We start from the raw sequence: 69,406 nt of genomic DNA on the forward strand, positions 1-69,406 counted from the left end.
AAAAAACTTAGAGTACTTGGATCTAACGAAGGACATGACACAAAACCGAGCACAATGGCGTTCTAAGATTCATATAGCCGACCCCACTTAGTGGGAAAAGGCTTTGTTGTTGTTGTAATAAAGTTACAGGTAAACTAAATTTGTAGATAAAATTTTGTAAACTAAATAACATAAAAGTTGATAAATTGATTAGGACTTAGACGTTGATAAACGTACTCATTTCTATTGGTGACACATCATTTAGTTTGCAAATTTAGTCTACAAATTTAGTCTCCCTAACATATCACCCTAAAGTTATTCAAACAATAGGCTACACTTGAGCCTTAATTTAAATTAAGAGGCGACCAACACGAACTTAAAGACATTAAGAGAACACACAATTCTAGCCAACTTAGTTGCGGCATTAGAAGTATTTTACATGCACCCAACTAGCCAAAAGCTTGCGAACCCCAGATTGTGGAACAGTGAATAACACTTTATTCCCTTTGTCTCAATTTTACGGCATGCACTCACATGTTTTCAGTACTTTAAGCTTTGTACTTGGCTTAATACGAAAAGCAGACAGAAAATACCGCTAATGCACGCACATCTCAGATCATATAATCAACTCAGGGCTAAAAAAAACATTACATCAAATTATCACCACAGGATCACGACATGGATTCGAGATAACCAACCATTCAAATCTAATAGCTCCACACGAAATGTTCACGACCAGTTAAAACGTTGAGATGTAGATATTATGCTATGCTCTTGGAAAATTACATACATCCCAAGTCACTACAGCTGTTCAAAGAGACAAACTATAGGAGATGCTTTTCCCAGTTTCTGTGCCACATTGACTAGGAACTTATTCTACAATCTACACTGATCATCAATCCCCTCGACAGTTGGTAACAACTCAACATTATCATGCAGCTCAAACACATTATGCAGCATAATGGTGATAAATGTGAGTGGATATGACGATGACCAAACAAAACAAGGACTAAGGCCTGGTTTGGTACTGAGGTGATTCTAAAAAAAAGTGAGTATCAAAAAAAACTAAGAGCTTTTTTGTGTTTGGTAAACATTCAGCTTCAGCTTTTTTTCACAGTTTTGGATGAAAAAAAAGCCAAAAACACAAAGCTGCAAAACCCAACTTTGAAAAACCGACTTTTTTTCACATCTGTTTTACATAAAAGTTTACCATGCACTATAATATTGTTTTTTTTTCAAAAGCACTTTTACAAAAAAAATTTACCAAACACTTTGCTGCTTTATTTTACAGCTGCTTATTCTCACAGCACAGCAGAAGCAGCTTTTTTTCAAAGCACAGCAATACCAAACCAACCCTAAATTTGCACGGTGGTTGAACTAATTTAAGAAACCACATAAACTAGTTAGATATTGCAATTTTCAATCTAATAAAGAGAGCTCCAACTTTACATCCAAGGTCAACAAATGACAACCGCAAAAAGGTAATGTCAATTAGTTCTGTTTCAAATGAACAAGCAGGTATAATCTGAACGATAAAGCAATTATTTACATAGCATACCTGCATTCTATGACATTCTCAAGCCTACAAAACCTTACTCTAGTTTGCTGGAACTCAACTCGATGTTGATTACATCTCAAAAATTGATATGCCTCAGAGGACAACCCATGGACCTTCCATCCAAAGGACCAAAGTAGCCAAGAACAAGCTCAACCCACAGCCTAACAAAGGAATCTGCAAACAACTTTTGCACAACCTGTCAAAAAGAACTTGATAGTTTGTCTTCATTGACAGGGCCCAATGATGAACTCAACATACAGGATAATTCAGAAGGATAAACATCGGTGGTGTATTTTTAAAATAATGAAAACTCAAAGGCATAAAACCCATCACTTATGGATTTCACGACTTAGAAAAGTCAAAGATAACTGATTTTTGTTATTAAGGGCCCATACATTGTCCATTGTCACAGGTCAATTTGAGGCATAAACGGTCTGCCATCTCATGCAACTCATAACAATGATGTCTGGAGCCCCATATTGTATATTTTACATCAATATGGCTAGCATGTGCACACACAGATATGAAAGCAGAGAGAGAGAAACTAAGGTAGACATACCGATTATTATCAGTACCAAGCAACTGTAATGTAAATGCTAGTGTATATTGCGGTTAAGCAGTCCTTGGAATGATAAATAAAGATCTTTGTTATCAGTCCCGAATATTTCTTCTGCTTTCCTTAAAGTTTCCTGAAAAAGATATGTACACAAAATTTTAACTACTTTGGTAAACAATGGTCTTCTAGATGTTTAGTTGTATCATTTGGTAAACCATCAAACAATTGACTAGTGCTTTACCTCTCTGGTTTGCTTATGAGCATTTAGTTCCTTGATGTTAGCCAGAAATGCACTGAACTGCTCATATGATAGACGGCTCCTGTATTGCAGTATATTTAGATCAGTCTATGAAGGGCCATAGGAACAAATCAGTAACAGTACACAGGAATTGCATTAATTGTACCAACCTGGCTTGACGAAAGAACTCTTTTCCGTCAATTCTAGGAGTACGCCCTACCAAATTTGCAATGCAGAAGATGAAGAGTTTTAATTCCAAAAGATAATTCAACATAGTAGAAGAGAGTGTTCATATACTTTTATCAACAACAGACTGTTGTACAGACAGACACAGAAATTTTTACTTTTGGAGTAAGAGGGGGGAGGGGTTGGTTTCGAGGCATAATCCCATATTTGTGGCAAATGATAAAACAGGCCACAGAGAACCAGAGATTCCCAAATTCAGATGAAAGAATGAATTCCAAACCTGAATGTGAACGTCCACGAGGTGGAGAGTTTGCTGCTGATGACTGCTGGCTTGACGAGTACCATGAAGAAAATGAACTCCGTTCTTTATAGGCGGGTTTTTGGGGAGATGTGGCACCAGAGGATTGCTGAGGAGAAGAAATGGCAGAATACCCTCTAGGTGACCCACTTGTGGAAATAATCTTTGGAGTTCCAGTTGGAGTAAGCCGCGGAGTGATATATGGAGTCAGAGAAAATCCTTGACCAGAATTCTTCAAGGCTGTCAATGAGTTTCGGTAAAAAGAATAACTGAATAATATTTGAATCTGCTACTTCATAATAACAAATTGAGATAATTTAGGTAGAAGTACTAGGAAAAAAATTCATTAATCACCCACCTCATGGTCCTCATATGTTCATATGTTCTTTTCTAATGCAACAAAAAATATACCTCGGAAATGTGTTTTGCAATGTTACTTGTTCTAACAGGTAGCACACAGGCAGGATAGAGGTCCATGGAGGGTAGAGTCAGATTATATACCTTCATCAGTTGCTCCCTTATCTGTGGAACCACTTGAGGAATATTGTCCAGTGTAGACATTTGTCTCCTCATCTGTAGCAGAACAGAGAAACAATCCATGTTAACCGCCAAATGAAAGGAAATACAAGAAGCAAAGTTAGAACCTACACCATTGGGGAAAAAATTGCTAAACATCATTGATTTATTGCAGAAAACTATGGAGCACTTCATCAAGTCAAAGATACCGTACCCTTTTCAGGATATGCCTTAGGAACTGTGCCAATATCAACAGTTTCAGCTGGCTATAAAACGGAAAATATAGCGAATGAGTTGAATAAAGAAAAAATAAACAAGAATACAAAGATCCACATGAAAACCTCCATCACTAGAAGAAAAATAACAGACTTAGATTTTCCAAATATATAATAAGAAACCATAAGCGGATAAGCTGAAGTGCTTACGGATCCGTTATCATCATTCAGTGACTGCATTAGTTGTCTCTTAAATGTCTCCAACTGTTAACAGGGATAAAAAAGTCAGTCCATAGGTTAACATGCTACAAGAATGAAAATACGTTTGCAGTATAACGATAGGTGGAAGGATGAAGGAACAAGGAAATAAATTATGAGTTAACTTCAATTTCACAACAAGAATAGTGCATACATTAGGATATCCTTGAACAACAAAGAAAAAAGCCTCATCCTTTAAACAAATAACAAATCGCACCTTTGCTAAATCACGGCTGAGCTTTTTTGTAGTCAATGCCAATGAATCTCGTTCCTTGGAAACCTTCAACTTCATAAACAACAAGAACGTAACAAAGTCACAACTAATGCAAGTTTGTTTCAACATGAAACTCAAAGGTGATGCACCATTCATTGCCGAGGATATAAAGTTTGCGAGGAAAAAAGTTGCACAAATCTTGAACAGTACTATTCTTTTGTTTCTAGAGACAGTAATACAGCAAAAAGATGCATCCGCCTTACCGACTGTTACAACAAGTTGATGTAACTCTGATAAATGCATTAGTAAATTACTATTTCTTCAACAAACCAAATCCAAAGAAACTCATGTGCATGTTTATTACAAACAATAAATGAATTCTAACAATTCCGACCAATTCACTCCGCAACCAACCAACCAAAAACTCTGACCGGAATCAAATTCAGAGGCAAGGTCTTACATTTCGCGGATACTAATTTTTTGGTCAAATCACTTGATGCTAATTGAAAAGGATAGACGACTACTGTGATAACCCTCAACCACCTTCCTTTCCCCACGCCCAAAAGACAAAGAAAGATTAAATTTTCTTCCTTCTCTTAAACTTCGATCAATTTTCAGCAGCCAAAACAATACATAAAAAAAACAAAAATTTGGGGGAAAACTCCTAAATATCAAATTCAAAAGACAAAAGCAGATAAATTTAAAAAAATACGGAAAATTGGGGGTTGAAATGCTTACATTCTCATCCAGGGCAATTCTCAGGCGAGACTCAGCCTCGTGGTTGGCGTGCTGGAGGCGGGAAACCCTTTCCTCCAGCTCAAACACAACCCTATCTTTGTCCTGGAGCTTCTGCCTCATTTTCCCCATCTCAGACTCCAGCTTCGAAACCCTAGACGCTATGGCCATGGACGTAATCTTCCGCGCCAGATCCAGCTGGTCGTACGGGTCGCTCGGTATAACCGATAAGATCTCGTCCGGCAGCTGAAACTCCAGCCCCCCGTCACCCCCACCACCACCGCCGACGACGACAACGGTTCCACTGCCCTGCGACATAGCTGACTCCTCCTCCGACTCTCGAATCTTCGCGCGGTGGTTGCGGTTGTTGGCTTAATTTCGATTGAATTTTCCTTCTTCAAATATCACATTGGGTGCAACGGCAATTATTATTTATTTTTTTATTTCATTTTATTAATTTTGAATAAATTCCCACCCTCCGGCCTTTCCTTTTCGTTTCTTTTTTTATTTATTTCTTAAATTTGTTTCCTTTTTTTCAGCACAATTTTTGCCTTTTCGGGGTCGCTGTCTTATTTCGAAATTTGCGTTGGGTTTCCCTCCAAAATCCAAACAAACATTAGGCTTGAAACACATAAGCCCACTATTATTGGGCCCAATAGTATTTGGGTTAAACACATAAGCCCAATAGTATCTGAGCCCAATACTATCTGGGTCCAATAGTATTTGGGTTAAACAAAGCTTTTTATATTTTGGCCCCAAATTAAAACAAACTTTGTACCCAGACCCCTCTCTCTCTCTCTCTCTCTCTCTCTCCCTCACTGTTCCAATTGCTTGGGACGTAGCTCGAAGAATCGAGTGAGTTCTTCAGACCCCCCATTTCAATCGTAAAATTTCCCGCAAAATTTGTGTTGCTTACCTGTTGGGTTTAGGTTTTATCTTATTCCTCATTTCTTCTCCTTCTCTGTCGTTACATCGCAGAAGGATTACGGGAACATCACTTCAATCTTCAATCAGGCAGCTTCAACGAAGGAAATCGAAAGGTTTGTAAGAAACCTAACTGTTATTTTTCGATTTAAAGGATCTTTTTTCAATGTGGGAGGTCAAAGCTATAGTCTTTTGGGGTTTCTTTTATTGTAATGCAATATTGGGATGTTAGAGTTTCAATCTAATATCAAGGTAATGAATTTTTTCGGGTTTGTTTTCGATATGTAAGTGCTCAATTTCTGTTCTAGAATGAAAAATTGAAAACATATTAGGAAATTATTTATCGGCTATATGTAAGTTTCGGATAAAATTTGGCCCAATTTGAATTTTTCGGCTATATGTAGTGTGATTTGCATCAGTAGGTTTTCAGCTTAGCTTCAATTGTTATCGAAAAACACGGATTGAAAAGTTTGGTTGAATGCAGTGAGAGACCATGTCAGTGCTTATAGTGACAAGCTTAGGAGAGATAGTTGTGGATTTGCATACAGACAAGTGCCCTCTGACTTGTAAAAACTTCTTGAAGCTCTGCAAGTAAGTCTATCTTCACTCCTAATTACCATCTAATTAATCGTGTTAAAATTTTTTAGTTTATGTTGTGTTGATTGAGGGCATGTCTTTGTTATTTCAGCTAAAAAGTAAGAAGCTTTGCAAATAAATTAATAGTTATGGCCTGAGTTTCCTTTTTATTGGGTCAAATTTCGTATATTTTTTGAGCAATCAACAATCTTTTTTACTTCAGCTATGGATATATGAACTTTGAGAAAGTAAAAGTGGGTTAATGTTGATTTCTTTTTTTTCTTTTTTTCTTTTTGTTTTTTTTTTTTTTTTTTTTTTGTAGAGGATTTTCCAATATTTGTTGAGTTTTGAGATTCTACTCGGCCATGTTCAATTACTAGGTTATAGTGTGAATTGCTTACACATTTTTACAGATATTTGTTGATTTCATAAAGTATCTTACTTGCCTCAGAATTTTTGGTACACCATTGTTATGGTTCTTTGGAATTGAATTTTTATTTAGAACCTAGCTTAATTATGAATCAGTGGTTTTGTAGTTTTTATTTCTATTTTAGAATATCATCTCATTACTATTTTTTGCCTCTTTTTTTTAACCTATATATTGATTCAGGATAAAGTATTATAATGGGTGTCTTTTTCACACGGTTCAGAAGGATTTTACTGCACAGACTGGTGACCCAACTGGAACGGGTTCTGGTGGCGATTCCGTCTACAAGTAAGGAATCTGCACACTCTGTTTCGCACTATGCATATCTCACATAGAATCTTTTAGTTATGCTGAAATATTTAAATGTTTTTCTCTTCTGTCTACACTTGAACTCACCTTGCACCATGTTCTACCTTCAGATTTTTATATGGTGATCAGGCGCGCTTTTTCAATGATGAGATTCATCTTGATTTGAAGCATTCTAAGACAGGCACGGTTGCAATGGCTAGTGCGGGAGAGAATCTCAATGCTTCTCAGGTATAAGATTATTGCTTTGCTGGTATAAGTTTGTTTTCCCTGCATTAATCTTATTGAGAATAGGGTTTCATTTAGTTGAGTTGTGTATTTTTTTAAACTTATGCTTTTTGGATGGTGAACTTTTCATTTTCAATAACATTGTGGTGATGCACTGATTACTTTTTTTTTTCCAGTTCTACTTGACATTGCGTGATGATCTAGACTATCTTGATGGAAAGCACACAGTAAGTCTCCAGTCCCATCTACCAATCTTTTACAACTGTATGTCTTGGAATTTTGTTTACCCAACTTTGTCAACTATATGGCATATACGATAGTTTTCCCAGTCTAAATGTCTTCAAGAATATAATGTATAAAAAAATTAGCAATATTTCTTAGTTGCTACATCTGGTTGATAAATGCCGGGTAGTAGGAGAGGGATGTCAATTAACTGATGCACTGACTTAATGTGGAGAGTTGAAATTTTTTATCACCTTCCTATGCATAGGTGCTTATGAGTTTGTGTTTCATACGTGAGTATACGATTTTTCCTGTGCAATAGTCCTCTCTCTGATTGATGGGTTTACATGATTATCCTTCCTTGTGCGTTTATATAGGGTGTATTAGATATATCTATGATAGTAGATACCGTCTTCCAATAAAATATGTAAGCAGATGGTGTATGCATGTCTGGTGATTATTTAGTTTTTCTACCCTAAATAACCCAAAAGAAAATGGATAATTATAGTCTTTTTGGTTTGGTAATTTCAAGTATAAGCCAAGCTACGTCTTCTCCCCTGCCTTCTGCTAGTAGGGATTTTTCTCTTTTGTTTTTTGTTTGATGTCCGGCATTACTCAAGGAATGTATGTTATTGCAGATTTTTGGTGAGATAGCAGAGGGATTTGAGACATTGACAAGGATCAATGAGGCTTATGTGGATGAGAACAACAGACCCTATAAGAATATCCGGTCAGTTCCTGTTTTTCCTTGCATATGTTTTTCACTTCCTGCTTGTCTCAAGCTAGATTGACACTGTCATATTTATTTGTGTTAGCAGAATCAAACATACTTACATATTGGATGATCCTTTTGATGATCCTTCACAACTAGCTGAGTTAATTCCCGACGCCTCCCCTGAAGGAAAACCAAGGGATGAGGTAGTGACTAATTTCCATTGTTATTCCATATCTATCGGACACTCTGATATCCAAAATGAAGATAAAGATGAGAAATAAATTACTCATGACACTTGAAATCATGGTTGCGGATCTGTAGCATAAAGTTTGTTAATTTACAACCATTCCCAAAAGCTTAAGTTGTTTGGATACAAGCTAACCATTAATATACATTAAAAAAATTAACAATGGTCTTACTCATCTCCCTCTTGACTAGGTTGATGATAATGTGCGGCTTGAAGATGACTGGGTTCCTCTGGATGAACAACTAGGTCCACTAGAACTTGAAGAGCGTCTTCGTGCCAAAGACGCACATTCCAGTGCGGTTGTACTTGAGAGTGTAAGCACCTCAATCATAATCCCATTCTTCTAGTTTCAGAGTGTGCTGTTGTGCAATCACATGTTAATCCTCTTTTGCCATTTTGCTTGTCATATCTGTATAACAGATTGGGGATATTCCTGATGTTGAGATAAAACCTCCCGACAATGTGCTATTTGTTTGTAAATTGAATCCAGTCACTGAAGTAAGTAGCTCTCTTCTTTTCCCCGATTCCTCTTTCATGGTTTTAACATGCGGAGTGGTTCGTATAATTTTTGCTCTGGTGCTTTCTATGCAGGATGAGGACTTGCACACAATTTTTTCGCGTTTTGGAACTGTTCAAGCGTAAGTATTGATCTTGTTTGTTAATTATTAGTAGGCTTTGGGGTTGGTGGGTTATGGATTGCAAAGCTGTGTATGTAATGATATGTGAATGATGGCAGGGCTGATATAATCCGTGATTTCAAGACTGGAGATAGCTTATGCTATGCATTCATAGGTGAGTATATTATATTTGATTCCTTATTTTCTGTTTGTAGTAGGAAATACACCATCTCTTAACTGTTATGCTGGAAAATGTAGGGTTTTAGCACCTTTGTTTGATGAGTTCCGACCAAAATTTCTGTCCTTTTAAATTCTGTTCACAATTTAATGCTCAACCATGAACCTTAAGTACTATAACGCTCTTTGTCCTGCTTTTGTTCTTTCTATTTAATCTCCTTTTAAAGTTTTTGAATGAATATTCACATTTCTGAGGACAAAACCTAATCACTATGACATTTGTAATGCCAGAATTTGAGACCAGAGAAGCATGCGAACAAGCATATTTTAAGGTACTGTGATCTAATATACATTTCCTGCTTCCATGCCTGGCTATCCTAGTTGATGCTCCGGCCATTTGATTCTTATTTTAGTTCTTAGCTGTAGTGAGTAACAACTTTTATAGAGTTCATTATGATTGAAATCTTGTAGTTATGATCATGGGGAAAAGACAAACTTTGTTGCCCTACCAACAAACCCCTTTGTCATTTTTCTGCTTTGCTCTATAGATTTAATATCCTTTCTGTTGCATTTCCACATGTATTTTTAAGGCATGCTCAGATAGTCCTTTCAAGTTAGGATTGCAAAAATTCTTGTTGCAGAGGTTACGTAAATCTTGCTGAATATTTTTGGCTTCTCATATGGATGCAGTTCCTTTAAAAAATAGAGTGCAATTATTTGAATATGTGCTATATTTCTCGTCTTATATGACTTCTTTTTGGTAGATGGATAATGCTTTGATTGATGACCGGAGAATACACGTGGATTTTAGTCAAAGTGTTGCAAAACTGTGGTCCCAGTACAGGCGCAAAGATCAAAAGGGCAAAGGTACAGATTTTGAAGCATGCGGAAAACATATATGCTTGGTTTCTTTTTGTCCATTTTTTCACTGTGTGCTCAGATGAAGCTTGTTTAATCAACTGCTATTCATAGGAATGTTTTGTACGTCTTTCTGTATGCTATTGTTTGTTCTGTTCAGTATGTGTTATTGTTCTCTCGTTCTTTTTTTATTTTTATGACTATCATAATCAGTTAGGCCTACCTGTGGCAAAATTGAAGTGGACCTATGAAAATCAACTTAGCCAACATATGGACTAGTTTGTTGTGCTGTGAAATAAATAACATTAACTTCGTATGTCATAGTTGTGAAAAATCGATTGTAGAAGTGACATATCTGTAATAGGTTGCTCAAGTGTGTTTTCTTGCATGATGGAATATCCTTCGGGGTCCATATCCAGAAGTTGTTTCATTCTTAGTAAAGGTCAATGTATCAGCCTAGTTGTTAGTGGAAAAATACAAAGCAAAATTATGTAAACTTCTAAATTTGAAATGAGTTAGTAATGTCTTGGATCAATCATCGTTTTAAAGGGGTAAGTTTCATGCAACTTATATTTGATTGATAACTACCTGAGTGAGTAACAGTTACTCTGCTGACAGATCAAAATAGATAAGCTTACATGCTCCAGGGCACCTAGATGGTTTGGAGTTGGGTTTCTGGTCATGATTTTATGAGTAAAAGAATTAAAATACGGTAATTAAAGAGGAAATTGGATAAAATAAATGTTTTAGCAAATTCCTTGGATGTCTTTTTATTGGAAAGAATATGCTACATTATCATTGGTTTTAGTAAAATTCCTGGATTTATCGTCAAAAAGGTATCCTGTATTTGAAATTGTATTGAATTTTTTATCCTCTAGTTCGAATACCTGGGAGTTTATCAAGTTTTATTTTTTGTGGCTGTAGGCAAAGGGTGCTTCAAATGTGGTGCACTTGATCACATTGCCAAGGATTGCACTGGTGATCCTGCCAACACACAGCAACCTCAAAAGTACATATTGAAGGATGATAATGGACAGCGTGGTGGCGGCAAGAACTCTAGGTTGGTAATCTTGCATGCTCTCTCTCTCTCTCTCTCTCACGCATGTCAAACACACACGTTTTATATTTCTGATATGAAATGTTTCTTGTAGTTATGATATGGTATTTGATGGAGACACTCCGGAAATTCCGAGGCAAGAAAAGAGAAGTCAAGGTCACAATAATGACCACGGAGTTGAGAAACAAAGGATGAATAGGCGGAGTTCCGAGGAACCAAGGCATAGGGATCGAGAAAACAAAGACTCAAGTTATAGGGATAGGCACAGTGACAGAAGTAGAGGGTACAGAGAGGATTCAAGTCAAGACGGTAAAGCAAATCGATCCAGTGGAAGCAGAAGTGGTCGAGATCATCCTGAAGAGGGAAGGGATAGAGATAGGCGTAAGGACAGACAAAGAGACACAGATGACAAGACAGATCAGCGTGAGAGCAGAAAGAGAGATGCAGATGATGGTATCTATGCAGACAGGAGGGGTGACAAAGACTACAGGAGGAGTACAGACAGTGATAGAGAGAATCACAAGGAGAGGCAGAGAAACATAGATAATAAGGTCGATCAGCGGGAGAGTGGAAAGAGATATGCAGATGATGGTGAGAGGGGTGACGTAAATTACAGAAAGAGGAGTGCAGACAGTGATAGACTAGCGGGACGGAGTAGTGACAGTGGAGATTATAGAAAGAGCAGTGTAGAGAGGAGGGATGAAACAGAGTATAAAAAGAGATATGTAGATGGTGAACGTCGAGACAAGAGAGACGACCCAGTCCATAAGAAAAGAAGTGCAGATGTTGATGCCCATAGAGGTAGATATGTAGATGGTGAATGTCGAGACAAGAGAGACGACCCAGTCCATAAGAAAAGAAGTGCAGATGTTGATGCCCATAGAGGTACAAGGGAAAGAGAACATAGAAGGCGATGATGACATCTTGATTCCGAGAAATGGCACGAGATGTATAATTTTAACCTCCGAATGTTGCTTCAGACATGTTTTTCTTTTTGTAGGAGTGTACTTTTCTACCAAACAAATTATAAAAATTTTGGATTTGGGATTTAGGTCTGTGTCTGAACTTTTGAATCAAATCACGAGGGAAGAATGAAATATCATGAACTTTTTTAACAGAGAAAGGAAATTGTGTTTGGTATTAAATTTTTAATCCCCGCCATTTAGAATTAAACACAGAATAATTATTGACACTGTAAAAATCATCTCGCGCTCCCCTTATCTTGCATTCAAGGGAGTGGAGTGCAAATAACTTTTTGAAGTGCAAATAACGGCTCTCATTTACCGAGTTTAAGCAGAAAAATAACGTTTAACTGTGATCTAGCAAAAGAACAAATATTCATTCAATTTAATTCCAGTGACAGGAGTTTCAATAGATATAGCAACCGAACTGTCTACACAGAATATCCAAAAGGGTTTCTTCTCTACTTTTACTGCTATGATTCTACAATAAAATTAGCATCATCTAACCTATCGTACAGAGTTTACATCCAAACTTGTTTGGTAAGACATGAGATTCAAAAGGAACCTTTTAGCTAGAGTCCTTTTGGGGCTTAGATCAGCCTCTTCGATATTTCTGAACGGCCGAGGACGTAGTATACATGGAAGTAGGTCAAAAACATCAAACGATCTACCCATGATCATCACCAAAGAAATCGCGATAATCTTGGACGTGAACAGAAAATGAGAATTGAATCAAATCCTCGGGGCAAGCAGCGGACGTGAAGTACAACTTCACACATGATTCTCCTGTGAATGCCTTTTGTTATCTCTTTCTGTGTGTCCAACCCGGCCCACTCTGTTACGATCATCTGTATAATCACTGTGATTGCGGTGATTACGGTGATCATCTGGTGGGCTTCCTGCCTTTCTCTTGCGACTGCTTGACTTGGGTGAATGAAATACTTGCCCTGAACCAAGTGCCGATACCTCACCTTCTTCTATATTGTTTAAATGTGGTCCATCTCCATGTTCTGGTCTATTTGAGGGCTTCGGCCAGCTTTGCCTCCGGTCCCGCTTGTTTTTCTCACTCCCTGAAGCCAGTTCAATACCATCTTCCAGTTCTCTCTCAATCAAATCATCCTCATTCAGAAAATCTGTCTTTCGAGTGACATCGGCAACAGCTTTCCTTCGTTTCTCAAGTGCTGCCCTTACCTTGTCCTTGTCAATTTTTTTTATAGCTTCCTGAGGTGATCGGCCGTGTGCACTTTGCCTATTATCCAGATTTCGGCCAAAATGTTTGTCCTTTGGTTCCCGTCCTTCCCTTGTTTCACCTTTCCCGACATTGCTCTCTCTTTCTTGACCATCTTCACTATGTCCCTCTGATACAAACCTTGATACATGAGCTTCACCCACCTTTTCCTGGTGCAGTGGCGCTTCAGGGGGTTGAAGTTCAGCATCCATATTCTGCTCTGCGGCACTTTTCAATTCAGCATTTCTGTAGTCATTATTTTGACTTTGGGTTGTTCTAGCAGGTCCACCATTCTCAGCATATGACTGCTCACCCCCTTGCCTCGATGCTAGCTTTGAGGTCCCAGGTCTTGTAACTCCAGCATGCAAATGACTGTTGCCTGTTGCTTGTTCATCATTGCTGGTCGTAGGTTTTGCAGAAGCCTGATGAATAGCACCACTCACTGAACTTCCTTCAACGTCATTGGAAGGCAGTAACCGATTTTGTTCATATAGTTCCAGCATTTGATTGCTAACCTCTGCAGAAATAATTGTCAATTAGAACTCATATCAGCATAATAAAACTCATACCACCATATTCAAAAAGAATCCTATTTAATAATTTAGACATGATCACAAGAATTTTACAAAGGTAGGAGGTGGGGAGAGAAGGAGAGAATTCACTACTCTCCGAAGCATTTTCTCTGTGTTATTGATTGGTTTGACACTGATTGACACAAAGAATAAAAGGGCCAGAAGTAATGGAAGAGTGAAGAGTGATGGAGTATATTCATCAGATGAAGAAAAAGAGGATGGCAAAGGACAATTTTGATTGCTCTGTAGCATCAGTAATTGAAATAAAACAAGGACACCCACCCTCCAATTGGCGTGGGGTGACATCAAACTCTTGCCACCAGACCTTCTCGCCATCTGATGGAAGCTTTACTTTGAGGAACTTAGCAGCAAGAAAAATGGCACCAGCCGCAATGTGGTGGGGCTTAAATTGCAAGCAAAGTGATGTCCGAAGTCTGCATGCCACATTCCAAGTTCAAGCAAGAAGAAACTGAAGAAAGGCCAAGAACAAGAATGACAAATGAACTAAGAGATCCATACCCATCATTTACAAAATTCCATGCAACTTGGGCAAGGGCATTTTGAGCTACTTTGAATTTCTTTATTGCCTCAACCAGGGGTTTATATGGATGGTGTACATTAAAATCGAAAGCAAGGGTTCCAAGAACAACCCTCTCTCCGAGTAAAATTAATTCTTTCTGCTGTTCATATACCTCCTGCATGATCGTTGCAAATGTATGAATAAACTAAACAGTTACACAGAATAATAGAAACGTAATTGCATTACAAAACAAACAATAAACTAAATATTGGATTTGGATAGAGTGCACATATCTGGGGAACATCCAAAAGTATGTTCTTTGGATAAAAGAAATATTAAGAAAATGGAAAAGCAACGTGGAGGTGAGAAGTAGACAGGAGGAAAAGCAAGTTGATTTTCAATCTAGGTGATTTAGCGCTGACTCCACATTACTATTGCAACATGGGCATGCAGAGTCTTTGTACTTAACCTATAGAGGTAAGTAGGCACTTGGATATGTTATAACCTGAGGGCTGATAGTAAGCAGCTGCGAACTTGGGGGAAACAATAAAGAAGAAGAATAATGGTTCACATATCAGGATTACATATAAAAAAATTACGAAGACCTAAACAAGTAAAATCAGTAACATCAAATAAATGTTTTTTATTGATAAAGTAGAGCAATGGCAGGTACAAGAACTAGAGTGATAAGTTGATAACTGCCTTTTGCTTGATTCTATGAACTGCCGCAGGATCCTTTTTATAAATAATTTCATATGAGACAAGAATAACATCTTTCAGCGGCCTGGGAGTTTCTTCAACCTTCCCAGCAAGAAACATACACACCGTTGCGATGGTCTGCATAACAGTATAACAGAATTTAGTGAAGTGAAAAAAACTTCCCTTTTTTCGATATTAGAAGTCATTTTCCTATTACTTGTTAGATGAGAACTTTGTGCATTTCAACTTAGAATATGACCTAAAGTCATATGTTTAAGTATGACCTTAAACCTTGCTGTTCATGTCATGTACTTTCGGGAATTATAGTATACCCAACATAAAAAAATCCCATAAATATGAAAAGCATAATCCAAGCAGACTCAGGTTTTCATTCTTTTGAGACACTCACAAATGACTACCAGTAAGAATATATGTGGGGATAAACATCTTACTTCCTCATTGGGTACCACAAACACTTGTGACTGCTACACACGCACACACACATAACATCAAAAGGACCCTATTTTACAGAATATGACTTGTGAGGGGCTGTTTGAACAGCCTCTCAAATCCTGACAGACGAGATCCTTTATGGGGCCTCTGTGGGTGTGTTAGTGTGCGTGGGTGCGCATGTTAGTGTGTGAATTATGAAACAGGCACACAATGCATTACATATAAGTTTAAAGATAACTTAGATATAAGAAACTGTAGGGGTTGGGGGCCATTCAAGGTTGCTCATACTCACCCATCTATCATTCTTTGCATGGGATTGGCAAAGGAAGAATCGGTGGCAGAAAATTATGGCTGTCGCAATTGTTACCTGAGGTCTGCATAAGAAAATGTTCAGGATCAGAAATTATTATCATAAATTACGTGGTAGAATTGAAGTCACAAAAGAAAATGGTCTTAAATCTAGTATTCAGTAGGAGAACTACAATGATACTCAGTTACAATAACTAACATGCTCGTAAAGTTCAATACCAAAATATTGAGTAAGATTGAATTCAATATTTCCGTTTTAGAAGTTAAAAAGCATTTTGACTAGCCCTTTAAGGCATAGAAATTTCAGTGCTGATGACTAGCCCTTTAAAACCTACCTAATTTTTCGCATGTACATACTACATATACAGAATATAATAATCTTCCGCTAGGTGTCAGAAAACACAATTACTGACTTTGTCCGGTTAACTAACATTGTATGTTATAAATATATTCGGGCACTGAAACAGCAAAGCTCTCATCCACAACCAAAGCTAGACCCATTAGCAATTCCTTTTCAACAGGGTATAATAGAGGAAGATGCACAATGGTTTACATAAAAAACATAGAATGACAATCAAACAACAATAACACTTAGTTTAAAGATAAAAAGTTAAGGAAAAGCAATTTATGGAAAAGGCTTACTCACACTTTAAGTCTCATCCCCAGGTCTTGTAAAAAAGTACAGTATGACTTGCGCAGATATGCCTCTTTTTTTAAGTCAATGCCATCTCGTTTAGATGGAGAGTTTTCTTCAATTTCCTTCCTGGAAAAGTACCAATTGGCTCCTTCATCTGATATGTCATGAGTGTGTTTATAGGAACCACCTTCACTCATTCCATAATTAGAGGAATCACCAGACAAGAAAGAAGCCATATATACTCTGTTCACCACTTAACATAAATGACATAGACAGTTCATCAGTTCAGTGCTGAAACTGTGAAGACTAAATCACAAATTATAGAATATTCCTGCCAACAGATCATCAACATATGTCAGGAAAAGTATCGTAATAGTATCACAAACTTTAATAAAGAAAAAGCAAGATCTGAACACGTGTTACTTTTTCATGAATAAGGAAGCATCTCGATGGTATTATTCTTCCAAGTTTTGTTTATTAGCATTACTTGTGTTTTGGATTTCAAAAGCAAACCAAATTTTATGGAAAACGAAGTTCCAGGATCAAACTAACTATTCATCCACTTCCAGGATCAAAACAAATTTCCAGGATAAAAATAACTATTTACTTTCAGAAAATGCAAAAGAAAACCAGATAATTACTATACAACAGATTTATACATAAATTCCTTATCACTAATAATCTTCTAAGCTTCACAGAGACCAACAAGTACCCAGAAATAAAAAATAAAAATAAAAAAACCTGCTAAAGAAACCGTGTACTAGTACATTGTCATCTCATTCAATAAACAACCAGATTAAAAAATGAAAATATTTTTAAAAGTTACATTCATTAAATTTTTATACTAGTAATTAATAAATTAAAACCCACATAAGGATATAAGTTATGTCATTATATATCGCTGATAATCACACGGGCACTATCAAAAACCCTAATTTTTCCAATTAGCGAAGGGAAAAGGAAAGAGATACGCACACAAGTTCCGCCAAAAAAATTACTTTTCTAATCGAAACAGAAAAGACCCGATATTTAGTTTGCGTAAAGTAGCAATCAACCCTAAATTTCATACAATTAGCTTAAACAATAAACAGGGATCAAATACTACGATTCGTGGGATCGAATTGAATTGTGGAAACAGAAAAGAAGGAAAAAACAAAGCTAAACGAGGAATTGTTACCTTGAATTGACGAAGACGAAGAGCAGTAGGGCAGGAAAGCTGGCGAATTTTCCCAATTTGAATTTCGAAGTTAGGTTTTCGTAGTGTGGAGCGAGAGCAAGAGGGAGAGAGAGGTCGAAGTTTCAGCGTTACGAGGGCCACCCTTGGGCTTTCCTCTTTCATGTCTTCTGTTTTGGTTTTGGTTCCTTTTTATTTACTTCCTCTTTTTTTTCTACTTCTCGTTGCTCTTTTTTCTTTTAAAAAGAATATTTGTTTTTTTGTTATAAACTTCTTTTTTAAGTGTGTTTGTGTAAATCTTATATTAGATTTAATTCTAATTATTTTTTTCTATATGGACTTGTATTCCTTGGAGGAGAAGGATTTCTTATCTCTCTTATTACTATAAATAAAGGTATTGCGTAGAGGGATAACACATCTTCTACACATTCTTCTACACAACCCTACAAATACATCTCTCTTCAATCTCTCTCTACCGCCGGCCCCCTTTCCTTGTCAGATAAAATAGGCTACCACACGTTATCAACACGTTCCTACCGCTGCGCTTAAGAATCTAACGTGGAAGCTTTCTGTATTAAACTAGTTCACCAATATCATCACACAATTAGGTTCTTCCAAAACAACGGTTTTTATCTCGATATTTTTGCAACCCTGATAGCATGAACATTCACCATAATGCATGACCCAACTTTATGTTTTTCAAATTCTAGATTCTACAAAAATTGTGTATGCATTATATCTATAATTATTGAATTATGTGAATTTGATATTTCCATGAATTGCATCAAATATATGTTCATTCATTAAACTATATATTAAACATGCCTTGAATTAATTGAAAAGAAAAAAATCAAAAACTTTTAGGGTACTTCGAACCCATCACTTGAACCGCAAACCCGAGCCGTCAGCAGCCTACGTCACCTTAGTGAGCCCAACCCAAGCCACGGATCTCAGGGCAGCAAGCCCATAACCAAACGGTGTGTTTTAGGCACCATCGTCCCAATCTGGAACCCTCGACCTGAAGCCCAGGTCTCCCTCGTCGACTTTTCCAAAGAAAACACAACTGGCAGTTGTGTGATTTGGACAAAACTCATCGTTTTCACCAACAATCTTCTAAATTTTAGAAGAATTTCATGAGTTTTTCGTAGGATTCACTCGAATCCCTTTGGTTCTCACCACCCCCGACGTTGAGGTTCAACCTCCGTCGACAAATCTTGGTTCTCCGATGAACCATGGCTTGCACCGACCATGGAACACCGCCTGAAACGGTGCCGTTGACCATCCCCGGCGGATCCTCACACCTAGCGTCGCTGGGGTGGCCTGAAGATCCAAACCCGTGCCCTAACGAGCCTCGAATTCCTTTGGTTCATTTTGCATAGCACCTTTTTATTGGGCATGTTTGTGCCTATTGCCTTGATCCACATCACCAGCCCTTTAGGCTTTGGTGTAAACTCGGCCTGAGAACCAATTAAGCCTTTCTGGGCTCTTGCCGTTTCTCTCATGCACCGCGTCACACACAACCCTAGCCTTTGTTGGTGTATATGTATGTGCCGCACTGGATCCTAGCCTTGCTAGGGTATCTGTGCTCATCATCACACCTAATCAGCGCCCTGTTTGGGCCTATGCTTTGGACCCGACCCTTTTTCTGCCTTGGGCCTGCAGCCCAACATTCATTTTAGGGACTGATCAACCCATGCCTAACCCCTAGCCTAGTTTTTGGGCCTGGACCTTACAGTTCTAAATTTACTCAGCCCACCCGTGAGAATTGGCCTATTATTTTGAGCCCCGAGTCTAAATGCCTATTTTTTTAGGCCCTATGGGTTTTGTAATTTTTTCACCCATACTTTTTATTTGACCCGAATTCCAAATAATTAATTCAATTATAATTATAGACCTAAATTTCTATTTGCATATTTTATTGTTGCATATTTCTATATATATATATATATATATATATATATATATATATATATATATATTTGCGTTTGTCTACAGGAACATATGAACCTGAAGTTCATAATTATTTCGAAACCTGAAGTTTCTAAAAACATGCCTTGTTTGGTAAACCTGAAATTTTCATTAAAAACATCACCCATGAAAACCCGAAGTTTTTTTAAGTAATGGATTGAATGTTCTACTCATATGTCTATTAGAACCTGAATGTTCTACTCATATGTGATAGGAACCTAAATGTTCTACTCATATGTGAATGGATTGATTTTTTTCTCCATTACACTAATCACATCTTGTCTATTTATTTTGTGATAGGAACATGTCAAATTTGAACAAACTCGACTTTACTGCTTTGGAGGTTTCTGGAAGAAACTACCTCATGTGGGTCCAAGATATGAAGCTCCACCTCATTGCAAAGAACTTGTGTCCCGCCATTGAAGATGAGACGACAACTCAGTTGGCGAAGCTAAGAAAGTCACTGCCATGATCTTCATCCGTATACATATTCATGATGCACTGCAAACCGATTACCTTGCTGAGGAAGATGACATGAGCACTATGAGTCATTTTGACTGATCGCTTTGATCACCAAAAGGACATCTTCTTGCCTTAAGTAAGACATGACTAGTATCATTTGCGCTTCCAAGACTTTAAGTTTGTAAATGAATATAATTTTGAAGTTTGTCGAATCCGATCACTTCTCAAGTTGTATAACCAGAACTTGACCTAAGATGATCTCCTGGAGAAAACCTATTTAACCTTCTTTGCTATTAATATTGTCCTGCAAAAACAATATAGAGCTCAGAAGTTCACTAAGTTTTCGAATTTGATCTATGTTTTATTTCTCGCTGAAAATCAGAATCAATTGTTGATGAAGAGTCATCAAGCTCGACCTACTGAGGGCGACTGTTGTGCCTGAAGCACAATATAGCACAAATAAACACCCAAAATGCTAAAATAGGCCTGGTAGGGGCGACCAAAAGCCACCTCGTCAAGGTCAACAGAGTCAAGGCCCACCTAAGGGAGGAAACAAAGCCTAGAAGTGCCCTAACCTCACTCCCAAGGCCCCAAACTTTAAGAATAAGGGCAAAGCACCTAAAACCATGGATGCAGACATGTGCTATCGATGTGGTTCAAATGACCATTGGTCTCGTGTTTGCTGAGCTCCTAAGAAGGTTGTAGCTTAATATCATTCTCGTCGTAAGAAGTTTAAATCAAACTTTATGCAAGTGGATGAACCAGAAAGTACCAAGATGGAGGTTTCTGACTTTTAGGAGGATACCATCCCTATAGAAGATTAGAATCTTAGACATAAACTATTTTTCTAGTTGAAATTTAGACAATGGGGCCGAATTCCACCTAGTGGTTGAACCCTCCTTTGTTTTTTTTGTTTAATTTTGAACAATTTTCCTTTATGTTTGGATTATTTGTTGGTGATTTGTTTTTGGATATTAAGTTTTTAATTAATTATCATCCTTGAATACTTAAATTATTTTGAATGGATATTTGTTTTTAGAACTTTTATGCAATGTGACCAATTCAAATTAATTTTCATTCTAGGTATGACTAGTGGGAAAGTTAGTTGTCTAGAAGATAGTGCAACCACGCACACCATTTTGTGTGAACGCATCTATTTCATTAACATCATACCTAAGAATGCACCTCTGACAATCATCTCAGGCACATCCAACCTGATCGAAGGATACGGTAAGACACTTTATTCTCCATGTTCCGGAAGAACGTTGTTGAGTTTCAAGGACATTAAATATAATAATTACCATGCTGAAACCTATGTAGAAAACGGAGTTGAATTTTTGTGCATAACTTCCTACGAATATGGCCAAAAGCGTATTCTAGAGAAGATTGAGCGTATCCCGAGTGGTCTATATACTACGACTATACATCTTATAGAAACCCACTATGTTGTTAGCCCTACTTATGGGACCTCGCACGAAATTACACTTTGGCATGATCGTTTGGGACATCTTGGATGAACAGCGATGCACCGTATCCTCAAATCATCACATAGGCATCCATAACCCGAAGTTTATGTTTGATTCAAGGAATCACATGTCAAACCTGCTCCATGAGAAAACTTATTATTAAGCCTTCTTATGACAAGATTCGTTTGAATCCTCATATTTTTCTACAAAGGATTCAGGGGGACATTTGTGGACCGATTCACCCTTCATGAGGACCATTTAGATATTTTATGGTTTTGGTTGACGCTTCCACACGTTGGTCACACATGTGCTTGTTGTCCATAAGGAACGTTGCATTATCCAAACTGTTGGCTTAGGTTATCAAGCTCAGGGCTCACTTGATTATCCGATCAAATCTATTCGATAGATAATGTTGTAGAATTCACATCTAAAACTTTTGATGACTATTGCATGTCGGTTGGGGTTGAAGTTAAACATCATATACCCCATATTCACACCTAGAACAGCCTGGCAGAGGCATTCATTAAGCGCTTACAAATGATTGCTCGATTGTTGGTCATACGTACCAAGCTCCTGATCGCTGCTTGGGGACATGCAATATTGCACGCAGCCATGTTAGTCCACCTGAGGCCTGTTGCGACCCAACCATATAGTGCCCTTCAGTTAGTCACTGGATATGAACCCAACGTATCGCATCTGCACGTTTTTTATTGTGCAATCTATGTGCCAATTTCACTGCCCTTATGTATAAAAATAGGCCTCAACGAATTATGGGAATCTACGTCGGATATGATTCTCCTTTGATTATTCGTTAATTAGAACCTCTGACAGACGATCTGTTTACCGCTTGTTCTGTGAATTGTCACTTCTATGAGACAGTTTTTTCGTCGTTAAGGGGAGATAAGAATGTCAACGTTCCTGATAAATGACATGAATTGTTGTGGATAACTCCCACTTTGTCTCATTTAGATCCCCTCACTGCTCAGTCTGAGACTGAAATGCAGTGTATATTAGATCTTCAGAGCATAACTCAGAGCATGCCAAATGCTTTCACCAATCTAGTGCAAGTGACAAGATCACATATTCCAGCTGCGAATATGCTTGCAAAGATGGATGTACCAAATGTACGAGGGGCTTCCTTCCTAGAGGCCTAGGACGCCACTTTGGCCGATCCAAGTACATTAGCGACTAGCCAATCATCTGCCCCTACACATATATGTGGCAGACCACTTGGTTCGAAGGATTCACACCCCTAGAATAGGAAACCCATGACATACACCTGAAGAATCTACTATGAATCCAACTGTTGCTTACTCATTCTATCAAACTCATAAGGAAATTCTAGATTACGGAAGCGTCCTTAAAGAGATGAATCCACCTCCCGAAAATCGTGAGATTTCGGTCCATTATGCTAGCTTGGATGATGTTTGGTGTAGAAATGAGATGATCGTCGACGATGCATTAGCATATGTAGTAGCTACTGAAAATCATGTTAAACAATGACATTGAACCTCGTTTCGTTGATGAATGTCGATGTAGAACCAATTAGTCAAACTGGAAACAAATAATCCAAGTCGAACTCGATTTGCTTGTAAAACGTAAGCTGTTTGGACCTGGAGCTCCTACTCATCCACATGTCAAACCCATTGGCTACAAGTGGGTTTTCGTTCAGAAGCATAATGAGAAGAATGAAATTGTGCGTTGCAAAGCTCGTCTTGTTACGCAAGGCTTCTCACAACGCCCCAGGATTGATAATGACAAAACTTATTCACTCGTTATGGATGTGATTATTTTTTGCTACCTTATTAGTTTGGTAGTTTTCGAAAAATTAAGTATGCAGCTGATGGACGTAGTAACTGTGTATCTCTATAGGATCTAGGTACGGAAATTTATATGAAAGTTCCCGAATGACTTACATTGACTGGATTAAATATTTTCAAACCCCGGAACATGCTCTCAATTCAGCTGAGGCGTTCACTCTACGGTTTGAAACAATCCGGAAGAATGTAGTATAACCGTTTGAGTGAGTATTTGACTAGTCAGGGATATGTGAACAATGAACTATACCCTTGTGTGTTCATTAAGAAGTCACATTCGGGTTTTGCGATTGTTGCAGTATATGTCGATGACATGAACCTTATCAGAATTCCTGAATAGCTCGCAAGAACTGTCGTGCATCTGAAGTCGGAATTTGAGATGAAAGATCTAGGAAAAACTTGATACTATCTCGATCTCAAGATAAAGCATCGTTCGGATGGAATCTTAGTACATCAAACGAACTACACCTAGAAGGTGTTGCGCCGCTTTAATGAGGATAAAGTGAAGCCTAAAAGTACTCATATGGTTGTTCGATTGCTAGATGCAAAATGAGATCTCTTCCGTCCAAAGGAGGATGATGAAGATATTTTGGAGCCTGAAATTCCTTATCTAAATGCGATAGGCGCTTTATTGTACTTAGTTCAATGCATTAGACCCGACATCTCCTTCGCTGTTAATCTTTTGGCAAGATACAGTAATGCACCAACACACAGACACTGGACTGGTGTTAAAGACATTTTCCGCTATCTTAACGGTATTACGAATTTGGGCTTGTTCTATCCCTATGGATCCTCGAGTGATGTCGCACCCCCTTATCTCAAGTCGATTCTCGCCTTATTGGTTATGCCAACGCAGAATACTTATCTAATCCGCATAAGGCGCATTCTCAAAGAGGTTATGTCTTTACCGTTGGAGGCATCGCAATCTCTTGGAGGTCAACTAAACAAACCTTAGTTTCCACTTCGTCTAACCATGCTGAAATTCTCGCCTTACATGAAGCAACTCGAGAATGCTTTTGGTTGAAAGCAGTTGTGGGCCATATTTGAATCTCTTGTTTAACCCCGTCGTTGATCACATCAATAACAAGAGCATCAGAAGATTGAAGTCACGCAAATCCGTTCACAAGACAATCTGGCCGATCTCTTCACCAAATCACTACCGAAGGCGACATTTCAGAAGTTTGTTCAAGAAATTGGTATGCGTAAACTTTCTGAGTTGTAACATTGCTAGTTCTCTTTGGAATTGTGCCAAACTCAATACTTGCTTGATCTTAATGTACTATTTTTCCCTACGATTATGAGCATTTTTCCCACTAGGTTTTTGCTACCTAATGAGGTTTTGACGAAACACCCACCTTGGGTTAATCATATCCCTAATGACGTCCCATAGACGTTTCATTTGACTTTGCATTTCTTACACATTTTTCCTTAGACTATGGGTTTGTCCCTACTAGGGTTTTTACCATAGCCATAGGGTTTTTTGTGAGACTTACATCCTTATACAAGTTCCTACTTTATCCCAAAATTAGTGCCGACGAGTCCTCCTCAATCTCTACACGATGCCGAATCTACTTGAGTATTTACACACTCAAGGGGAAGTGTTATAAACTTCTTGTTTAAGTATGATTGTGTAAATCTTAGATTATATTTGATTCTAGCTATTATTTCCTATATGGACTTGTATTATTCCTTGGATGAGAAGGATTTCTTCTCTCTTATTACTATAAATAAAGGCACTGCGTAGGGGGAATAACACACATTCCTCTACACAACCCTACAAACACGTCTCTCTCTATTTTCTCTCTCAATGCTGACGCCCCCCTTTCCTCTGTCAGATAAAATAGGCCACAACAAAATATTTGTTTTTCCCTTTATTTATACTTATGCATCTATGGAATTTGATAGACTTTGTTTGATTCTCAAATCAAAGTATATTTAATATAGAATTTTAGTAACTCTACAAAGTAAAAACATTTCATGACAATCACATGTTTACGCTGCGTCTAAAAGTGTGGGCATTTATAGACATGAAAATTTCGGTGGTCAATTTTGTTTGATCACTTGACTAATCGAAAATGACTCAGCCAATCCATGGCACATGATAAGGCAAGCAATCATAAAGACACATGTTACATTTGAGACCTACATCAAACAAATCAACAAAATAAGACAAATTAACCCAAATTTGATCAAATTATATCAATTAAAAATTAATTTTTAAATTAAAATTTTTGATTTAATTATGAGCTAAATTAAATAATTAATTCAAATTAAATCACATCAGAAAATCAATACTACAAGTTGCAACATTCGTAATTGTATTATAAAAACCCAACTCATTTTGAAGAAACGGATTTCAAGGAAAGGAAACAAGCTCGAGTCTACAGAGAAAATTAAAAACTCTCTGGCCGAAACAAATATCAGACACTTAAAACACCCTCGTGTTCTTCATTGGGCTTGTGAAAAATCAACTAGCACAATAAATACACGTGTTGATTCATCCACCACCAAAATCGAAAATCACCGACCCTGTGACACTACTCGTGATTTGTTCAAGATCATGCCTCAACTACCCTTAAAGAAATCACAAGCCTAATTCAAGATCAAATGATCATCACCTTTGAATCAAATTGTACTTTAGAGATCGGATCAGAAGAATATTATTGTACAATAATAAATGACATTGATTGAAACCCTAAACACTCATTAATATAAAAATGTATTTCGCATACGTGTTCTTGTTTCATTCATTACAAAAAGTTGTGTGTTTTCAGGAACTACTGCGATAAAAATCCTTAAAATATTTGACGGCAGATGACCACAAAACGTGCGAATAAAACCTTTTAGGTTCTCATATTTTATCCATGGCATACATAATTGCTTTGTCATGTTATGTCACGAAATGTACCTTAATTTTGCAACTCATAAAAGTATCCTCACTTCCAAGACTGGTAAATGATGCCTATGTGGTTCACAAGTCATTGCGTACACGAAATGCATTGAAATTAGAGGAAAGTAAAGAAGGAAGAGAAAGCCAAAGATGGATGATGCAGAATTTGCTAATTGATGGATTCAACAACGCCAAAAGTTTCTTCCCTACTTTCCATTTCCACTAATTGATTATCAATTTATCATCACCATCAACAAAGTGTCCAAAACATTGGTGAAATGAGATGAGATGATAAACCTCACATTCATCACAATGTATGTCTGCAAATGATGACAATGGGGAAGAAATAGACGAAAGATTAGAGCATACCAAGGACGGACTCTGAAGAAATCACAATAAACACTCGGACAAGAAGAGAATTCGCAAGTGATTATATCAAGACATCTCCAGCAACTGCAAGCAGTACACACCACCTCAGACAGGATTTTCCTGTACTGGCCTTATGTGATCCATATCGCTGTGTCCAACCAGGCCCGCCATAATGTGATCTTCTGTATTATCAAACTGATTATGGTTCAGGGTTCCAGGTTCATAATCATGCCGCTGCTTCTTCTCTGCATCATCGAGTGGAGGAGGGCTTACTGCTTTTCTCTTCTGGTCGCTGAAAATGGGTGATCCTTGGCCACCATCAGCACGTGCAGACCCCTCACCTTTGGCATTATTTAGATCAGTTCCATCATCACGGACACCCTCATGATGTTTTCCTAGATGCAGGTTCTCATTTTCTGGCGTACTTGAGGGCTTCGGCATGCCTTGACTCCCATCTCCCTTTACTTTCTCACTCCAAGAAGCCAGTTCAATACCATCTTCGAGTTCCCTCTCAATAAGATCATCCTCATCCATCAGATCCTTTTTGTGACTCATATCCCCTTGGCTCTTCCGTCGTTTTTCCAGTGCTGCCTTCACCTTGTTTCTGTCAATCTTCTTTATAACATCCTGGGGTGACTGGCCAAGTGAACCTTGCCCATTTTCCAGGCTTTGACCCAATTGTTTGTCCTTCAATTTCTCGGCTTCTATTGTATCAAGTTTCCCATTATCTTCTAGACCTTCTTCACCACATCCCTCTGACTGAAATTCTGATACGTTTTGAGCATCTCCAATCTTCTCCTGATCGGACGACAATGGTGCAGCGTGTTGATTATCTTTGAATTCTACATCAACATTCTGGTCCAGAGCATTTTTTATTTCTGTACTTCTGTAGGCATTATTTTGACATTGATTAGTTCTAGGAGATCCATCATCATTTCCAACATCTGACTGCTCAGGTGCTGGTGTAGCTGATGCAGGTTTCAAGGTTTCAGGCCTCACACCTCCAGCCTGTAAATGACTGTTGCTTGTAGCATGTTCTTCATTGCTAGCTGTACCTTTGGCTGGAGTCCGATGAGCGCCTCCACTTCCTGCCACTTGATTGGAAGCTGGAACTCGATTTTGTTCATACAGTTCCAACATTTGATTGCTAACTTCTGCACAAATAAATGTGTACCATTAGAGCTGACACCCATAGAATAACAGAATTATCTAAGAATCTTCTTAATTTGTTTAAAACTTTTTACTTTTAGTTCATCCTCAAACATACAATCTATATCGAGTAACAAAAATAATTACAGGGATGCAAGTAAAGGAGTAATCTGGAGTGGTGAAGAATTAGTGAGAAGGTAAGGACACTGTTGATTGCTCTGTAGCATCACCTACTGAATTAAAAATGAGGACACCCACCCTCCAATTGGCGTGGGGTGATGTCAAACTCTTGCCACCAGATTGTCTCGCCATCTGACGGGAGCTTGACTCTTAAGAACTTGGCAGCAAGAAAAATGGCACCAGCTGCAATGTGCTGGGGTTTAAATTGCAAACATAGAGATGTCCGAAGTCTGCATGGCACATTCCAAGTTCAGGAACGAAATGAAGAAAGGCCAAAAACAGCACATATGATCAAGGACAAGCATACCCATCATTAACAAAATTCCATGCAACTTGAGCAAGGGCATTTTGAGCTACTTTGAATCTCTTTATCGCTTCAACGAGGGGTTTATATGGATGGAGTACATTAAGATCAAAGCCAAGCGTCCCAAGAACAACCCTCTCACCAAGTAAAATTAATTCCTTCTGCTGTTCATATACCTCCTGCAGGATTTCAACTTGGATTATGCCATGAGTAAAGCAGAATTAGATAGAGAAGACACATTCTAGGATTATGAAATAGAATCATTTTCAGATAAAAAAAGACCATCTAAATAAAATGGAAGAAAGAAAATAACAATTAATCAAACTTCAATCTAGAAGATTTAGTAGCTCATTTTTTTTTAAATAAGAAAACAGTACAACATCTTGTTTTGCAAAATCGCAACACAAGATGCAAATGTCCACTCCACCAGTCGGGTGTAAGTTGATATACCATTTTATAACCAAAAAGCAGGCATAAACAGCTGATAGCTTTGTGACTAGACCAGAAAAAAGTAATGATATGCACACCATGACTACCTTAAAAGTTATAAAGATCTGAATGAATTCACATCAGATTAGTAGCATCAATAAGAAATATCTTGATAGATGAGGTAGAGGAATGTTTTGCATAAAGACACTCTAATAAAAATTACCTTTTGCTTGATCCTTTGTACTGCTTTAGGATCTTTCTTGTGCATAATTTCATAAGACACAAGGATAACATCTTTTAGTGGCCGTGGAGTTTCTTCAACCTTCCCAGCAAGAAACATACACACTGTCGCGATTGTCTGCGGCACATTTTAATTGAGTTTAGTGAACAAAATTTGATCATTTGTCCATGAGTCTTCTTTCTCTACAAAGATGAATTGAACCCTACATTCTACCTGCTCTCTATGACACGTGTGCACCTGTACGCCGCAGGTGCACATATACAAAGGATGAAATTGAACTTTGCGATGATAAAAGTCTGGGTATTTCCTTTATATAGAGACAATGCAAAGTTTGAGAAAGAGTGTTGTAATACATTGACTCACGAGATTTCACATTTATGAACTTAAATACTTTACCCCCCACCCCAAACCCCACCTAAGTAAAACAATACAATAAATCCTTTAAAGAGGGTGGACAAGGTCATTAGCCCCGACCCAGGTAATGGGGATTACGGTACACTTGAGGCTAAATAATGAGAATTTTAAGGACATCATGGCATATTTGTGACCCCATTGCCTTGCATGCCATTAGCAATACAAGTACAATAAAAGTTAGACGAACTTTCATGTACGTGATAGTAACTAATGGGTGAGCATTCACCCCACGTAGAAAGTCTAAAGCTAACTCAGACATAGATTAATAGACAATGCAAGCCATAGGCATGGGGGCGTTCAAGTTTCAAATACTCACCCTTCTATCATTCTTTGCGTGTGATTGACGAAGAAAGAATCGATGACAGAAAATTATGGATGTTGCAATCGTCAACTGGGGTCTGCATAACAAAGTATTCAGGATCTTCATCATGCTGAACTAATGAGTCAAAACAAGATAAAAGATATGTAGTAGGATATTGACAAGGATAGTTCCAGTGGTTAACATGAGGTTTTCAAACCTACAGGGATATTGAGTAAGATTCAACTCAAAGTTAATTCTGTTTTTTAAAATTAAGTGCCATTTACATGGGACTCAGAGCATGTTGGATAAGTTCAGTGCTGATGAATAGTCTTTCCAAAACATATATGAATATGTCTGTCTAAACTTACATGCATGAATTGTAATAACCTCTTTGGACTTTTAAAAGAATAACACATCTCTTTTTGTCAGATTGATTCAATTGGGTGTGTTTTCAATTAGACTTTAACCCTCATAAAACCTTCTTTTTTTTTTGTCAAAGTAACCCTCATAAGACTCAAATAATCATAATTCAATTCATACACAAATCGGGATTAAAGAAAGTATTCAAACATACTAAGTTCCTAAGGTAGGAACATTCTCATATAATCCAGGAGTTCATCCCCAATCTGAATTGCATTTCAAAAGGGTTATGCTTTTGCATTTTGAAACTACCCCATTATCCATACGGTAAGTTCCGAGCAAACATGATTTGGTTTTAACTTTTAATTCATTCTTTCCTAAAGCTATTAACGCTTTGACATTTTTATTAGACACATCCACCCTAAAGTTATATTAATATTACCAATTAAACCCGTTGATGCATTATGTATAATGCACAATCACTTCTAGAGTAACATTTGAACAATACATTTACCTACATAAACATTAACAAATACGTGATCAATCAGTTTGTCACAAAGTCTTTTTATACTGCACATAATTTATTTTTGTTCAATGAAGGTTTAGTAGGTATTAGGGACTGTTGGAGTTTATTTGGATTTAGGGGTTCTAAGTGATTTTGACCTCTAAATCCCTGAGACTAAACCCTCAACCCCGGAAACCCTAACGGAAGTATTAAAGTGTCAGAAAAAAAAAACTAAGGGTAGCAAAGTGTGAATTTCACGATAGTTGAGGGTAGTAAGGTGAGAATTACCCTAAAAAGAAAATCAATGGCGTGACATAGACTTAATTCAAGCTTAAGATTAAGGACATACTACCAACGATGGAATCACATCTGACAGAAATATTAATTGGTTGGAGACAAAGAAAAAGTGAACGAAATAAGAGGGAAGGCTAAAAAACTCACACTTTAAGTCTAATACCCAAATCTTGTAGAAAAGAACAGTATGACTTGCGTAAATATGTCTCCTTCTTCAAGTCAATGCCGTCTCGTCTAGATGGAGAATTTTCTTCAATTTCCTTTCTAAAGAAGTACCAATAGGATCCTTCCTCTATCCTGTCCTGAATGTCTTTATGGGTACTTCCATCATTCACGCTATGAGGAGTGGATTCAGCAGGGGAAGAACTAGCCATATGTATCTCAGATCCCCAAATTAAAATAACACTGATATAAACAACTTCTGTAGTTGAAAACTGTAAAGACTATATCACCAAAGTTCACCAGATTCCTGTTCATGGATTACCAAAATGGGTCAGATAGACTATTATAGAACAGGATAAAACAAAATAAAAAAGTAGTAGTAATCACAAAGTTTACATATGAAAAAGATAAAATAAAATAGGCTATACGCGTAGATAAGAAAACCAGACACATTTTTTACCCTCAAATTCTACTTTGTTCGCAGCATCTTCTACGAAATCAAGCTTTCTACCTCTTTTCCTACATTTTAAAGTTTTTCTTCCATTTCAGTGAATTTGCACAGACGCCTGAAGTTTCTGTTTCTCTAATACTCTTGCATCATGATTCAAATTGGTCCAATTTGGTGTTTTCCACTTAAGTTTATTCAAATATAAATGATTCAGTTCGTAAAAACCACAATGCAAAAAAAAAAAAAAACAAAAAAAAAACAAGGTCCAAATCTATATATTGGACAGAAAATCTTGATCCCTCATTGACTTATTTGATGGTGCCGACATCGCCAAATAATTCAAAGCTAATAATCTCTAGGGTTCTTCCAATCCTTCTCAAGTTCTTCAACAGTATTCTATCTATTACACTAGTGGAATACGATGCTGTGCACAATATGAACTATCTTTATCAAAATCCACTATTTTCTTGAATTTACCACATGAGACAAGGAGAACTACTTTCATTCATCATTGAACTATATAAACACCACCACATTTCTATCTCAGAAAGAGTACCAAGCCTCAATTTCTGAAGTTTGAAATAACAGAATAGCCAAAATGTGCACGCATGAATTCTAAAGATTTAGAAAACTTCTTAACAACTTCGCTACCTCAACCATTGCCAAACTCCATTTGTAAACAAGTGAAGTAAATGGTCTCATTGTTACTCCTTTGGTTACCGCGAAAGCCAAAAACTCAAAAAATCAATTAAAACGTATCTTATGAATATAATCATAATTGTAATTATCAAACTCTACAAATATAAATACAAGACCGGACAACAAAAACTAGACAGAACACACACGCACATACACATATATTCTTCCCCATTTAATCCATAATCCGCCCGCGATTCTTTTCTGCAGCCTATTTTTCCAAATTCAATTAAGATAAACAGAAGATTATCCTAAAACCCCAAACTTCCACAAGATTACAAAAATAACCACAGAAACAGATTATTCAAACCAAACAAACAAAACCCAATTTTTTGTTTGTACTTCTACGATCTCAAATGAGCTAATTTACGTAAAAAAAAATCTCAAAAAAACTCGAAGAATTCGACGAGCAGGAAAACTTGAACGGAGAAGCTAAAAGCCCGAAACCGAAGTTAAGAGAAGTTAACGTTACCTTTGAATGGGCGAAGACGGCAGCACTAGGGCAAAATCCTACCCAATCTTCCCAATTTGGATTTTAGGGTTTATGTTGTGCAGACTTTGGAGAGAGAGCGCGAGAGAAAATAATCGCTGTGTTTTAAGACTTCATTTCCTCTTCTTCGTTTTTTTCAATAATTCTTTTGCGATCTTTCTCATTGGCGTTTTATCGTTGCCACGCTGGCACGTACAGATGTGTGAGATCTCTCATCCGAATAGGTTCTCCTTGTTTGGATTAAGTAACACGTGTTCTATTTTTGTCATTTTTATTGTTCTTTAATTTGGTTTCTAAATATCTCATTCCAACAAAAATAAATATCTAAAAAAGTACAAGGCTTTTTAGTTGTTCAAAATTTATTTTCCTTTTGAACTCAAAAAAAAAAAAAAACAAAAAATTAAAATCAAATTATTTTCCTTTTCTTAAATTTGTTATAGGAGTCCCTTCTCTTAAAATCATTTTAAGAAAATTTTGATTGCTTGTCAGTACGATCTTAACATACATGGTATCACTATTTTAAAAATTTTCACTTAGGCACTAAACGGCTGATTACCATTCTGATTTATTCCTAGGCGTTTGAGAATTAAGAAATGACGTTTAAACCTACAGGGTCCTAACTCTCACTTAAATAGAAAATCAATAATTTTTTATTTTGCATTTTATAATTTTTCAATAAAATGTAAGAGACTTGTTGAATATTTGGATGAATACTCATTATATATTTGTTCCACTTGTTTTCAATATGATATATATGTCATTTTATTTTGCATTATGTATACTAATACAATTATGTATTTTTCAACTATAAATAGACACTTACTTGTACGATATATAATAAATTTACTTAAATCTGTATAGTCTCCTATTTAGACCAAATCCGTTGTCCAATTAACGCTTAACTTCTTTTAGAACTTTGTACATCATTAATAATGTAGTATATATGGGGCGAAAGAAGAGGAATACCATGATGATGATGATCAATAATCTCAACCTCGGTAAAGATTCCATGTAACAACTGTTGTTGTTCGTCCGGCGAAGTAACGAGGAGGGCGAGGAGCAAATATGCACATTACTCAACTTCACTGTTTCTGTCAGGTTGCCCTGTAACTTCCTTTGTTTTTCTAGTGTTGCTACCATGAGAAGAGGTTATCACCGGATCTCTTCCACAAGATCATCAGATTAAGTGATTCGAATATTTTAAATTTCATTCAACGGGCTATTTATTTTGACTTTTTAAAAACTATAATAATTTTTTTCCGTTGAATGAAATTTGAAAGATCTGAATTACTTAATCTGATGATCTTGATAGAGAGATCCGAAACCATCACCTGTTTTCTGTCAACAACGATTGTGACTGGCCAAAGTGCACCTTGTCCATTTTCCAAACCATTGCAAAATTAGTACGCTTGTCTTTGTATGTTTTAAACGCCTTTTATTTTTATTGTTTTTTGTAGTGAGAATGATGACATCAAAAGAACTCATTGATGTTTATCCAAAAAATAGGGAGAAGTCATTGATATTTTTTAATTAACTGAATAAAATTCTTTATTCTTTTTTTTATGGAAAAATTTAAATTTGTTTATGAACTAAGCTAAATCTCATAATAAATTAATAATAATGTAATTCAATTAGAAGGAATCAAACCTAAGACCTTTCAATTAACAATAAAAAAAATATTATTAAACTGTAGTACTACGTTCACATTTTCTTGTTTTAAATTCCTCAATCCTCACACAAGTATACAACTCGCACTCGTTTGTTGACTTCACATGTGGGCAGTCACGTGAGACCACCCAATCGTTCTTTTTATTTTTTTTTTTTTCCAAATAAAAGAGCAAATTTAAATAAAATCAAAATCAAAATCAAAATCGCTGTGACAAGACGCTCCCAGCTTTGTAAATCACAATTCAAAAACGCCCCAAACACACCCTCTCTCTCTCCCCGATTCACTTGTTGGTGGCAGTAATCGCAAGCTAACAGTGAACAACTTTGTGAAATTTCCGGCGGCTGAGATTGGCGGGCGGAGGAGGATACGATGGCTTCGGCGCCGGTGAACAAGATTGAGCGGGCCCACCAGATGTACCGAGAAGGTAGCTACTCGGAGGCGCTAGGGTTTTACACCGAAGCCCTATCCATGGCCAAGACCAAACCCCAGAAGATCGCCCTCCACAGCAACCGAGCTGCTTGCTTCTTGAAGCTCCACGATTTCAAAAAGGTTCGCGCTTTTTTTTTCCCTCTCTATCGCTTTATCTATTCGTTTTTGCTGTACGAAATTGTTCAATTTTTTCAATATTCGATCTCGATGAGTTGATTAGAACTAGATTCGTGTTATCGAACGAAAATTTCAATGGCGGTGTGGATATCGCGAGTTCAAGACACGATTTTTCTGCTGAAAATTGCGTCGTTTTCACAATTTTGATCCCAATGAGCTGATTAGAGCAAGTAATTTGTGTTTTCTAATGATGAGTTCAGTGACAGTGAGGGTATCATGAGTTCAAGACATGATTTTGCGACTGGAAATCGCGTTCTGGATCTCGATTTTGATTTTCTAAATAAAAATGTGGAATTAGATGGTTGGAATTTTGTTCTTTTTCTAATAGTTGATCTGTTGGTTGACTTCATTCGACTATATTTTAGGCAGCAGATGAATGTACCTCAGTGCTTGAGCTTGATTACAATCACACTGGAGCATTGATGTTGCGGGCGCAGACCTTGGTGACCCTCAAGGAATATCACTCGGCACTCTTTGATGTTCATCGGCTCATCGAGTTAAATCCATCATCAGAAATTTATCAAAACCTTCAAGCCCGATTGAAGACACAAGTGGTATAATTCTCTCGTTATTTCTGCTATTTTTTAATGATTGACCTTTATTGTCTGGTACAAATCAATAATAGAAGCTTAAGGGCAGTTTGAGGTTTGGTTGCCGGTTAGTATTAATGGTTTTGTTGTCACCTAAAACCCGAAAGAAATCCCCTACCCTTCGAACAACCTCTAGGTTTTTGTTCAGTGTCATTTGGGACATTTTGTTGACTTATAGCCATCTTATTCATCATTGTATTTACAATTATGAACACCGCTGTTGCAAAAATTTACAATTATGAACATCATCATCGTCAGCAGCAGTGCAGCCGGTGCTGAAATCATAAATTTGCAATTGTCAATTTCCTGGCTGTGAGTAAAGAGTTTATTTTTCTGCTTGAGGGAAGTCACTTGCTCCAATACCTGAATCCGAAGCAGAGCTAGAAGAAGAGGAAGAAGACGAGGAGGATGAAGCAGAGCCAAATAGATATGCGGAGAAAGTGGAGCAATACGAAGAAAAAGAAGATGCTGTATTTTCAAGTGCAGGAAAGGAACAGATTCCTGAGGTTAATGAGACAACTGCTGTTGCCGATGTTATTCCCCCCAAGACACCGGTAAACAGGGAAGTTTCTCCACAAGGAAGGGATCCAAAAGGTAACTACATAAAGACCATTTCCCCAGCTGAAGTTGTTGCTGCTCGTGCAGTCAAGGTATCGTCTGAAAAAGAAAAAGAAAAAGAAAACGGATGGCAAGCAATTCCAAAACCAAAGGGACACTCTTCTTTGGACTATGCACGGTGGGACAGAGTGGAAGATGACTCTAGTGAAGAGGATGATGAGGACGATGATGATGAAGACTCTCAACCTCAGTTTAGATTCCGTGTGAGAACTGTTGGTGTCCGACCAGTGAAGTGAAGGGCGCTGAGGAGCAAATATACACAGTACTCAAGTTCGATAGCATCTTATTTTTTTGGGACAACCAACCACAAAGTCAAAAAATCATAGTGAAGTAAGCAGCATGCAAAAGTTGTGGTAGTTACAAGTGCAGAAACTTTGAAAGCTATGAGAATCTGGCTTTTACGTGCAGACGAGCTCTGGCAATGCATCATTAAAAGAAACAGGATTCTGCATTTTAGCTCTCTGGCTCAAGATGGATGTATTACCTCTGTAGTTCCTACTATGCTGCAATTTACAAACAATTCATGCTGTGGCACAAAAATAATCGGAAGCTCGGTCTGAACAGTTGAATTCCAACTTGTCCAGGCTGACTAGTCCTTACAGGGTCAGGTAAAATTGTTGGTTGTGATGTAATTACATGCCTTTGTAAATTTTTACCGCAATGCTTGTAAGAAAATAATGTAAAGTATAGGTTTCCAGGGTTGCTTCCATCCTCAATCAACTTGGAAACCCGAAAGATGATATCAACTTTCAATATTCGATATATTCTTTCACCTTAATCTGGTTTCTTATGTAGTGTGAGTTGTATGTAGATTAGTAATCGAATGCTTATATCCGGTTTTGATACTATTTTTCAGAGAATAGAGAGAATGTTTTTTGTGAAACTTAAGGCAAAACCCAAAAAACAAGCAAACTCAACCCAAATCTATTATTTCTTACTAAAACGTTATCAGGCAAGCCCTAAAGAAAAGGTCGTACCCAATGCACAAGGCTCCCGCTTTACCCAGGGTCTGGGAGAGGTGAATGTCGGCTAGCCTTACCCCCATTTATGGAGAGGCTGCTCCCAAGTCTCGAACCCGAGCCCTAAAGAAGGGAAGGAAAAAAAAAAAACTTAACGAGCTACAAAATTACAACAATATTAATACAGTAACTTAAGAAATCTACAACAAAATGCAACTTTGATCCTCCTAATTTGAATTAGTTTCATCAAGTACCGACAAAGCTTGGGACAGAATATCAGCTGCAACATCAATCTCCTGCTCAGTTATGATCAATGGAGGCACCAGCCTCACAACATTACCTTTTCCAGCAGTCAATATTAACAGGCCAGAGTTTCGACATGCATCCACAACGGCTGAGGCGGAGACGTCCAATTCAATTCCGATAATAAGCCCTAGACCACGTATTTCCCGAACATGTGGGTTCCCTCCCAGCTTCTGCTTTAAGATGTTTTTGAAGTAGATACCTTTTATAGAGACGCTATTTAAAAATTTGGGATCGGATATTTTGTCGACAACAGCTAAGGCTGCGCTACAGATAAGAGGTGCACCAGCAAAAGTACTTCCATGGTCACCAAAAGCTATGGCTGAAGCCACTCTTTCGGTCATCAATGTAGCTCCAATGGGCAGGCCTCCAGCAAGTGGCTTAGCAAGTGTCATTATATCTGGGAACACACCGTAAGCCTCATGAGCCCAGAGATACCCCGTTCGACCTAAACCACATTGAACCTACAGAAAAAGAGAAAGCATTACTCTTAAACCTCATCGACGAGAGCATTAACTTGAATCCCTTAACTTATCCCTCTGAAAGAACTTTGAAAATACAATAATGAGTAAAAGAAACAACAAGAACAACAATGAAGGAATGTGAGCATAATAATGAAGTTTGACATTTGAGAATTCAAACTGCGGCCTATTTAGTATCCCATATCCCCAGATTGACGAAATCATAACATAAAGAAGCAATGAGAGTAATATTGCCGCGATATAAGAATTGGGAATGTAGGAAGAATCTACTACAAGAAAATCAGATGCATTATGCAAGGATTCATATTTCATGTTGGGAAAGGGAATGGCTCGAGGCCATAACGACCATTATCCAAGGGATCAATGAAATCACGAATTGTCCAGTGAAATTGCAATCCGAACCAAACAAATTCAAAACATTTTGGAGAAAACATAAAACTATATCGCATGCTAACAAGAGAATCCAGCACAAAATACACCATCTAGTTTGTTTAAATTGAGCACAAACTGAAGATAAAAAGTAGCTGATTACCTCGTCGAACACCAAAAGAGCACCGGCATCATCACATGCAGTACGCAGAAACTGGAGAAACTCCTTTGAAGCACTGTAAATTCCGCCTTCACCCTGAATAGGTTCGACGAACACAGCGGCAGTCTTTCCGGGCTGAATCAGTTCTTTGGTAGCTTGTATATTTCCATACTCCACAAACGTGACTCCAGGCATAACAGGTTCAAAAGGAGACCGGTAATGCTCTTTGCTAGTCAAGGCAAGAGCACCCATGGTCCTCCCATGGAAGCTGTTTGTGAAAGATATGAAGCCCGTGGCAGGCTCTTTCGCATCAGGGTGAGTATGTCTCTGAAACTTCCTTGCAAACTTAATGGCTGCTTCGTTCGCTTCGGTTCCAGAATTACTGAAAAACACACGGTCTGCAAAACTAGAACCCACCAGACGCTTTGCTAGCTCCACCTACATTACACCAAGCAATGCCCATAAGTCCATTAACCACACAAACGACGCCAGTCAGACGCAAAATGCAACATTTCACATTTTTTCCTACACTTTCTCGGCAACCAAGCAATACCCAGAAGCCCAAAACCAGAATAACGACGCTGTTTATGCGCAAAATGCAATCTTTTACAATTTCCCGACACTTTCTCGGGAACCAAACAAGCATACGTAACGAAACCCAATTTAAGATGAAGGGCAAACCTGCGGGATTGAATAGTAGAGATTGCTGACGTGAGTAAGGGTTCCGGCCTGATCAACCACCGCCTTCAGCCAGTCCTCGTCGCCATGGCCGAGCGCGTTCACCGCAATCCCCGAGCTCAGGTCCAAATACTCGCGCCCCTCGGTATCGTACAATTTACAACCTTTGCCACTGGTGAGCACCACTGGAGTCCTCGCGTAGGTCTGCAGCAGGACCTTCGCCTCCGTCTCCATTACCTCCTTGCTCTTCAAAAGCCCTAATTTGGAGGCGGTATCCGGTGCTTCCACGTCCACGCTGAGGCAAGCCGCGGACGGCCTCCGGCCGTTGATTAGTCGGACTTCTCTGCCTAAATTGGGAATCCATCGACGGCGGAGATTGAGAGGCTGGGAAATGGTGTTTGGGGAAACGTGAAGGGAAGACATTTTGTAGACGAAGGAGAAAGTGCGAAATCGGAGGTTGGCGGCAGAGGCTGCTTGGCGGGCGAGACGAATGTGTCAGAACCCCAATGGGAAAATGCAAGAAAACTGGAAACGTGATTAATGGGAACCTAAAACGACATCGTTTTATCTTATAAAATTATGGGTAAATCGTCAAAACGGTTCCTGAGATTTGCATAACTATCACTTTGGTCCCTGAGATTCCAAATTGATAAAAGTGGTCCCTGAGATTCTCCACCATCCATCATTTTGGTCATTTCGTTAAAAACTCCGTTAAGTGTCCTGAGCTCTTGGCCGGAAGTTTGGGCAATTTTCAAAGCTTCGTAACTCAATCGTTTCTTAACCAAATTCGACCCATAATATATCAAAATGAAGATAGGAAAGTGTAGAATAAGATTATACCTATTTCGAAGGCCAATGGTTGCCGGATATGGCCAGAAAATAGCCTCAACGTTGACTGATCCGAGCGAAAACTGGAAAACTCGCCGGAAACTGGGTAAACTTTAAACATTCATAACTTCTTCAATACTCAACAAAATAAGTGATTCAAAAATTAAAATCATACTTCTCGACGAGACAAAGAGAATGGTATCTTTTTATACTGCTAGATCGCCGTGGTTTGGCCGAAAAAAACAGCTCGAAAGTGGCTAACTCGAGACCAAGCCACTTTCGAGCTGTTTTCCGGCCAAACCAAGGCGAGTTAGCCATCAAAAAAGGTATCATTCTCTTTGTCTTCTCGAGAAGTATGATTTTCATTTTTGAATCACTTGATTTCGTTGAGTATTGAAGAAGTTATGAACGTTTAAAGTTTACCCCGTTTCATGCGAGTTTTCAAGTTTTCACTCCGACCAGTCAACTTTAAGGCTATTTTCCGGCTATCGCCAGCAACCATTGGGCTTCAAAATAGGTATAATATTATTCTACACTTTCCTATCTTCATTTTGATATATTATGGGTCGAATTTGGTTAAGAAACGATTGAGTTACGAAGCTTTGAAAATTGCCCAAACTTCCGGCCAAGAGCTTCTGGACACTTAACGGAGTTGTTAACGGAATGACCAAAATAATGGATGGTGGGCAATCTCAGGGACCACTTTTATTGATTTGGAATCTCAGGGACCAAAGTGATGAGTTATGCAAATCTCAGAGACTATTTTGGCGATTTAGCCTCAAATTATTTCTTCCAAACGCCGACCAATCCGTAGCCTATAAATAATCCCAACCCTTCCACTCTTATCCGCCGGACTAATTAAACCGTCCAAACATGGGAGAACGCAACTCTTTCCACTCATTAGCTTCTCTTTCATTGGCTCTTTTATATTTGCTTCGCACGTCTGTAATAGTTCTGTTGTCTGTATCTTTTTTAGCAAGAATCTGAGATTTGTTTGTAAGAGTAGGAGAGTGATCTGGTTGTATATGGGATTTGGGTTGTGAGAGCTTAAACAATTTGTAATCTCCGTTTCATACTACTATACTAGTGACATTTCTTCAAGAATCTGAGATTTATTTGTAAGAGCAGGAAAGTGATCTAGTTGTTAATGGGATTTGGGTTGTGAGAGCTTAAATAATTTGTAATCTCTGTTTCATACTAGCAGTAGTGTACCTAGGATTTTTGAATAATGGGCTCATTATATCAACCAAAAAAAACTTCATTGGGCCATTTTGTCCAGCACCTAGTAGGCATCTTCCAATTCTTATCAATATATGCCGAAAGTTTATGCCAACATATGTCGACAACTATTATTATTTCTATAGGCTTGTCGAGGGTGGATGCAAGATAATGTAGAGTAATGTTGAAGGATGCCAAAGCTTTTCAACTAAAGTATTTCATACAAGAAGAGAGAAAATGAAGACAAATATGATAGAAGAAAATAGAACAAGTATGAAGAGGATGTTGTTATTTAGTTTGTCTTAGGTGTTTATAGGGTCAAATACAATATACAAAACAAATATACATGGGGCTTCTGAAGTTGTTGGGGTCAAGGACAACCAATGACTCCATGTTGGCCCCGCCACTGCATACTAGTGATATTTCTTCAAGACGTAGACTTATGCAGAACCTGTATAAATCCTTGTGTTATTCGGATTTTCGTATTTATCATATTTTGCCTAGTTTGAACCAAATTTTATAAATTTATACTCTTATGAAAATATATATAAATATACTTCCCTAATAATTTTGATGCCCTCAATTATTTTGGGCCCCGGACGGTTGCCCTGGTAGCACTAGGCCTGGCCCGACGCAATGAAAGACCATGCAAACCACATGATAGTAGTTTAGGTATGTAACATGCAAAGCATTTTGTGGTATGATTTTACGTTAGATGTTCTTTATGACAGGCATAAGTTTAATTAAGTTGGCTACATCAATGTACTTTTTTATTTGCATTTAAGTTTGATTTTTTTTTTGTGCGCGTAGAACGTACAATGGATTTTGTATTGGTAATGTCAATATTTGTACCGAAACCAAGCCAAATCAAATTTTATTGGTAAAAAACTTGACAGAGTTTGAGTGCGCCACTACTTTAACAGTTTACATATGTGACATGCAAAGCTTTTTGTAGTATAATTTTAAGTTAAATGCCCTGTATTGTAGATGTAAGTTTAGTCGAGTTGACTACAATAACATATTTCTTAATCTATATTTAAGTGTGATTTTTTCGTGCTTAAGACCTACGATGGATCTTATATTCATGATGTCAATGTGTGTAAGGAAACCAAGCCAAATCAAATTTGGTTGGTAAAAAACTTGACACAGTCTGAGTTCGCCGCTGCTTAATAAAAAGGAAACAAAGCAAACTACTATTCCAATTGTGTTGATTTGCTCAGCCCATGCATTGCACAGTTTGAACGAGAAAGTGATGGACCTTCTTATCTGCCCCACGAACATGCTATGCTGCAGAATATCTAGTGTTTATAAAGTTAATCTTTTTGTTTTGTTATGTAATTAATAACATAGATGTAATATGTGACAATAAAATATATTGGATATAACAAAATTCTACATCGGAGATAATAACAAAATAACATACCGTTTATATGTGAAAGGTTCACTACTAAAATCACCAATGTATTTTTTTTTATAAAACCTCCGACTTAGTAATATGTATGTAAGTTGAAAACAACATCCGTAACCTAAGTCCCGGGCCATACTGGGACTTAAAATGTTTATCAAAATGTACAAAAAATGATAACAATATTATGTGACAGAAAATTAAAAAGAGAGAAAGACAAAGGCAAACTTTCTTCCTCCATCTTTTACAAGAATAACTTGTTTGCCATAGTTCACTGGCTTTGGAGTCCTCAAGCTCTCCCTCTCCCTCTGATATTCCAATGCTGAGATAGGAGGGCTACCATCGATACTTGCCATAGTCTCCCAAAGAATGTTCCCAATTTAGATGTTCTCACTTAGATGTGACTCTTTTATTTACATTTTTCAACTCCTATATGTCATGATAGATTGTCACTCTCATTTTGCAGATACGACTAATTAATCTTGACTTCTGATTTTTGACACTGAGGAAAAGAAAAAGTTATCGGAAATATGAGCAAAAATATAGAAATTTTCGAGCTGAACATAAAAAAAAATGTTGTAACTCGAGAAAGTGATTATCTAACAGTGAAATGCGATCACATTGTATAGACAGATGAACATGTTAATATTTTACACTTCAGAATATCATGTGATCGTACTACTCCAAAGTACCGCATAATAATTGTTCGTGACGGACGTTAAATATGCAATAATCAACTGTGTAGTTCGTGCTTTATACTTTGTTATTATACGAAGTATTTTATATAAACATTGTAAGATGCTACACTTTCCGACAGATTTCATTGAATTGACAACTTTGATTAACACATGTGAACATGTTGCCGCAGAAGAGAATCTGTTTTTGGACAGCCGTAGCCATAGTTTAAAAACACAGTATCAAAACATCAACATAGTACATGAGGAGTTGAGGAAGTACCAACACCGACAAACGGCTGATGACATAAACGTATATTCTTGAACGCTCATTTATATTTGGTTTCCTTCAACTCGGTGGAATGAAATATGAATAGTAAAACTTATGGTATTTGTGTTGAATTCGATACCTAATTAGTGAATGATTTATTAATTGATCTAGTTCAGTACTCCATCTCGTAGAGAAAAAATGAAGCCGGTTTCAAACTTAATCTTAAAATGCATTATTCCTGTATATAGGAGCTAAACTTATCTTAACCGTGTGGAAGACCTTGTGTATGTAAAAATCGAACATAAAACTTCTGCCACAATTAAGTATACAACCATGTAAAAGAAAATAATTACTTGTTAAGTCAGATAATCAGTAACATTATCTACTACATAAAAATTTAGAAATCGACTACACCTTTAGCTAAAGGTCAAAAAATCAAAAAAAGCCACCAGGACTTTTTTTCTCGAGGGTAGGATTTTCTCCCTTTTTTTTTTAGGAACTTTAACGAAAAGCACCCGGTACTGTTCACTTTAACGAAAAACCACATTTTTACACTAAAAAGTCAATCCTGGTACTATTCACTTTACCCTTTATTTTGTCCTTATTATTAAAACTCAAAGTTTTCAAGCCATTTTCATTAGTTTTCCTTTTTTTTTTCCTTTTCCTTTCATTCTCTCCTATTTGAACGGTCACAATTAAGTCATGTCAATATTTTATATTAATTTTTTATAACAAGAAAAAGACAAAATAAGAGAATATGAGAGGAGTGGATGAAAATAGATGAAAAGAGAAAGGAGAGAGAATTCTAGTCCTTTTTCTTGACACGTCGTAAGTTGTAACTTGTGCACGTAGCCATTCGTCATCTCTCTACGAAAAGCTTGAGAAATTTTTAGTTGTGACTAGAACACGGATGATACATCACGTGTTCTTATGCAAATGGTGAAAATTTTTAATTTTTAAGTTATTAACCTTTTAATACACATAACCCACCATTTATATAAAGATACATGATGTATCACCTCGTGTGACGGTTAGACTGAAAAATCTCTAGAAAAGCTCGAGTCTTTATAAAACTGCCTTTCGCCTCCTTCTTCCCTCTTCTTGTTTCGGTTTATTCCCTTTTGCCATAACTGGCTTCTTCCCTTCACCAAAAATTTCACTTCAAAAGTTTGAACCCTTTAACTTCTGCTCTTTACCATTCACTGTCTCCCTTTTGGGTCCTCTTCTTTTTCACTATTCAGAAAACCCACGTCAGAGTAAATAACTTTAGTGGTGGAATACTAGTCTGTTGAACTTCACATTGATTCAGAGCATTTGGGGTCCGACTCGAAAGGGAAATGGACCCGGAATCAGCTTCCCTTTCCGGGGGCTTGCGCCCGGTGAGTGTTTCGTTACGTTCTTATGTGTGTTCAATCTTTTGCTTTCTTTTTTTGGTGTGTTTGTTTCCAGGGAAGTTAAGTAATAGAGGAATGTAAAGAGTGAAATGTTGAGTTTTTATTTTTATTTTTACTATTTTTGGTTTTTGGAAAATGGGGTTTTGTTGTTTTTGATTCCCAATGAATGTTCGTTCAGTCTTTACAATGTGTTTGACTGTTTTCTTCCGGATTTTCTTAGCAACCAAACAATAGATGCATTTTTGTTTTGTGAAAGTGTTATAATTTAAGTTGCTGTGGCCTATGGAATCTCTTTCTTTATTTATTTATTTTTTTGTTTTCTGTTTATGGCTCTTTGGACTCCGATTCTGGTTGTACTATAGATTTTCTATTGTATCAACAAAGTTAAGTATGAGTTATTTCATGGTAATTTTCTTCATGGTTTCTTAATTCACTTCCATTGCTGCTTTATAAACCAGAATTATCGGTCCTTTCAAGATTAAGTTCACGGATTCAATCTGCCTTATTTGTCATGTTAGTTTACTACTGCTTCACTTTTAAGTGATCCTTTTGTATGAGCACCACAAAAAATTAGTTGCATTGGAGACAGAGCATGTTAGAAGAACAGTATCCAAACTCCAAACTAGTTTGGGCTGATTTTAACATCGATATTTGTAGGTCTAGTAATTTTAACTTTAATCATGGTCCCGGACTGGTTTAACTCATTACAGAGGGGAAGTTTGTCTTAGTTATGCTGTCCATCTTTTTTCTTTCCAGTACTGTTCCTGCTTGGTTATATTTGCAGCGGAATTCAGTTTACGTTATAATATTGTAAGCATAATAACACTTGTCTTACTTGTTTATGAGCAGAATTTTTACACGACCACTCTATGCCTTGCTTATCAGAGCCTTGGTATTGTTTATGGGGATCTTAGCATATCCCCCATTTACGTATACAAAAGTACATTCTCACATGGTTTGAGTCTTTATGCGGAGGATCACGAGATTCTTGGCGTGCTTTCAATGGTTTTCTGGACTTTGACTATTATCCCTCTTTGCAAGTACATTATATTTGTGTTAGGAGCAGATGACAATGGTGAAGGTGCTTACAGTAACCTCAGTTATCTTATAGCTGCTTGTGAGAATATATATTGGTTGATAGTTGTTGGACATTAGAGATTCACTTTTAGTTTTACAGGTGGAACTTTTGCTTTGTACTCATCGCTATGCCGACACTCAAGGCTGGGCCTTTGGAACACAGTTCATCCTGAATATGAAAGCATACCATCTGACTGTTCTGGTTTATCTACCAAGGATACAAGAATGAGCTCCCTCATAAAAAATTTCTTTGAGAAGCATAAGAGTTCTAAAATAGTATTGCTGCTTGTAGTTTTTATAGGGGTTGGCATGATAATTGGTGATGGTATCCTCACGCCAACAATGTCAGGTATGATATTCTAAAATGTTCTCTCTGGCCCTACCAATTGACCCTTTCTGCAGTTATTGATGTTGACCTAATGAGGTTTTGTTGTGTATGTTGTCAGTTCTTTCTGCAGTTTCTGGAATTAGAATCAAAGCTCCAGATTTACATGAGAGTAAGTCAATCATAAATGCGTGTGTATATATATATATATATATTATTTCTGCAGTATATTCTTGCATAAAGATTTTCGCATTGGCAATACATGGAGTTGAGAATAATGGATATAGTGCAACATTATTTGTTGTCTGATATCATGCAATACACATTTTTTCTATTCGATTTCCATTGAAAACTAACTTTTCTAATTACCTTTACGTCTGTACATGGCAGATTATACTGTGCTGATAGCGTGCATCATCTTGGTCGGACTTTTTGCTCTTCAGCATTTCGGGACACACAAAGTTGGGTTTCTTTTTGCTCCAATCATGTTAACATGGTTACTATGCATTTGTGGGGTAGGCATTTACAATATATTCCGTTGGAACCCTGGTGTTATATGTGCTCTGTCGCCCTACTATATTTATAACTTCTTCAAAATAACTAGAAGAGTTGGGTGGAGTTCCCTTGGAGGCGTTGTTCTTTGTGTTACAGGTTGGTTCATAGAAAAAAGTTCCACATCTTCAGCAGTCGCCTAGAAAACTTCATATTTTCTAAGGCTAAAACATTATTTGGCTATGGTAGGTACAGAAGCAATGTTTGCCGATCTTGGGCACTTTTCCAAACTGTCTATCAGGGTAAGCTCATTCTGATCCTTTAATTTAACTCTTTGAAGCAGAAAACTGCTCAGTACTTTTATTGTTGTGTTTTCGGCTGTTCAAATTTTTTCTCTTGCATCCTAATTCTTCATAGTTTTACAGTTTTTTCGAGAACACAATTTATCATGCTTGTTTCTAATAGTGTCACATTGCTAACTATATAGCTTTGTTTACTCTTTGGGCTTCATATGCAAGTTAATTATTTATTCTTTATGTATTTTTTTACTACTAGTTCTTTCGTCTTGCAGATTGCATTTACTGCGCTCGTTTACCCTTGCTTAATTCTTGCATACATGGGAGAAGCTGCTTATCTCTCCAAGCACAAAAAGGATCTGCGTTGCAGTTTTTACATGGCCATTCCTGGTAAATCTATATTCTTTCTGATGCAATGGTACATCAACTAGTTGTTTCCCGTAACGTCATTCTTCTTATTAGCAATTCAAATGATTTAGAGAAAGTTTTACTTGCACCTAAGGCATGTCATTATTCTTCATTATTACAGTTTTCAAAGTATAAGGCCGTTATTTTTAGTGTTCATTATATTATTAGCTTTTATCTGCTACACGTTTGTCTGCATTTATTTTTTTAACAAAATGCACAAGAAAGACATCTATTTAACCTGCAAACCTTCTGGTGTAGCTTCTGCACCTTTAGAAGCTTCAATCTGTGTGAATGCCTTTACCAGTTTTGGACTTTATATTTAATCTTATTTAATCAGAAGCTGCCGGTGTTGAATTTGAACTGATAATTTTTTGTAAAATATTTTCTTTCCTTGCAGAGGTTATGTTTTGGCCAGTCGTTATTATTGCAACTCTTGCTTCTGCGGTGGGAAGTCAAGCAATAATTTCAGCTACCTTCTCAATAGTCAGTCAGTGCAGGGCCCTTCGGTGCTTCCCGCGTGTGAAGATCAAACATACATCAAATCAGATACATGGGCGGATATACATACCTGAGGTGAACTGGATGTTGATGGTATTATGTCTTGCGGTTGTTATAGGTTTCAGAGACACTCATATGATAGGCAATGCATACGGTCTGTGCTCTCTCTCTCTCTCTCTCTCTCTCTTCATTTGTGCTATTTTGAAATAAGCGGTTTTACACCATGTTGCATTTACAGGGCTTGCTGGAGTGACAGTGATGTTCATCACGACCTGCTTGATGTTTCTAATTATTAGTACTGTTTGGAAGCAGAAGGTTATCATGGCATTCTTGTTTTTTGTAATCTTTGGATCCCTTGAACTACTCTATATTTCTGCCTGCCTTGGAAAAGCACATCATGGAGGCTGGCTTCCCCTCCTATTCGCTCTTGTAATCGTGTCTTTGATGTCTATCTGGAATTACGGGACTGTAAAGAAGGATGCATTTGAGCTGGATAACAAGGTATCGTTGGATAGACTTCTAAGCTTTGGGCCAAGCCTAGGTATTACAAGGGTCCCTGGAATCTGCCTAGTTTACTCTAAAGTTGCGTTTGGTCTCCCTCCAATGTTTGCACATTTTGTCACGAACTTCCCTACATTTCATCATACTCTCATCTTTGTGACCCTTAAATATCTGATGATTCCAAAAGTTCCACTTGGTGAGCGTTTTCTTGTTAACCGGATTGGCCCACCAGAGTTGTCTATTTTCCGGTGTATTGTAAGGTACTTTCCACAAAGTTTCTCTGGTTTGAAGCCAAACCTCATTGAATTTTTGCATGAATAGCTCTCGGAACTTCTCTAATGCTATTATTGGTCAGGTATGGATACAAGGATGTGAAAGATTGCTACAACTTTGAAACCCAACTGATTGAAAAGGTGGCGGAGTTCTTGAAACAGGAGAGAAATAGTGAAGAATTGGCAGTTAGAGGGCAGTCACCGAACCAAATATCTGCAGCAACACGAAATGAGGTTTATGGCGGCAGAGCTGTGCATTGGAGTGATGATGTTAGTGGCGGCAGTAGTGAGCAGTGGAGAGATGGAGTTGGCAGTGCTAAGCAGTGGATGAAAAAACTCATGGAGGCACGGGAAGCTGGTGGCGTGACCTACATGATGGGCAATCCTTATGTTGAGGCAAGTGAGGTATCACCGTTCCTGAAGAAGTTTGCGATTGACATTGTCTATAATTTTCTGAGGCGGAATTGCAGGCGTCCAGCAGTCACACTTGGAATTCCGCATACCTCAGTGATCGAAGTGGGAATGCTTTATCAGGTGTAAATATAGCGTGGACGGAGACGGAGTAAATAAACTCAAAGGTAAGACAGGATGCTTACGGATACCAATTACATGAAAAATGCTTAGATGTGTATATGGTGCAGGTTGTAATATGATCATAAATAAGCAAGAAAGTTTTGGCAAAGAATTCACGTACGTTCAAAGTATTTTACTTTTGTGAAGCGTGTTTACACTAATCTTCTCCCACGTTAGAAGACCTAGACAGAAATTCTAAACTAGCTTACTAGAGAGGAGTGCATGATGATTTTTTTTTTAAACGTCAAATTCATTAGCAACTCCCTAAACCTTTTATGCAAAAAAGATTGAAAACACGGTAATTCTGTCATTTCTTTATTTGTTTTCCGAATTTTAATTTGTATGAAAGTAACTGTATGATGAGTTACTTTCACAAAAATTGACAAACAACCAAATGAATTGATGAGTGTCCTCAGAGCTGCGACATAAACATTATAAACTTAAATTTGATAGCTCAAGCCACCAACTTCCCGGTGATCAATTAATTGTGTGCCCGCAAATCACTCCCTTAAATCAATGCCTAACACTAACTAACTGTCCAATCTCACACTTTTGTTGCCTTCAAAGTTTTTGTGGTCGCTTTTCCATTATATAGCTTCTCTCATTCATCTCTCTCTCTCTCTCTCTCCCCCCCCTCTCCCTCTCTCCCTCTAAGTTCCGATACTCGGTAGACGTCGGACCAACAGATTCCTCCGGCCTAGACACAAACCCCTCCTCCACACCCCCTGCAAGTAGGGCTCACCCATCTGAAAACTTTGTCTTGGCCGCATACGCCTTGTCGGACACAAGAATCTCTCTCTCCAAACAAAAGGGCTTAAGGGTTACAAAATGTATTATCTGTGTTTGGCTGCCTATAGCATCTTCTTCAATGCATCTAGGGTTATGTTTACTCTTGCTCTACTTCTCTTGGTTTCACTTTATGTCTTTTTACTCTTTGAGAGAGTGAAGAGCTTTCATGCATTATCTGCCTTTGGTTGCAAGCAAGAGGTCGGGGACTTGGTTTATCTCTGGTTTCAGGAGACCACTGCATGTAATGGGTCAAGGTGAGATGATCGCCACCGCTGGTTTGGGAGATCGAAGGCATGGACGGTTGTGATCGTCGGTCGTCAGCCATGGAGTTTGATATAAAAATCATAATAATTTGCTTTCATATTTGTAACAAGGTATTATTTTTTGGGTTTTTTTTTTTTTAATCCTTGAAACATATTGAAATTTAATAAAACTATGGTGTTAGATTACATATTGATTATAGTCCTTTAATCAGTCCTTAATTCAAATTAATTAATGTATATTGGCCTAATCAGATAAATAGTCCCGTGGTCATAAGGTATTCGAAAGATAGCCCATGTGATAAAAAAATTCGGATTTAAACCCTTGTGGTCTAAGTCTGTTAGGATTTATACCCAAAATTGAAACTTCCATCATTCCTCCCTTATAAGTGTCACATATGAGGATAAGATGCTCATTTCATCCCCCGTTTTGCTTTTTTCCATGAGAACGCAACCTTCGACCTTCAGTTGAGCTGCTGCATGATGCTGCAGGCTCGGTGCTTTCCTCACCTATAACAGAAAAATTAGGGAACTCAATTTATTATTTATATATCATCAATTATAAAATAGTAATTCATCCCTCCCTCCCTTAAGATGATCCTCAATCAAATACAAAGTTTGAAAATTAAGAGAGAAAAAAACAAAAACCCAATAGCTCAAATCTCCGAGTATCCTTCAATTCACTAAATAATTTGCAATCTGTTGTGGTCTATTTTATCTGACAGAGGGACTAGGGCCGGCGGCAGAGAGAGAGAGGAGAGAGATGTGTGTTTGTAGAATTGTAGGGGAATGTGTGTGTTGTTATCCCTCCTACATTGTGCCTTTATTTATAGTAGTAAAGGGAGAGAAGATATTCCTTCTCCTCCAAGTAATACAAGTTGTAATAGGAAAAGATAACTAGAATCAAATCTTATCTAGGATTTACACAATCATACTTAAACTAGGAATGTTTACAACACTCCCCCTTGAGTGGGTAAATACTCAAGGTAGATTCAGCATCATGCAGAAGTTGAGGAAGTCGACTCGTCGGCATTGATTCCAAGGAACAACGCTTATTCTCAATAAGGTAGGAACTTGCATAAGTAGTAAGTCTCACTAAAAAAAACCCTAAGGCTATGGCAAAAACCCAAGTAGGGACAAAATCCATAGTCTAAGGAAAAATGCGTGAGAAATGCAAAGTCAAAAGAAACGTCTACAGGACGTCATCAGGGATATGACCAGCCCAAGGTGGGTGCCTCGTTAAAACCTAGTTAGGTAGCAAAAACCCAGTGGGAAAAATGCTCCTAATCGTAGGGAAAAAGAGTACATTAAGATCAAGCAAGTATCCAGAAGATACTCCCCCTGAGTTTGACATAATTCCAAAGAGAAATAGCAAAGTTACAACTCAGAAAGTTTACGCATACCAATTCCATGAACAAGCTTCTGAAACGTCGCATTCGGTAGTGATTTGGTGAAGAGGTCGGCCAGATTGTCTTGTGATCGGATTTGGGTGACTTCAATCTTCTGATGCTCTTGTTGTTGATGTGTAAAGAAGAACTTCGGCGCAATATGTTTGGTGTTGTCTCCTTTGATGTAACCCTTCTTGAGCTGTTCGATGCAAGCTGCGTTGTCTTCAAAAATCGTCGTCGGGGCATTAACGGCGGGATGAAGATCACAGGAGCTTCGAATATGGCCCACTACTGCTCTCAACCAAAAGCATTCCCGAGTTGCTTCATGTAAGGCGAGAATTTCAGCATGGTTAGACGAAGTGGCAACTAAGGTCTGTTTAGTTGACCTCCAAGATATTGCGGTGCCTCCAACGGTAAAGACATAACCCGTTTGAGAACGCGCCTTGTGCGGATCAGATAAGTATCCAGCGTCGGCATAACCAACAAGGCGAGAATCAACCCGATGAGCATAGGGTGCGGCATCACTCGAGGATTCGTAGGGATAGAATAAGCCCAAATCCGTAGTACCCTTAAGGTAACGGAATATGTCTTTCACGCCAGTCCAATGTCTGCGTGTTGGTGCATTGCTGTATCTTGCCAAAAGATTAACAGCGAAGGAAATGTCGGGTCTAGTGCATTGAGCTAAGTACAATAAAGCGCCTATCGCACTTAGATAAGGAACTTCAGGCTCCAAAATCTCTTCATCATCCTCCTTCGGACGGAAGGGATCTCGCTTTGCATCTAGCGTACGAACGACCATAGGAGTACTCGAAGGCTTCGCTTTATCCTCATTAAAACGGCGCAACACCTTCTGGGTGTAGTTCGATTGATGTACTAGGATTCCATCCGAACAATGCTCTATCTCGAGGCCGAGACAGTATCGAGTCTTACCTAGATCTTTCATCTCAAATTCCGACTTCAGGTGCGAAGCAGTTCTCGCGAGCTCTTCAGGAGTTCCGATGAGATTCATGTCATCGACATATACTGCAACAATCGCAAATTCGGAATGTGACTTCTTAATGAACACACAAGGGCATAGTTCGTTATTCACATATCCCTGACTAGTCAAATACTCACTTAAATGGTTATACCACATTCTTCCGGATTGTTTCAAACCGTATAGTGAACGCCTCAGCCGAATTGAGAGCGTGCTCCGGGGTTTGGAAATATTTGAACCAGTCAATGTAAGTCCTTCGGGAACTTTCATATAAATTTCCGTATCAAGATCCCCATAGAGATACGCGGTTACTACGTCCATCAGCTGCATATCCAGTTTTTCGGAAACTACCAAACTGATAAGGTATCGAAAAGTAATCACATCCATAACGGTTGAGTAAGTTTCATCATAGTCAATCCCGGGGCGTTGTGAGAAACCTTGTGCTACAAGACGAGCTTTGTAACGCACAATTTCGTTCTTCTCATTACGCTTCCGAAAGAAAACCCACTTGTAGCCAACGGGCTTCACATGTGGAGGAGTAGGAACTACAGGTCCAAACACCTTACGTTTCGCAAGTGAATCAAGTTCGACTTGGATTGCTTGTTTCCAGTTTGACCAATCAGCTCTACGTCGACATTCATCAACGGAACGCGGTTCAATGTCATCGCTCAACATGATCTCAGTAGCTACTGCAAATGCTAATGCATCGTCGACAATCATCTCATTTCTACGCCACACATCATCTAAGCTAGCATAATAGACCGAAATCTCACGATTCTCGGGAGGAGGATTCGTCTCTTCAAGGACGCTTCCATAATCTAGAATTTCCTCATGAGTTGGGTAAAATGAGTAAGCGATAGTCGGATTCACGGTAGGCTCTTCAGGACCTTGTGCCGTGGTTTTCCTCTTCCGGGGGTGTGAATCCTTTGAACCAAGGGGTCTGCCACGCTTTTGTGTAGGGGCAGATGATTGGCTAGCCGCTAATGTACGTGGATCACCAGAATTGGCGTCCCGGGCTTCCAGGAGGGTAGTCTGTCGTACATTTGGTACATCCATCTTTGCAGGCGTATTCGCAGCTGGAATATGTGATCTTGTCACGCGCGCTAGATCGGTGAAAGCATCTGGCATGCTCTGAGCTATGCTCTGGAGATCTAATATGCGCTGCACTTCAGCTTTAGACTGAGCGGTGCGGGGATCTAAATGAGACAAAGTGGGAGTCATCCACGATAATTCACGTCGTTCATTAGGAACGTTGACGTTCTTATCTCCCCCTAACGACGGGAAGACTGTCTCATAGAAGTGACAATCCGCGAAACGAGCGGTAAACAGATCGCCTGTCAAAGGTTCTAAGTAACGAATAATCGAAGGAGAATCATATCCGACATAGATTCCCATCCTTCGCTGAGGCCCTATTTTTGTACGTAAGGGCGGCGAGATCGGCACATAGACCGCACAACCAAAAACGCGCAGATGCGATATGTCGGGTTCGCATCCGGTGACCAACTGAAGGGCACTAAATGGTTGTGTCGCAATAGGCCTCAGGCGGACCAACTTTGCTGCGTGCAATATTGCATGGCCCCAAGCAGCGATCGGGAGCTTGGTACGTATGACCAACGATCGAGCAATCATTTGTAAACGCTTAATGAAAGCCTTTACCAGGCCGTTCTGGGTGTGAACATGGGGTACAGGATGTTCAACTTCAACCCCAACCGACATGCAATAGTCATCAAAAGTTTTAGATGTGAATTCTCCAGCATTATCCAATCGAATAGATTTGATCGGATAATCAGGGTGGTGAGCCCTGAGCTTGATAACCTGAGCCAACAGTTTGGAGAATGCAACATTCCTTGTGGACAACAAGCACACGTGTGACCAACGTGTAGAAGCGTCAACCAAAACCATAAAATATCTAAATGGTCCGCAGGGAGGTTGAATCGATCCACAAATGTCCCCCTGAATCCGTTGTAGAAAAATGGGAGGATTCGAACGAATCTTGTCATAAGAAGGCTTAGTAATAAGCTTTCCCATAGAACATGTTTGGCATGCAATTTCATGGATCGAACCTAAGCTTCGGGTTAGTGGATGCCCGTGTGAAGTTTTGAGGATACGGCGCATCGCTATTCGTCCAGGATGTCCCAAACGATCATGCCAAAGTGTAATTTCGTGTGCGGTCCCTATGGTAGGGCCGGCCACATAGTGGCATTCTATGGGGCGTATGGTCGTAGTATACAGACCACTCGGGTTACGCTCCATCTTCTCTAGAATACGCTTCTGGCCATATTCGTAGGAAGTTACGCACAGAAATTCAACTCCGTTTTCTACGTGGGTTTCAGTGTGGTAATTGTTATCTCTAATGTCCTTGAAACTTAGTAACGTTCTTCCGGAACGTGGAGAATAGAGTGCCTCAGCAATGGTCAAGATTGTACCATTGGACAACATTATACGTGCCTTACCGTATCCTTCGATCAGGTTGGATGGGCCTGAGAGGGTTGTCAGAGGTGCATTCTTAGGTATGAAGTTAGTGAAATAGATGCGTTCACGCAAAACAGTATGCGTGGTTGCACTATCTGCCAGACAACTAACTTTCCCACTAGTCATACCTAGAATGAAAAATTAATTTGAATCGGTCACATGCATAAAAGTTTATAAAAACAAGTATCAATTCAAACTAATTTCATTTTTTCAAGGATTAAAAACTTAATATCCAAAATAAATCGCCAACTAATAATCCAAAACATAAAGGAAAATTGTTCAAAATCAACCAAAAAACAAGGTGGGGTTCGGCCACTAGGTGGAATTCGGCCCCAATTGTCTTATTTTAACTGAAAAATAAGTCTATGTCTAAGATTCTAATCTTCCATAGGAGTGGTATCCTACTGAAAATCAGAAACCTCCATCTTTGTAGTCTCCGGTTCGTCCACTTGCAGGAAGTTTGATTCAAACTTCGTACGACGAGAATGATATGCATCCACAACCTTCTTGGGAGCACGGCAAATATGGGACCAATGGTCCTTGGAACCACAACGATAGCACATATCGTCATTCATTGTGGCAGGTGTTTTGCCCTTATTCTTGAAGTTCGGGGCCTTGGGAGCGAGGTTTGGGCGCTTCTGGGCTTTGTTTCCTCCCTTGGATGGGCCTTGGCTCTGTTGACCTTGGTGGGATGGCTTCTGGCCGCCCTTACCACGCCTCTTTTGGCGTTTTGGGTGCTGATTAGTGCTATAATGTGCTTCAGGCACAGCAGTAGCCCCAGTAGGTCGAGCTTGATGATTCTTCATCAACAGCTGGTTCTGCTTTTCAGCAAGAAGTAAAACAGAGATCAAATCCGAAAACTTAGTGAACTTCTGAGCTCGATATTGTTGCTGCAGGACAATATTAGAAGCAGAGAAGGTCGAGTAGGTCTTCTCCAGGAGATCCTCTTCAGTCAAAGTTTCATTGCAAAACTTGAGAAGTGATCGGATTCGACAAACTTCAGAATTATATTCATTCACAGACTTAAAGTCTTGGAAGCGCAAGTGCTGCCAGTCGTGTCTTGCTTCAGGCAAGAATATGTCCTTTTGGTGATCGAAACGATCAGCCAAAGCGACCCATAATGCACGTGGATCCTCCTCAGCAAGGTACTCAGTTTGTAGAGCGTCATGGATATGTCTTCGGATGAAGATCATAGCAGTGGCTTTTTCAGCCTCGCCAACAGGTTTATCTGTTGCTTCTTCAATAGCAGGACGCAAGTTCTTTGCAGTGAGGTGGAGCTTCACATCTTGAACCCACTTGAGGTAGTTCCTTCCAGAAACCTCCAAAGCGGTGAAGTCGAGTTTGTTCAAGTTCGACATGTTCCTATCACAAAATAGATGGACAAGATGTGGTTAGTGTAATGGAGAAAAATCAATCCATTCACATAGGAGTAGAACGTACAGGTTCTAATAGACATGTATTGGTTTAATTTTGCATGAAAAACTTCGGGTTTTCATGGGTGATATATTTAAGTGAAAACTTCGGGTTTTCAAACAAGGCATGTTTATAAGAAACTTCGGGTTTCAAAGTAATTATGAACTTCAGGTTCATATATTCCTGCAGGCAAACACAAATATATATGCAAACAAATATGCAAAGAATATATGCAGAAATATTGTATAATGATAAGTGAATTAATGTATTTTTGGTCTTCGGGGCCAAATTAAAGTGTGGGTGAAAATATAAAAACCCATATTTAAAAAAATATTAAATAATAAAATCTCGGGGCCTAAAAGTATAAGCCAAGAACCCTCGGGTGGGATTACAGGCCCACAGGGTGAGAAAAGGGGAATGGGCTGCTGTGTGCAGCCCTAAAATGTTTTTTTATTTTTATTTTTTTTTATTTTTATGCGGGCCGCTCCAGGCGAGCCCAGAATTTTTTTTTTATTTTTTTATTTTTATTAGATGCATATATAATTCAATGAATCACATATTTACTTTGATGCATATGCAAATAATAGTTTCAATGCATGTACATATGTAGGATTCAATTCATGACAAATATCAAATTCACATAATTGTAGCAATTTTGATTATGAAGCATACACAATTTATGTAGAATCTAAAATACGTTAAACGTAAAGTTGGGTCATGCATCATGGTGAATGTTCATGCTATCAGGGCTTGCAAAATATCGAGTTAAAAGCCGTTGTTTGGAAAGAACCTGATTGCGTGATGATATGGATGAACTGGTTTGATGCAGAAAAAATCTCCAACGTCAGATTCCTAAGCGCAGCGGTAGGAGCGTGCTGATAACGTGTTGTGGTCTATTTTATCTGACAGAGGGACTAGGGCCGGCGGCAGAGAGAGAGATGAGAGAGATGTGTGTTTGTAGAATTGTAGGGGAATGTGTGTGTTGTTATCCCTCCTACATTGTGCCTTTATTTATAGTAGTAAAGGGAGAGAAAATATTCCTTCTCCTCCAAGTAATACAAGTTGTAATAGGAAAGGATAACTAGAATCAAATCTTATCTAGGATTTACACAATCATACTTAAACTAGGAATGTTTACAACACAATCCAATTATTAAAATTATAATCTATTATAATTATCATGAACTAATATTAACACTACTCATAAGTGCCCTGATTGGGGGATTTTGATCTCATTCATGTCTCATAGATCAGTAGGGGATTTGCATTCCTTATCCATTTTACTCTTCTTAGAAGAAAGCGAAAAAAAAAAAAAATAACCCTAACCCAGAAGAACAAATCCCAGTTACCCCTCAGCCCGAGAGTTGCGATTCTCTTCTTCTGTGAGCTGCACGGATAGCCCGAGAGTTGCCATTGAGAAATGACGGAAGTTTCAATTTTGGGTATAAATCCTAACAGACTTAGATCACAAGGGTTTAAATCCGAATTTTCTTGCCACAGGGCCTACCTTCCGAATACCTTATGATCACATGGACTATTTATCCGATTAGGCCATGTATATTTTATTCAACGTCTCCTATTAAATATTTGAATTTATTAATATACACATTTTAATTTATTTTTTGACAAAAAAAGGATTTTTAATTTATTAATCTCATTTAACATTCTTCAAACTTGAAAGACTCAATTAATGTACCTAACTGTTAGTACCAAAATGTATTTACTGAAAGGTGTGTACTGAAATGTATTAATTAATGTACCTAAATGTTAGTACTGATATGTATGTACCGAAATGTATGCACTGAAATGTATTATAGTTATTGTACCTAAATCTGTGTACCGAAATAGATATACTAAAATATATTAAATGATTTTATATATCTAAATGAAGAAGACAAAGTATATCAAAAATAAAAATGTTTACAACAAAATATATAATTGTAGACATCGAAATTTCGGTAAATAAATGTTGATCGATAAATCAAAGTTTCAACGCTCATGTATTACATAAATTTTACACGTAGCGTGTAACTCGACGAAAAATTGAAATGAGTTGGAAAAGTCATCAAACAGGACACGTGTCAACACCTGACAGAAACGACTTATTTCATCTGGAATATTATATTCAAAATTAGGCCTTGAAAATTTCTATAAATAGAAGGCTAGTTCATTCATTTGAAAGGAACCAAAATCATTAGGCAAAATTCTTGAAGCTCTGAAGCTCTGAAACTCCGAAGCTCTCAAGCATCCAGGTTCCCGAAGAATCAATAAAGCGTTCTTCGTTCTTCGTTCATCGTTCTTCCAAGATCAAGCCCCGACGGCCCTTGGATTAACAATCACCAATTCAAGATCAAGCCCCGACGACCCTTGAAGAAAGTGTTCTTCGTTCTTCGTTCATCGTTCTTCCAAGATCAAGCCCCGACGGCCCTTGGATCAACAATCACCAACTCAAGATCAAGCCCCGACGGCTCTTGAAGAAAGTGTTCTTCGTTCTTCGTTCATCGTTCTTCCAAGATCAAGCCCCGATGGCCCTTGGATCAACAACATCAACAAATCCACACATCCAACCGTTCTTCAAGATCAAGCCCAAAAGCCCTTGAAGATCCGTTCATCACCGTTATTCAAGATCAAGCCTTAACGGCCCTTGAAGAAACACTCATCCTCAAGATCAAGCCCCAACGGCTCCTTGAAGATCCGCTCAAATCCACCTTCAAAGATCAAGCCCACGGCCCCTTGAAGAAACTTCCAACAGTTCATCCAAGATCAAGCCTCGACGGCCCTTGGATCAACGAAACATCCACAAATCAACACCTTACGGAGATTGAATCAGAGGATCAAATTTAAGAGAGATTGTAACCCAAAATCATCAAATACAAATATTATTTTGTGCACGTTGTTCTTGTCTCTTTCGTTTCAGGAAAATTTCGTGTTTACAAATTTGGCACGCCTGGTGGGATAATCTCTACCTCTCATCTCTTTCTTCGTTCAAGAAATTCGAGCACACTTCCAAAATTAATGGCATCAAGGAAGGCTCAAACTGTTCCCGCAACTGGCGCAAAGAACAAGAGCGTCCTCGTCGCAAGTGGTGTCACTTTAGGCATCACGACTCGAAGCAAGGCAAGAGCTACTTCTGCCGCCTCTTTCACTTCTGCATCAACTCTGCCAAGGGAACAAGAGCACCCAAGGCACGAGCCTTTGATCACCTTAGCCTCACCAAGGGCACCAAGGGGCGAAAGTCCAAGGAAATACTCTGAATCCATGCTCTCCGATGCCGATTCGAGCGGCAGTTCAGCCATGCAAGTCATGACCATTGGAGCAACTTCAATCGATGAGCAGCTGGCTCAAATGAATGAAGTAATCGCAAGGCTAACCTGAACTGTGGAAGAAAAAGACTTGCAAATCGCTGGACTCGTCAGCCGACTGGAGCCACAGGACGGCGAGAACCCTAACCCAGAAGATGAGCCTGCGGTGGAGAGAATCGATGCGAAGCCGGAGCCAGACCAAGCAGCGGCACTCATGGGATCTCTTTCTATCCAGCAGCTGCAAGAGATGATCACCAACACCATCAAGGCACAGTACGAAGAGAGCTCAAATACCTCTGGGTTGTACTCGAAGCCGTATTCAAAGAAGATCGACGCCTTAAGGATGCCGAGGGGTTATCAACCGCAAAAGTTCATGCAATTTGATGGAAAGGGAAACCCGAAACAACACGTTACCCACTTTGTTGAAACTTGCAACAACGCAGGGACCGAAGGGGACTACCTCGTCAAGCAGTTTGTGCGCTCGCTGAAAGGAAACGCCTTTGAGTGGTACACGGACTTAGAGCCTGAGTCCATCAACAGCTGGGAGCAATTGGAACGAGAATTCCTCAACCGCTTCTACAGCACCCGCCGCACTGTGAGCATGCTAGAGCTAACGAGCACAAAGCAGTGGAAGAACGAGCCAGTCATTGATTACATCAACAGATGGCGCACTCTAAGCCTCGACTGTAAAGACAGGCTCTCGGAAACCTTTTCAATCGAGATGTGCATCCAAGGCATGTAATGGGGTTTGCAATACATCCTTCAAGGCATTAAACCACGGACCTTCGAGGAATTGGCCACTCGCGCCCATGACATGGAGTTAAGCATCGCCCATCATGGGAAGAAAGAACCGATCTCTGACTACAAGATTGACAGAGTTCTTGAGACAAAGGTGGAGAAGGCTGCGTGGAAATCCACCAAGGAAGTAATGACGGTCAACACAACTCCCGTCAAAATCCCTACACGAGGCAAGGCGATTCAAACCGAAGCTTTTCGTGATCAAGAGATGCGTAGACGCACTTTGAAGGAGCTTGAGGAGAAGACTTATCCATTCCCCGACTCTGATGTGGTTGCCATGCTGGATGACCTGTTGGACAAGAAGGTGATCGGTTTGCCTGAGTGCAGACGACCGGAAGAGATGAATCGTACCGACAGTCCAAGATACTGTAAATTCCATCGCTTCATCAGTCATCCGACAGAAAAATGCTTCGTGCTGAAAGATCTCATCATGAAGCTGGCTCAGAAAGGAATCATCGAGCTAGATCTTGACGATGTGGTGAAGTCAAATTATACCACCATCACTTATGGCTCTGTCAACTCAAAATCTTCACCTCAATCGCTGGGGGCATGCTCCAAAACCATGCCAGTCAAGCAAAGCAAAGTTGAAGAATGGACTCAAGTCACTCCTAAGAAATTGCACAAGAAGCATACGTCTCCTCCACAAGTCCGCCAATCGGAAAGGGGGCAAAGCAGCTCTTGTCAACCTTCAAAACAACGTGAACGTGTTGAAGATGATGAAACTTCGACACGAAGATCGTCCATCCCCATCACAATGCGCGATTTCTTGCCCAAAGACTTCTTCAATCACTCGGTCAAGGCTCCTTGCTATGAAGATTGTGAGGAACGCCTCTCCAAAATTGCTTGACAAATTCACCAATGCTCCTTGTTCGCACGAGCCTAAACTGCACGAACCAAAGCTCCTTGTCCACACGAGCCTAAACTGTAGGACACGAAGCTTCTCGCCTGCACGAGCCTAAACTGCGTGGCACAACGCTCCTGGTCCGCACGAGCATAAAAGGCGACACCAACGCTCCTGGTCTGCACGAGCATAAAAGGCAACACCAACGCTCCTGGTCTGCACGAGCTGAAACTGCAAACGACACCAAACGCTCATGGTCTGCATGAGCTGAAACTGCAAACGGCACCAACACTCCTTGTTCGCACGAGCCTAAACTGCACGAACCAAAGCTCCTGGCTTGCAAGAGCATAAACTGTGTACGGCAAAAATCATCATCAAAATCACTGTTAAATTCATCACTCATTTGAACTATGTTTTGACTTGATCTCTTTCTTTGGAAGGGTACGTAGGCAGCTTGAATATTCAATTTCAAGTTCAGTCACATCAAAATAAAAAAATAAGTGTTTTATTAAATAGAGTCAATTTTATTACAAAAAAAAATGAATACATATGTTATTATGTATTTACAAAACCAAAAAAAAAAAAAAAAAAGGAATATACAAGTATTATATATATATATATATATATATGTATATATGCATATACATAACTACCAAAAGCCCAGGCTCAGTTCTTGGACCTACAACCTTCATTTCCTGTAACGTCCAGGCCCAAGTGAACTCTGCTCCATCGACTGCAGGGCACCGCCCTCTGGACCATCTTCCCCCTCTCTGTAATCAACATCCCTGCTCTCCGCCGTTTGAGAAGCAGCTGCAACCATGACGCGGTACAACAAGGTTGCCCCGAGCCTTCTGCTGAAAGACCAGCTTTGTATCCTCTTTCTGCTCCAAGCTCCTCCGCTTTTCATTTCATGCAGCAGCGTGCAATGTCTTCTATACAGCGACGAAGCAGTAAAAAGTGAGCGAAGTGCAGCCTCCGCTCCAGCTCAACCACATCTATCAACTCAAGTCCAAATAAGTTGTGGCTGTTGATCCCCTAGAACCCAGATGTTGCAGGCCGAGAAGAAGGGCTTTGAGTTCGTCGACTGGGCCTCCGCTTTCATCTTCAAGCCTTCATTCTCTCTCGGCACCAACCCAATCTTGAACTTTAAGCACCAATGCTCTTACGTCTCGACTACTCAGCCCTCTCTCTCCCTCTCTCTCCTTCTAGAAGTTGAACAGCTCGTACACGCACTATGTGTGTGGATGTGTAAACCCAGTTTTACACCCAGCTGAGCAGGAGCAGCTCACCATCAATTTCTTCCCATGTCAAATTATGAAGCGCCTAATAACGAGCTCACTAACGGCGGCGGCGGCGCAAGAGCCATGGTGGAGCAGACCTCGCAGAGGCCGTCAAGTAACGACATCTTAGCCGTCAAGAAGCCATTCTCTAAGGACCGACACAGTAAGGTCGACGGATGGGGTCACCGCATCTGCATGCCCATCATCTGCGCCGCACGTGTCTTCCAACTCACACGTGAGCTCGGTCACAAGTCCGACGGCCAAACCATCGAGTGGCTTCTCCGCCAGGCCGAGCCTTCCATCATCGCCGTCCCGATCTGTGCCAAGGCCTACACCGACGAACTCGTTTTAACCGCCAAAACTATTGCATCCCCTAGTCGTGGTATACTCGCTATTGATGAATCAAATGCAACTTGTGGAAAGAAGTTAGGCTCGATTGGGTTGGAAAATACTGAGGTTAACCGACATGCTTATGGGCAGCTGTTGTTGACCACCCCTGGCCTTGGCGAATACATTTCTGGTGCCATTTTTTTTGAGGAAACACTTTACCAGTCTACAACCGATGGAAAGAAATTAGTGGATGTTTTGCGTGACCAGAAAATTGTACTTGGAATCAAAGTTGATAAGGGTTTGGTTCCCCTCCCTGGGTCTAACAATGAATCGTGGTGCCAAGGCTTAGATGGATTGGCTTCACGTTCTGCGGAGTACTATAAGTAAAGTGCTCGTTTTGCTAAATGGCGTACAGTTGTTAGCATTCTTTGTGGTCATTCTGCTCTAGCTGTTAAGAAAGCTGCATGGGGACTTGCTCGTTATGCTGCCATTTCTCAGGACAATGGTCTTGTGCCCATTGTAGAGCCTGAGATTCTTCTCGACGGGGACCACTCAATCGAAAGGACACTTGAAGTTGCAGAGAAGTACCCTGCAATCAAATATGAGGAAGTTATCATTGATAATTGTTGTATGATGCTTGTGAAGAATCCGGCACGCTCCTGCAACCTGGAAGTCGTACGACGAGACACCATGTTCATGAAGAGGCGTTGTTTCCTCAGCTCTCACCTTCCTCCTGTGTGCTCCACGAATCTATGGCCACCCAGTTGTCGTCGTCTTCCTCATCGGCTGCGCTGCTGATCCTGGACACCAACCTCTGCACCTTCGCCATGGCTGCCGCCTTTGAATGAGATTGACAAAACCAAAGTTTATCAATACACACCCAAAGACCTCCTCCGTCTCTTGCCTCGTAGCTGCCAACAACATCAAATACCGCTGTCAAACGACTAGCCAGCCGAGAATCCTTTTTCCTCCTCCTCTGTGCTCCTCCTTTTTCCTCCTCCAAGCTCCTATCCCGCACCCTATATATATGTATATATATGTATGTATATGTATGTACGTATGTATGTATGTGTGCATGAAAAAAATTATAAAAAAAAGGGAAAATAGGAGACATGGTGCACTCGGCACCGAAAGCAAAAAAAAAATTAATTAAAAAAAAATATAAAAAATGATGGTGTCAGCCACCACCCTAATATATATATATATATATATATATATATATATATATATATAATGGATGGTGCATCTGGCACCGAAAGCAGACGGAAAAGAAAAAAAATATATAAATAAATAAAATTAAATTAAATTAAATTAAAAAAAAAAAAAACGAAGAAAGTGGATTCTTGGTGGCTAGCCTAGCACCATGCAAAAAAAGGGGAAGGGGTTTTGGAATGGTGGATCAGTCCACGTGAAAATAATAATAATAATAATAATAATAATTAATATATATATATATATATATATATATGTATATATATATATATATGTGTGTGTGTGTGTGTGTGTGTACATAATATATGTATGTATACAGAGAAAAAAAAAAGAAAAAAATGCATTAAGAGAAATAAAGTCCATTTTATTTATTTTTCCTGGAAATTTTGCATAAATTTGCATTCTACATACCTTAAAAAAAAAAGGTCAAATCAAATTTACAAGAGGGGATCTTCAAGGTTAATCAGATGGCGCCTCAGTACTCGGCAGAACCCCAGGAGGAGGAGGCATTGAAGGTTGATCATTTGGAGCTTCATTACGCGGTACAGCCCCAGAAGACGAAGGCAAATGCTGTTGGAACAAACCCACGAACCTCTGATGATCAAGTAAAATCTGACCATCAGATTCCTGCATCTGGTCAATCTTCCTCTTCATGTTTGAGGCATAGTTATGTGCGAGCCTGTGCAACTGTTTATTCTCATGCTTAAGCCCTCTAATCTCTTGTTTGAGACTCATCACTTCAGCCGCCAATGATTCAACTTGACGGGTTCGAGCAAATAGGCGTTGGGCCATATTAGACACAGAACCTGCACACTGCACACTGAGAGCCAGAGAATCCTTAACAGCCAACTCATCAGACCGTTTGGAAAATAGTCTATTATCTCTAGGAGTGACAAGGTTTCGGGCCACCATCGTAGCGGTCATATCATTCTTCATCATCAAATCCCCAACGGTAAGAGGACCAGTAGGGGATATGAAAGATGGACGCCATATGTTGTCTGGAGAAGGCGGGACTGCCTCTTCACCAAGGTTCAAATCAAGACGACGGTCGGAGGGTCCAGACATTTTCAAAGGTGTTGAAGAAAGAAAAGGTCGGACAAACCAAGATCTTAGAATGCAAGAAGGGAGTTTTCTACAAGCAAAAAATTCAAGTGTGCTTTGAAACGAACTGCGTGCCTCTATAAAAATCAACACTCGACGGGATTTCAGAGATTGAAGAAGCGAGCTCAGAATTCGAAGAGGCCAATTCAAAAAATCGAAGAGGCAAGCTCAGAAATCGGAGAAGCATCTTGTTTTTCCAGACGCGTTAGCACCCGTCACGCGCAAACTCAGCTTTGCAGAAATCACAGGCAATTTGTTAAAGCGCCAATCCCAGATATCGAAGAGGCGCCAGTCTTTTCCAGACGCATCAGCACCCATCACACCCAAACTCAGCTTTGCGGAAATCACGGGTAATTTGTCGAAGCGCCGATCCTAGATATCGAAGAGGCGCCAATCTTTTTCAGCCGCGTCAACACCTATCACATGCACACTCAGCTTGACGGAAATTACGGACAATTTGTCGAAGATTTATGATGAAGAAGAAAGCGCGTGAAGCCATACTGATCAATCACTCAATAGTTGCCGACACGAGTGAAAGAATAGTACCTCTACAGGTATTAAAGAACTTCATATAACTGTCCACCTTCACCCTCCATAGCAAGGCAGACATACATAACCTTTCTTCATCTCCGAGAATGCCTTCCCAAAGAAGCCTCTCGAGTCACTCAGTGTTCCTTATTACTTGGGGTACCTTTGCAAGCAAATGACTCCAAAGCAAAAGTATCTCATATCACCAGGGTAGAAAGCAAGAGTATCTCATATCATGTTTTTTCCCTGTCATTTCCTTTGTCTTTGTTCTTACCTACAAAGACAAGGATAAAGAAAACAATATGCCGGAACCTCAACTCAAACTTGGGTAAGGAACCGACTGCTTGGAACCCTTCCTTGATTGCCTACTTAGCACTGCTATCGAGTACTCGTCTCCCACTGCTGCTGTACTTCCAAAGAAGCTGCCACATCTGCCTGAAGAACAGATAAGGCAAGTGAAAATGATACCTTGCAACATGTGGAGACAACGTGCAGAAGAAACAAGCAGAGAAGAATGCAGCATGCACAGTCAACTCAGCAGAAGAGTCTGAGATGAGGAACTCGAGAAGATGCCACATCTGCCTGAGGAACAGATAAAGGAAATGAAAATGATACCTTGAAGCATGTGGAGACAAGTGCAACAAAGCACGTGCTGATTCATCCGCTACTTCTTCAAAATCAAAAGTATCTCATATCATCAGGGTTGCAATCACTCTGGACAGTGAACTCGTTTTGACCCTTAAATTCTTGGGTCGACTTACTAGGCGTTGTGGACTGCATGTGCCGTTTCACCACCCTTGAATCAAATCCTTAAAGATCAAGTCACTAACTGGAAGAAGAGCCCATCAATCTTGAAGATCATACCGTTGACCAAACTGCTCAGGTGTGAATTAGAAAGATTGAACAGAGCAACAAGTCGTCACTTTCACCTCGTGCCTGCTTGTCATGTGTTCGAGTCAACCTTCAAGAATCAAGCCTCAACAGCCTTTGAAGAAGTTTCCAGCCAAATTCAAGATCAAGCCTCGACGACCCTTGAGGAAATCACAAGTCCGATTCAAGATCAAGTGTCTACCACTCTTGAATCAAAACCTAGTTCAAGAATAAGCTGTGGAAAATCAACAATTGGAGGAATCCAGAAAATCCTCCAACCCAGTTCAAGATCAAAGCTGTGGAAAGTCAACAAAGCGCAAAAAACAAATACGTGCCGATTCATCCACTACCAAAGCCAAAGATCATCTACCACATGAAGCTCCTTGTGGTCCAATTTCAACCTTCAAGATCAAGCCTCGACGGCCCTTGAAGAAATTTCAAACAAAAGTTCAAGAACAAGCCTCAACGGCCCTTGAAGAAATCTCAAACAAAGTCCAAGAACAAGCCTCAACGGCCCTTGAAGAAATCTCCAGCCCAATTCAAGATCAAGCCTCGACGGCCCTTGGATCGACATTTACATTAAGGGACTTCAAAACGCATCTCCTACATGCAACAAGCACATGTATACGACGCGCCTTGAAGTGGGGGCATTTGTAGACATCGAAATTTCGGTAAATAAATGTTGATCGATAAATCAAAGTTTCAACGCTCATGTATTACATAAATTTTACACGTAGCGTGTGACTCAACGAAAAATTGAAATGAGTTGGAAAAGTCATCAAACAGGACACGTGTCAACACATGGCAGAAACGACTTATTTCATCTGGAATATTATATTCAAAATTAGGCCTTGGAAATTTCTATAAATAGAAGGCTAATTCATTCATTTGAAAGGAACCAAAATCATTAGGCAAAATTCTTGAAGCTCTGAAGCTCTGAAACTCCGAAGCTCTCAAGCATCCAGGTTCCCGAAGAATCAAGAAAGCGTTCTTCGTTCTTCGTTCATCGTTCTTCCAAGATCAAGCCCCGACGACCCTTGGATTAACAATCACCAATTCAAGATCAAGCCCCGACGGCTCTTGAAGAAAGTGTTCTTCGTTCTTCGTTCATCGTTCTTCCAAGATCAAGCCCCGACAGCCCTTGGATCAACAATCACCAACTCAAGATCAAGCCCCGACGGCTCTTGAAGAAAGTGTTCTTCGTTCTTCGTTCATCGTTCTTCCAAGATCAAGCCCCGACGGCCCTTGGATCAACAACATCAACAAATCCACACATCCAACCGTTCTTCAAGATCAAGCCCAAAAGCCCTTGAAGATCCGTTCATCACCGTTATTCAAGATCAAGCCTTAACGATCATTGAAGAAACACTCATCCTCAAGATCAAGCCCCAACGGCTCCTTGAAGATCCGCTCAAATCCACCTTCAAAGATCAAGCCCACGACCCCTTGAAGAAACTTCCAACAGTTCATCCAAGATCAAGCCTCGACGGCCATTGGATCAACGAAACATCCACAAATCAACACCTTACGGAGATTGAATCAGAGGATCAAATTTAAGAGAGATTGTAACCCAAAATCATCAAATACAAATATTATTTTGTGCATGTTGTTCTTGTCTCTTTCGTTTCAGGAAAATTTCGTGTTTACAATAATGATGAATGAAATGAAAATTATTATTATAAGGAAATATAATTAATACATAAAATTAGAAATGAAAAAAAGAAATAATTAAAACATCAAAATATAATTAATAAATGAGGTGATTAATGTATCAAGAGACTAAAACTAGATTTTGATCTTACTCATGGTTTTAGTAAAGTCACTAAAAGTCATATTTGCCAAGGATTAAACGAAGTTTCCTTCTTTTTTTTTTTTTTTTTTTTTTTTTACTTTTTGTAGCAAGTATGGTGCAAGCAATATGAGTGACGGTGAGAGGAAATTAAACACACAAATTTGTGCCAAAACGAATGATCTATAATATAAAAATTTCAGAAAATGTGTACATTGATCTATATATCATAAAATTCCGATGCCGGCATGCTGGCTGTCACGTTCCGTCAGTGTGCCAGGCACGTGCCTGCACATAGCCGGCGCGTGACGACCAACACGCCTCAATTTGGGTCGGGGTGTTTCATGTATGAACATTTTTCTTTATTTACCTCTAAAAGTTTACCATATGTTTCCGTCCTTGATGTTTTGACGCTCAATCGTTTATGAATGTGGAATTTAACACAGTTACGCGAAGAAGGTTGTGAAGAGCAACTTTTGTATATGCGCTGACCAAAAATTGTGGGCAAAAACGCCGAAATACTAGTAGTCGTTGATGACGGTTTGAGCGTAAATATATAAAACATGATAATAGTATAAACTATAGGAAAAGAAATAAAGTAAAAAGTTTATGAAAATAGAGGTAACTTTTTTTTTTTTTTGGGTAAAGGAGATAGAGGTAACTTACTCCTAAAATCAACATGCAAATATTTTGCCGTTTCTATTGACAAAGAAATTGTATGATTAGAAGATCCTCGTGATCTTATTTAGAACATCCTTAATCAGGACTTGTAATGGTTTGTATTC

The 69,406-nt window shown here is 38.9% G+C and overlaps 7 protein-coding genes and 1 pseudogene across 13 annotated transcripts; 4 read left to right on the forward strand and 4 right to left on the reverse strand.

Annotated features, from left to right (window-relative positions):
- Window positions 1-1,387: 1,387 nt before the first annotated feature.
- LOC126586292 (uncharacterized protein At4g15545-like) lies at window positions 1,388-5,215 on the reverse strand. The gene is made up of 10 exons (XM_050251101.1): window positions 4,757-5,215; window positions 4,022-4,090; window positions 3,757-3,810; window positions 3,546-3,597; window positions 3,317-3,388; window positions 2,798-3,055; window positions 2,502-2,547; window positions 2,335-2,413; window positions 2,097-2,226; window positions 1,388-1,733 (listed from the first exon to the last, which is right to left on the reverse strand). Exons 1-9 carry the CDS (start codon window positions 5,069-5,071, stop codon window positions 2,134-2,136), a joined length of 1,038 nt encoding a protein of 345 aa, XP_050107058.1. The 5' UTR covers window positions 5,072-5,215; the 3' UTR covers window positions 1,388-1,733; window positions 2,097-2,133.
- A 324-nt stretch (window positions 5,216-5,539) lies between these two features.
- LOC126586283 (peptidyl-prolyl cis-trans isomerase CYP59-like) lies at window positions 5,540-12,158 on the forward strand. Of its 2 annotated transcripts, none has more exons than XM_050251089.1 (16): window positions 5,540-5,608; window positions 5,732-5,793; window positions 6,162-6,268; window positions 6,864-6,968; window positions 7,100-7,217; window positions 7,391-7,441; window positions 8,075-8,166; window positions 8,255-8,354; window positions 8,590-8,712; window positions 8,819-8,896; window positions 8,990-9,036; window positions 9,135-9,190; window positions 9,484-9,524; window positions 9,957-10,059; window positions 10,975-11,110; window positions 11,202-12,158. In XM_050251089.1, the coding sequence occupies exons 3-16, from the start codon at window positions 6,171-6,173 to the stop codon at window positions 12,022-12,024; spliced, it is 1,971 nt and encodes a 656-aa protein (XP_050107046.1). In that variant the 5' UTR covers window positions 5,540-5,608; window positions 5,732-5,793; window positions 6,162-6,170; the 3' UTR covers window positions 12,025-12,158. The 2 variants fall into 2 exon arrangements, with proteins under 2 accessions (XP_050107046.1, XP_050107047.1); XM_050251090.1 differs by having other exon boundaries at window positions 5,549-5,793; window positions 11,202-11,908; window positions 11,993-12,158.
- Window positions 12,159-12,427: 269 nt separating this feature from the next.
- Window positions 12,428-17,843, reverse strand: LOC126586285 (cyclin-T1-3-like). 6 transcript variants are annotated; one of them, XM_050251093.1, is made up of 7 exons: window positions 17,665-17,843; window positions 16,497-16,730; window positions 15,834-15,915; window positions 15,089-15,226; window positions 14,389-14,564; window positions 14,152-14,303; window positions 12,428-13,814 (listed from the first exon to the last, which is right to left on the reverse strand). In XM_050251093.1, the coding sequence occupies exons 2-7, from the start codon at window positions 16,721-16,723 to the stop codon at window positions 12,841-12,843; spliced, it is 1,749 nt and encodes a 582-aa protein (XP_050107050.1). In that variant the 5' UTR covers window positions 16,724-16,730; window positions 17,665-17,843; the 3' UTR covers window positions 12,428-12,840. The 6 variants fall into 6 exon arrangements, with proteins under 6 accessions (XP_050107050.1, XP_050107051.1, XP_050107052.1 ...); XM_050251094.1 differs by having other exon boundaries at window positions 16,497-16,740; XM_050251095.1 differs by having other exon boundaries at window positions 15,092-15,226; window positions 16,497-16,818; window positions 17,665-17,842.
- An 8,602-nt stretch (window positions 17,844-26,445) lies between these two features.
- Window positions 26,446-32,754, reverse strand: LOC126586284 (cyclin-T1-3-like). Its single transcript, XM_050251091.1, has 7 exons — window positions 32,589-32,754; window positions 30,958-31,279; window positions 29,667-29,748; window positions 28,919-29,053; window positions 28,270-28,445; window positions 28,041-28,192; window positions 26,446-27,787 (listed from the first exon to the last, which is right to left on the reverse strand). The coding sequence occupies exons 2-7, from the start codon at window positions 31,182-31,184 to the stop codon at window positions 26,739-26,741; spliced, it is 1,821 nt and encodes a 606-aa protein (XP_050107048.1). The 5' UTR covers window positions 31,185-31,279; window positions 32,589-32,754; the 3' UTR covers window positions 26,446-26,738.
- Window positions 32,755-34,469: 1,715 nt separating this feature from the next.
- LOC126586294 (uncharacterized) lies at window positions 34,470-36,867 on the forward strand. Its single transcript, XM_050251104.1, has 3 exons — window positions 34,470-34,824; window positions 35,247-35,435; window positions 35,819-36,867. Exons 1-3 carry the CDS (start codon window positions 34,645-34,647, stop codon window positions 36,323-36,325), a joined length of 876 nt encoding a protein of 291 aa, XP_050107061.1. The 5' UTR covers window positions 34,470-34,644; the 3' UTR covers window positions 36,326-36,867.
- Window positions 36,868-36,991: 124 nt separating this feature from the next.
- LOC126586286 (acetylornithine aminotransferase, mitochondrial-like) lies at window positions 36,992-39,573 on the reverse strand. Its single transcript, XM_050251098.1, has 3 exons — window positions 39,044-39,573; window positions 38,366-38,800; window positions 36,992-37,815 (listed from the first exon to the last, which is right to left on the reverse strand). Exons 1-3 carry the CDS (start codon window positions 39,461-39,463, stop codon window positions 37,276-37,278), a joined length of 1,395 nt encoding a protein of 464 aa, XP_050107055.1. The 5' UTR covers window positions 39,464-39,573; the 3' UTR covers window positions 36,992-37,275.
- Window positions 39,574-44,572: 4,999 nt separating this feature from the next.
- Window positions 44,573-49,403, forward strand: LOC126586281 (probable potassium transporter 13). The gene is made up of 10 exons (XM_050251088.1): window positions 44,573-44,815; window positions 45,680-45,911; window positions 46,008-46,256; window positions 46,354-46,404; window positions 46,623-46,883; window positions 46,974-47,026; window positions 47,296-47,410; window positions 47,826-48,080; window positions 48,165-48,687; window positions 48,783-49,403. Exons 1-10 carry the CDS (start codon window positions 44,774-44,776, stop codon window positions 49,237-49,239), a joined length of 2,238 nt encoding a protein of 745 aa, XP_050107045.1. The 5' UTR covers window positions 44,573-44,773; the 3' UTR covers window positions 49,240-49,403.
- Window positions 49,404-62,130: 12,727 nt separating this feature from the next.
- Window positions 62,131-64,069, forward strand: LOC126586290 (fructose-bisphosphate aldolase 2, chloroplastic-like; annotated as a pseudogene).
- The last annotated feature ends 5,337 nt before the right edge of the window (window positions 64,070-69,406 follow it).

This window comes from Malus sylvestris, chromosome 10 (genome assembly GCF_916048215.2).
Source record: "Malus sylvestris chromosome 10, drMalSylv7.2, whole genome shotgun sequence".
Classification (NCBI taxonomy): Eukaryota; Viridiplantae; Streptophyta; class Magnoliopsida; order Rosales; family Rosaceae; genus Malus; species Malus sylvestris.

Excerpts from the sequence above, each read along its gene's own strand:
- LOC126586294 (XM_050251104.1), top strand. The coding sequence starts at position 34,645 with ATGGCTTCGGCGCCGGTGAACAAGATTGAGCGGGCCCACCAGATGTAC. Across the intron at positions 34,825-35,246 it reads AGCTCCACGATTTCAAAAAG|GCAGCAGATGAATGTACCTC; the intron begins GTTCGCGCTTTT and ends ACTATATTTTAG. Across the intron at positions 35,436-35,818 it reads CCCGATTGAAGACACAAGTG|TCACTTGCTCCAATACCTGA; the intron begins GTATAATTCTCT and ends GCTTGAGGGAAG.
- LOC126586286 (XM_050251098.1), bottom strand. The coding sequence starts at position 39,463 with ATGTCTTCCCTTCACGTTTCCCCAAACACCATTTCCCAGCCTCTCAAT. Across the intron at positions 38,801-39,043 it reads TCTACTATTCAATCCCGCAG|GTGGAGCTAGCAAAGCGTCT; the intron begins GTTTGCCCTTCA and ends GGTGTAATGTAG. Across the intron at positions 37,816-38,365 it reads CTCTTTTGGTGTTCGACGAG|GTTCAATGTGGTTTAGGTCG; the intron begins GTAATCAGCTAC and ends CTTTTTCTGTAG.
- LOC126586281 (XM_050251088.1), top strand. The coding sequence starts at position 44,774 with ATGGACCCGGAATCAGCTTCCCTTTCCGGGGGCTTGCGCCCG. Across the intron at positions 44,816-45,679 it reads TTTCCGGGGGCTTGCGCCCG|AATTTTTACACGACCACTCT; the intron begins GTGAGTGTTTCG and ends GTTTATGAGCAG. Across the intron at positions 48,081-48,164 it reads TATGATAGGCAATGCATACG|GGCTTGCTGGAGTGACAGTG; the intron begins GTCTGTGCTCTC and ends TTGCATTTACAG.
- LOC126586283 (XM_050251089.1), top strand. The coding sequence starts at position 6,171 with ATGTCAGTGCTTATAGTGACAAGCTTAGGAGAGATAGTTGTGGATTTG. Across the intron at positions 6,969-7,099 it reads GGTGGCGATTCCGTCTACAA|ATTTTTATATGGTGATCAGG; the intron begins GTAAGGAATCTG and ends TTCTACCTTCAG. Across the intron at positions 9,191-9,483 it reads CTTATGCTATGCATTCATAG|AATTTGAGACCAGAGAAGCA; the intron begins GTGAGTATATTA and ends TTGTAATGCCAG.
- LOC126586284 (XM_050251091.1), bottom strand. The coding sequence starts at position 31,184 with ATGGCTAGTTCTTCCCCTGCTGAATCCACTCCTCATAGCGTGAATGAT. Across the intron at positions 29,054-29,666 it reads ACGCAAAGAATGATAGAAGG|ACAATCGCGACAGTGTGTAT; the intron begins GTGAGTATTTGA and ends AATGTGCCGCAG. Across the intron at positions 28,193-28,269 it reads TGGAATTTTGTTAATGATGG|ACTTCGGACATCTCTATGTT; the intron begins GTATGCTTGTCC and ends TGTGCCATGCAG.
- LOC126586285 (XM_050251093.1), bottom strand. The coding sequence starts at position 16,723 with ATGGCTTCTTTCTTGTCTGGTGATTCCTCTAATTATGGAATGAGTGAA. Across the intron at positions 14,304-14,388 it reads TGGAATTTTGTAAATGATGG|ACTTCGGACATCACTTTGCT; the intron begins GTATGGATCTCT and ends TGTGGCATGCAG. Across the intron at positions 13,815-14,151 it reads CACCCCACGCCAATTGGAGG|AGGTTAGCAATCAAATGCTG; the intron begins GTGGGTGTCCTT and ends TTATTTCTGCAG.
- LOC126586292 (XM_050251101.1), bottom strand. The coding sequence starts at position 5,071 with ATGTCGCAGGGCAGTGGAACCGTTGTCGTCGTCGGCGGTGGTGGTGGG. Across the intron at positions 3,811-4,021 it reads TCAGCCGTGATTTAGCAAAG|TTGGAGACATTTAAGAGACA; the intron begins GTGCGATTTGTT and ends CCCTGTTAACAG. Across the intron at positions 2,227-2,334 it reads CTCATAAGCAAACCAGAGAG|GAAACTTTAAGGAAAGCAGA; the intron begins GTAAAGCACTAG and ends TATCTTTTTCAG.